Below are 72,089 nucleotides of genomic sequence, written 5' to 3' on the forward strand. Positions count from 1 at the left end.
AGGAAGACAGAACCAGAAAGGGCCAGAGTTGGAATCACCTTACAGTTTCTCTACACAAATCTGACCTCCCAAACGTGAAAACTGGGCTCAGGGAGGGGCAGTCACACAACATATCTATACAACAGAATAAATACTGTTGCAGCTATTACAGTAAGAGTGAAGACTGAGGCTCATCACAGAAAAAGGCATATGATATGGTAAATAAAAAGTAAAATACTAAATTTCGTTTATGCTTTAATTGTAAGTACATAAAGTTATGCTCATGGAGAAGATGCCTACTTGTTTGTTTTTTTTTTTATTTTCAAGCATTCTATTATGCAGGATTTAGAAAGCATTTTCTATAAAGGGCCAGATAATAATTTGTTTCAGCTTTGCAGGCCAAGAGGCCACATACTTACTCTGCCTTCACAGCATGAAAGTAGCCTAGACATTTTGTAGGTGCACGAGCATGAGTGTGTTCATGGCCTGTGCAGAATAAGGGATGGCCAGATTGGTTCTAATGGTCACAGTTTGACCACCCGTGCTTCACTCCTTTAACACATATCTATTTAGTAAACAAATATCATGTACCAGGCATTGTGTTAAATACTGAGACAAAAAGGAAAATAAAATCAGATCTTTATGTGCAAGTATGTCACAGCCCAAACTATAGTCATGGCCTTACTTTTAAATTAAAAAGTCATTCATGAATTATTTTTCTCTGTATCTTGTTGACATCTTTCTAGCTGATATATCCTGAAGGATAGGCTCCTTCTTCCAACATGCCTTTAAGAATCTAGGTATGGAAGAAGTGCAAGTGAGTAAAGTATGCCCTGAGCCTATAGGAATGATAATTCCCCACTGAATATCATTTACCTCATAATGTGGCGTTAATATTATCACTTAGTTCTGCAAAGAAAGAAGAGAACTCAGTGTTCATGTTGAAATTTGCCTTCAAAGACAATGGAGTCAGTGAATTACAGAATCCTTGCGATCCTTTATGGAATATTCATGCTTGGCAAATCCCACTCTGTGTACTATTATTGCTCAAAGAGAACTCAGGGGATATTGAGTAAATGCTGCTAGAGAGGAGATAAGACTTCAGAAAAGAAGCGTGCAAACAGAAGCTTGTATTTTTACAAAGAACTAAATTGTGTGAGTGCTAATGAGGATACAATCTAAGTTTAATCAGGAGTGCCTTGTAGAAGTGGGGTACGTACAAACCTAAAACATTCTGACGGATTTGAAAGAGAATGTTCTACCTGCTGGCACTTCAGCATAAATTCTTATCAAATAATGTTGTGAGTCTTAAAAGTATTCAATAAGTACATGCTGGTTATCTGTTGTGTCCTTAAGTCGGTGACTTCTTGAGGTTTGAGGGAGAGAAAAAAAATATTTTTTGCCCAAGAGATGATCCAATGGCAATTTAGCATCTAAATTAGAGAATGTCGGCCGCGAGCTTCTTTACTCCATGTAGAACTCTTGTTAGCTCGCTTCCAGTTCAGATGATTTCTGGTAACAGAGGAAAAACCACCTCAAAAAGCCCTTCCATCCCTCATGAGGTGGGAAAACAAGCAGTATATTAACCTGCATTCAGAGACATATATGCTCATCAAAAGGCAGGTATGTTTAAGGGTCCTTCGAAATGAGGAAGAGAGGGTTAAGCCTGCTGGTCCCATGATGTTTTATAGCTACGCATACTTTTCTCCTGCTTAATGATTTACATTGTGTTTGCCACTTGTATCGATTTAATAAAGATAAGTTTATCTTTGGCAAATGACCCTTCGGGAATAAAGGGGATAAAAGGACCCCCTATTATTCCCCATTCAGTGCTCACAGCTCACTTTGTCGTGTTGTTTCCAAGGAGCAATAGAGAGAATGTTCATCTGGGCTGCATCACAAGTTCCTGCTTTTGTGACCTTGGACTTGTTGCCACATCTCTCTATGCTTTGTTTTCTTTATTTCTAACAGGGATGAAAGGAGGACCTACTTTATGAGGTTGTGAGAGTAAAGGAAGGCAAGGCACTTGAAGTACCTGACAGATAGTATCTTCCACAAAAAATTAGGAACTAGGAACTATTAGTAGGAATACCAGTAAAAATGTATTTATGGGGTGCAGCTAAAGTTTAAGCAACAATTTTGTCCTTGTGTTTATTCTGAAACTAATTTACAACCTTTTCTTGAATTAGTGGCACGATAATAAGGCATTGGATATTATTAGCAATTCTGGAGCCCAAAACTTGGACATTTAAAAAAAATATTTCATCACTTAGCATACTCTGTCACTAATGATTTTTAGTTTAGATATAGAGTTCTTCACATAATATGTGTTCACATTATCAACAAAGTAGGGTCATTTGAAAAAATGAAAAGGATATTAAAATATTTAAATTAACTGACTTTTACAATACTTATTTATTGACCAATACATTAGATTATTTTTGCAGACCTGTATGATATTTATATTCAAAAACTATTTTCAGAAATAAGATTCTTTCTAAAAATAAAAAATAGCATATTCATTTTATTAAAGGAAAAAAATTACTTTATATTGATTATCTGGATAGTAAAAGCAAAGCATAAGGCGTTTAACTGTACTTGGTATACACTTTCATATTTTAATCAAATTTAAATCTGTACCAGTGTCATACCATATTGCCGGTATATTTCTGAAAAAATGTATATTCATTTGCAATATGGTCTTATCTTAAATTATTTTTCATAAAAATATGAAATCTTAAAAATATGTGATCTTCAAAGTTGCATTTTATGGTGAATAAATTTGAAATTATTGACACCTTCAATTGACTTTTCTGTAGACCATTATATATATATGTATAATTATATATATATATATATACAGTACATATATATATATATATATATATAATTTTTTTTATTGGGGAACAGTGTGTTTCTCCAGGGCCCATCAGCTCCAAGTCGTTGTCCTTCAATCTGGTTGTGGAGGGCACAGCTCAGCTTCAAGTCGAGTCACCATTTTCAATCTTAGTAGCAGGGGGCGCAACCCACCATCCCATGAGGGAATTGAACTGACACCTTGTTGTTAAGAGCTCGTGCTCTAACCAACTGATCCATCTGGCCACCCACCCACAGCTCAGCAGCATCTCAGCTCAAATTGTTGTATTCGATTTAGTTGCGAAAGGCACAGCTCACTGGCCCATGTGGGAATCGAACTGGCAACCCTGTTGTTAAGAGCTCACGCTCTAACCAACTGAGCCATCCAGCCGCCCAGACCATAATATTTTTAATTGAAAAAAATGTTGTTTTGACATTTGCTAAATCCCCTCCTAAGCTCAGAGAAAACTCTTTTAAATAGAAAACGTTCTCAATGCTAATTTTTCACATTAAAATATAAAAAAAAATTCAGCCCAATATTTTTCATTAGGTTTGGTTTTTGTTTTGCCTCTCTTCTAGCTTTTTTAACAAATATTATTATGACAAGATTTTTCTATTAATAATTATCCTTTTTCTAAATATTGATACTTCAAAGTCATTGGATTTCTCATCTTTTATTGCACTCTGTTATAGATCATAAATATAGCAATTTAAAAATAGATTCTCTCTACAAAAAAAGAGAGATTCACTCTATCAAAATATTCTTTGCACATTTCAAAGCACTATTGAAGAATTTTAAAATTAAATCTTCTATATTTTCTATGTTCTTTATGTTTTCTTTATGCAGTTCCTCCCTTGATTTTATAGGTGTAAATTTCAATATTTCCTGTTTTCAAACTTTGTTTTAAATAACAAATACATTAAAAGCATCAAAGGCTAAGTTTTTTGTTGTTGTTATTGAACGGTTTTATTCAACATCTCCAGCAATTCCAAAATACAGATGAAAAATTTTCCCCCAAATTAGAAATTGGTACTATCGTAGAACATTTAGGACAATTTAAACAATAGCTGTTCAAAGTGGCAAACATTTCTAAAATCTGATTGAATTTTAGAATCCAAGAAACAAGATGAAGTGCCTACTTCCAAGTTAAAGTAAATTTTGTGTTCAGATTCTTTATCATGAATTGTATAGTTGAGTTTCTAACAACCACGGCTTCCCCATTGCTTGGTAAAATATTGCATGTAGATTAAGCACAAATATGAATGATATATTTACCATGACCAATTACAAGTAATGTCTTGCTCCACAGAATTACTCACATAGTAAGAATATTATTTTTACCTCTAGCAAAGTTTGTATTTATATTATTATCTTCAATGGTCAATATTTTAATGGAAAATAATAACATTCATAAGAATATAAAATATTTTATTTTTGACATTGTGATGGTTAATTTTATGCATTAAATTGTCTGGGCCATGCTCTCCAAATATTTGATCAAACATTCCAAATATTTCTGTGAAAGTGTTTTTTGGATGAGATTAATTTTTAAACCAGGAGACTTTGAGTAAAACAGATTATCCTCCATAATGTGGGTGGGTCTCATCCACTCAGTTGAAAGCCTAAACAGAACAAAGTCTGGCTTTCTTCATGTAAGAAGGAATCTGACAACAGATCGCTTTTGTATTTGAACTTTAACTCTTCCGTTAGTCTCCAGCCTGCCAGCCTACCGTGCAGGTTTTGACTTACCAAACATCCACAATCAAGTAAGCTGATGTCTTGAAATAAATCTCTCTCTGTCTCTCTCTTTTGGCTCTGTTTCTTTGGAAAACCCTGACTAATGCAGATACAATAAGCTTTTTGAAGCTCTATATTGATTTCATGGATTGAAAGAAAAACTAAATGAAACTACATTTGGAATTAACTTGCTACGTAATGAGTCGAATGATACCAGTATAAAGGCAGTCTCATTTAACTGTTTGCAAAATTCTTCTGTTATTCAAGCCAATAAATTAACAGCTATCACTTTACATGTTGTCCTTGCACTTGAAAACTTGGAATCAAAAGTGAGCAAGATTAATTTAGGATAGTAATTTGATCTAAATTAAAAAGTCAACTTCTGTAGAATTTATATAAACACATCTATTGTTGCTGCATATCCTGGTCTTCGTGTATAGTCATGTTAAATTAACTATAATACTTGAAGCCCATGGAGGTGTTTTGTTAAGTAGACTTGTATTCTCCATTTTTAAGATGACTAGTGATATTGTTACAATTCCCAAGGTGGATGGGGAATAATGACATATATTTTGTGCGAGTTACACCACCAACTTTCTTGAGAAGCAGCAATCCAATTATTAATTTTTCATTCAACATGTACTTTCTTCATTATTTTTTCTGAAATGATTTATTGTAAAATAAAAATGAGTTATAATTTTACACCATAAAACAATAAATAACCATTGAAGCAACAGACATCAGACTATTCTATCACTTGCTAACTTGACTCTATTTTCCATTCAAATTTCACATAGGCCTTTCCAACATTTCCTACAGTTTCTGTCAGTCTTGCTGACTAAAATTTTGGTGGCTTAGGCTTCTCAAGACCATGGAATTGGCCATGGCCATGATGAAAGTGGAGGCTCCACCAAGTGGGTTGGCAGCAGGAGCAGCACCAATCCTTCTCCCACCTTCAAAATAGACATGAGGGGTTTCTGAATGTCCTTGATTTTATCAGCAAGAGCCCAGCATGCTCTATCTTAAAGAGTTATGTTAAAATTATGGTACATTTGAAAAGAGTTGGGGCAAAAGTATAATTTTAACCACCAGTTGAAGTGAGAATTCTATTCCCTGAACATATGTGTCACATACACTAAGAGAGATCACAATACAGACTCATAACAAGTTGTTTGATTGCAAGTATTAAAAATTAGCATTGTTAAAAAAATGAAATTTCTGGGACAAATGCCAAACCAGAAAGACATCAGGGCAACAGATGTAAATTGGGACTGTGCCTGGCACACTGGGACATATGGTTAGCCTATATATGAATCACCATGAGACCTTCTGAATTACTGCCACTCACAAATTATTTATCTGATCTATATGTAGCATACTTGTCACTTTCACCACTTTCAAATTTAGTTTTCTCAACTCTTATTTCCACAAAAATTATGCTCTTCATATATGTTCTTAAAATATCCTTACTGCTTGTGTAGTCGTTAGATATCATGAGAATAACAATATGATAAAATACTTCAAAATCAAGCTGAAACTCAGCAAACATGAAAAGTAGACTAAGCTAAAATCTGATTGTTGTTCATGATTCTTACCACCAACAGTTGATGTGGGCAGAACTAATGTATTTTGCTCTGGAATATAGCTTTACTCATATGTGTGCAAGTAAATAAGTTGACAGTTTTACTAGAAGGGAAAAATCTTGTTTTAATACTATTGAGAAGATTATACAAGAAATTCAAACCACATGAAGTTACATCTAAGGAGGATTGAAAGAATATGACCCATTGAAAATGTTCAATTACAGATCTCTCTGTAAACCAGAGCCTTTAATAGCAGGGAGAACCTTTGCTAACTTTTTCTTTCTCTGTCAAATGATCCTTGTGTACTTCTCTGATAGGATAAATCTTGGGTTTCAAGATTGAAAGTCATGAGTTTCTTTGTTATTTTTTTAATTAAAGTTTATTGGGGTGACAATTGTTAATCAAGTTACATAGATTTCAGGTGTACAATTCTGTAATACATCATCTAGATGTTACATTGTGTGTTCACCACCCAGAGTCAGTTCTCTTTCCACCATCATATAATGCCTTTCATTACCTATTCTCTCCCCCATGTTTTCATTATGCATCTTGTACATGTAACAAATCAGTCATCACATTCTCTCATAAATACTTGTTTATGTTTCTGTCTTCCATTAGACTCTCTCCATGGTAAGACCGTGTCTGAACATTCCTTGTATCTAAACAGGCATTTAGTCTTATTTGAAACATAGTAATTAGTTCAAGACATGTTTGTTGAAAAAGCATCACGTTTGCATCCACTTGCTGATCATAACTGTCCTACCAACTATCTTTAACGACAGCCGTTTTTCATGTATTGAGATGACCTTATAGTATAAAAAAATTGTGTAGACCCCAGGAAGTTGGACTCCTGGTAACCCTAACTTCAGGCAAAAACAGTATCAAAAGCTATTCTGATTACAGCAATACATTTAAGTAAAAGTATATGCAAACAGCATTTGTGTAATTTATCAAAACTAGTAATATACACATGTGTAAGACCAATTGTTCAGTGTATAGTAATTGATTTATATATAAGTTCTTAGAAAACTGATAATAAATATCTTGCTCCTAAAGTGGTCTTTGGTATCATTGGTGAGGAAGACAGTTCTACATCAAAATAAGGAGTTCCGTCTACCTGCAGAAACTTGGTCTCTTTCACATTACAGGTCATCAGACTCACAGTGTTGGGTTTATGATGCTCTACTAATAGCAATTTTCACACACACACCAATTTATAAAACACTTTCTTCTTTTCTACTTACCATCTACACAAGAGAATAATTCATTTCGTATTTAAAGTTATTTAGTAATTTGTCTTTACGGATGCCTTTAAACCATCAACATTTTGGGTAAGTGAAACTGGTTATCCCCCATAACAATGGTGCTTTTTTCTAAAAATGATAGAGCATTATGTGTTGCAGGGATAAAACACATCTTAGGCATCTTCTTTTGTCAACAACGTTAGGCTTTTCCTAATACAGAGCCCCCACTTAGTGTCTTCAACATTTGAAGAGTGTTTTTAAGTGTAAAACTACACCTGCCAACATATAGATAGAACAGGTTATGTTTCTATTTCAAGTGAAATTTGAGTTCACCCTATTATCTAGCATCATAATACCTGTCTGAGTTGTTGTAAGTCGTTCATCATCTTTAAGTAAATATTTTTCTTGATGTGTTGTAGGGAAATACATCAATACAGAGAAGGATGATGGCATGATTATAGTAATTATCAAATGTAACATGGATAGTTGTTACTGTTTAATTCTGTTCAAATTCATTATAGAGCTAGTAAAAGTCACATTAGGGAAAATATACAAGATGAACTAGCATTAAGGAATTTTTTGTTCACAGAAAATGAGAATAAAAGGCTTTAAAGTAGATGTGATTTACAATTTTTTTGGCTAACCTCTAGGGCAAATTATAGTTTTGAGAGAGATTAAAATAACCTTCAACTGGGAACAGTATTATAAATAGTCATGTATAAGATGAGAAAGTAAAGAAGATAACAGACTTTAAAAGTATCCAATTTTTCCAAAAGTTATGATAATTTATGTTCTAGCTTATCATTTTCCTTTACTAGACCACAGATTTTTCAAAGGCAGAAATCTCATTATTTCTTTTTTTTTTTCTCTAATGCCTAACAAAGTGCCTGGTATATGGAAAGTAATCTGAGGTGTGCTGGGTCTGATTCATGCTGATTTGTGAGAGCTGGTTTTTAGATTTTCATGTACTGTATAGGCTGTTTTTGTTAACTTGGTACAATAGTTTGAAATCAGGCACAGCGGGAGTATTTATACTGTAGAATTAAACTTTTCCCCCGCAGAGCAAGTTATTACACATTTGCTAGTGTGCCAACAGAAAGCATTCAATAAATGTGAATGAACAGGGAATAGGGAATGGTAAGAATGTGACATAGTGATGTTCTGCAATTAAAAAAAAAAAATCAAACCACATAAATTCATACATAAATGCCCAGCATTAAAGAAGATAAACTATTTGTAATTTGTTTATTACAAACAGCTTTCAGTTCTAAGTTGGGCTCTAGCTCTGACTAGTTGTTGTACCCTTTTGAAAAGTGTTTACATTCTTTGAGGTTTAAGCCCCTTCCACCATGTGAAGATACAAGAAATCTGCAACCTGGAAGAGAGCCCTGAAATGAGCATGCTGGCACCCGATCATGGACTTTCAGCCTTTAGAACTGTGTGCACTGAAGACCGACAAAGATCATCACTTTAAAGTAGAAAATGATGAACAGGAGCACGAGTTACCATTAAGAACAGTCACTTGGGGCTGGTGCAAAGGATGAATTGCACATAGTTAAGGAGAGACAATGAATGACGGAGGTAGTCCAATACAGATAACACTGGCAACTTTGAAAGCCAGTGGTTTCCCTTGGGGGCTTGAAATAACACCACCTGTGGCCTTAGAGTTAAGTGTGGTTCAGTGTGTGTGCATATCCGTGGAAAACACTTTGGCGCTGTGGAGGAAGCTGCAGTCAGAAGACAAGAGGATGAGGATGCGAAACTCCTAAGGGTATTTGGAAAGCGATTTGTTCCCAGAAGTCATAGCAAGGTTCTACAGAAAAAAAAAAAAAAAAGTAAAATTTTCTGAAGAAGATGATGATGATTTTGATGATCAGAAAGCCAAAGAAAAAGCTGCAGTAAAGAAATCTATATGCAGTACTCTAGCCAAAAATTTACAAAATCAAACCAGAATAAAAAAACCTCTAAATCATTCACACTAAGATCTATAGGTCAAGAAGCCTTCAAAAAAAAAAAAAAAAAAAGGAAAAATTCCTAAGACACTAATACACTGTGAAGATATAGTCCAATAGAAGACATTAAAGCAAAAATGCAAGCAATTATAGGGAAAGATAGCTCTCTTCCTAAAGAGAAGCCAAGTTTATCAATTATGTGAAGAATTACTCACGTGACTGACCAGGGGGCTATTCGAGATCTCTAGAAGTGGAAGAAGTCTCTTAAAGAAAATATTTTAGGGCGGCTGGTTGGCTCAGTGGGTTAGAGCGCAATGCTCATAACACCAACGTCACCAGTTCGATTCCTACATGGGCCAGTGAGCTGCGCCCTTCACAACTAGATGAAGACAATGACTTGACTTGGAGCTGATGGGTCCTGGAAAAACACACTGTTCCCCAATATTCCCCAATTAAAAAAATATTTTAAGTAGTTTGTTAAAATATTTTATCTTAGTTCATTTCTGTAACAGTTGCTAAATGGCTGTCCTTTTTATAATGCACAGTGAGAACTTTCCTACCGTGTTTGACAAATGTTGTCCAGGATCCACTGTCAAGAATACATTGTCCAAAATGCCTGTTTAGTTTTTAAAGAACTCCACCCTTTGCTTGGTTTTATGTATGTATGGCATGTTATAATAGTAGTGGTGTTCAGACAATGGAAATTGTGGGATCCAAAAATACACACATGAAATAAACTGTATTCTAATAAAGTCAAAAATAAATAAACTCTTCGAGGCTCAAGTAACTTGCTCAATGATGTGTGTGTGTGTGTGTGTGTGTGTGTGTGTGTGTGTAAATGGGAGTAACAATGCTCACCATATAAAAATATAGTGGAGATTAGATGTCATGATTGTCTAAAATATATAAGATCTAATCAGAGGAAATTTATATTTTTATAAATGAAAAACAAGTCTCAGTTATTTCACATGGCTCCACTTTTATAGTAGGCATGCAATAAAATATTTAAAGGGAGAAAGGAGGAAAGAAATAAGTTAGGAAGAAAGAAGAGAGAATAGAGAATGTTTTCAACATGTCCATGCACATCTTGCCCAGTCTTCCAGTTCACCACTACAGTTGCTGGCTTACAATAAAACTAATGTTCTTGTAATTTGATTTAAGGCATTGAAGCTCCTAGAGATGCCTTCTGAACTGTGCAACATACGTTTACTACATTGAAATGGATAATGTAATTAGTATATATAATACTTTGACAACGGTAGCTCATTTACCTATATTTTGGGGACCATGTTAAGAAACACATTTTTATCTCTTTATGTGGCCAGCTAATTAATTTTAAAAAGCAATACATGTCCTTCATAAAATAAATACCCTAACCACACTGAAGTTTAAAATATCTGTGTATCAAGGAGAACAGATGTAAATATTAATTGGAACATAAATCAGATCACACTGTGGATTCTGTTCTGCAGAATGAGTTTCAAACGAACAAAAGTGCCATGGACATGTTTCCATTAAATCCAGAGGTCTATTTTATCTCTTTTTTAAAATATAGTGTTCCATTGTATGGATGAGTTGAAGTAGACTAAATCTCTCGTATTTGACTTTCATGAAGAATGCAGCAATGAACATGTGTGTGTGTGTTTATAGATTATATTTATATTTTTACATTCATATATATATTAATACATTCAATTGCATATGCAGGCACACATATATTGTTTTTGTACATGGATAAGTATTTATACATGAATAAATCTTAGAGTTGGAAATGTTAGGCAAATGAGACTTTCCATTTCAAATTTGGCCAGGTATGACTAAATTATTCCTCAAAGAGGTTATGCTAATTTATAATTTCTCCAAAAGTGTGTCTTGTAACATTATATTAAAAAATACTTCATAAATCATCTCTGGAATATTTGCAAGTTTGATATATTGAAAATTTGCATTAATTGATTATTAATGAGTCTGATCACCTCCATATGTATTTATTATTTTTAATTTTTTCTCTATATTTCCTCTTCATATTTTTATTCATCTTTCTGTTGAGTTGAAGGAGGCTGTTATTTTTTAAATAAATTTTTCTGTCAATATGTTCCAAATAATGTTTACAATTTCTGTTTTTCCTTAATTTTCTCTGTAGTGCTTTTCACTATGCCAATATTGTAAAACTTTATGAAGTGAAATCTGTCAATATTTTTTTTATTTATGTAACACATATAAATTCTCCCATTTTCCAATATTATATATATATATATATATATATATATATATATATATATATATATATATATAAATCTTTGATCTATCTGGAATTTATTTTGGTGAAATGAGTGAGCACTACCTTGTTTATTACCTGATGACTGTAAGTTATGCCAACGACACTTACTGAATAATCCATCCTTCCCTTGTCCTTTCGAAATACTTGGTTTCTTATATTCCAATTGTCAATGTGTCTTGGGTATATTTAGACTTTGAAAAATTACTTTCCAGTGATTTATTCTAGTCCTGTACCTACATCATCATATTGTAATTTAGTTGTTTTATTATGTTCCAATGTTGTTTAGGACAAGTCCTCTTTCATTACTCTTTTTCGTGTGTGTGCAATTTACCTGGCTTTTCTTAAATTTTTCCTTTTTAGATAAATTTTAAAAGATTTTGACACATTCCAAACTTAACTCCGACAGAGAGAGAGAGAGAAGAGAGAAGAGACAAGAGAGAAGAGAGAAGAGAGAAGAGAGAAGAGAGAGAAAGACAGACCCACCCATGTACATACACACATGCTGGAATTTTCGTTGAGCACACACTAAATTTATTGATTGGTTTAGGGAGAACTGACACGACACGAAATTGAATCTCTGTCCAAGAACAATAGCTTTCCCCATTTATTTCAACCTTGTTCTTGCTTTGGCAGTTTTGTAACTTTATTCATATGAGTCTTACATATTTTTAGTAAAGTTATTTTCAAGACTTTTTTTTTTTGCTATTGCTTTTGTGTATGGAATATATTTTAAATTGTATTTTCTAAACTGTTATTTTTTTATGTAGTATACCGATAAGGTATGTTGTATATTTGTTTTTAACTTTGCCACTATTTTGAATTTCTTTAATATTTCTGATACCTTTTTTCACCAGTCTCTCCTGGGTTTTCCATTTTTGGTATTGTTTTCCACATATTATGTATTAAATACTTTCTGTCATTCTCTATGCTAAATGGCATTGGTAAGCAAATCCAGAATAATAGCAGGAAAAGCAGGAATCTGTATCTTAAACCTGTCTTTTGACTATAAGGCTTTTAGGATTTCACCAATAAACAGGATCTGTATGAACTAGGGGTTTAGGGGGAATATGTTATATATGCTTTCACAAGGTAAAAAATCCTAGTTTTTTACAGAATTTTAAAAATTTTATTAAGTATTTATTACAACTTTCCATACACCTTTTCCCTCACTATTTTTAGAGGGTGAGAATCACGTTTCTAATAAAATTTAGGATGTCTCCCTGTTGGTTACATTCCCCTATTCTTTTAATATGCTAATAAAATTGGTTTGTTAATATTTGGCTTAGAATTTTTGCATAGATATTCATAAGTGGGAAGTAGTTATAATGTTCTTCCTTGGTCATATCATCTATGTTTTCCTAATGGTACTATTATGATTTTGTAAGATAGAATTGGAAATATTTCTCTCTTACTTTTATCAGTTGTTCCCCACACTGACCACACATTAGAATTTTAAAAATCATGACTATTTGAAAATTACTAAGGGTTGGGCCTCACCCCAGATCATTTACATAATAGGGTTGTCGATGATATCAGCATAATATAGTCTCAGATTTCTTCTTTTTTTTTATCTTATGTTGACCATGCATGCCATCTTGACTCATTCTTTCTGGTTGAGAAGAGTAAGGGATGCATCATGGGTCAGCAGCCCAACCAGGCATCCTCTATCTTTCTCTGTAATAGAACTCGGAGGGTTTATTCCAGGCATTGGCCCTTTGGGACTTTAATATGGCATCTCTGACCCTTCTGTAATGGAATAGTTAATGACACTAAACTATTAGGACCTCGATGAGATAGCATGTTCTGCTATTTGAATATTTGATTCTGAACACTTTGTTTTCCCAGCCACTTCTTTGTCTGTAGAGCTAATTTTTTTCTACATTGCCTCACCAACTCTTTCCCTAGAATGAAATTGGTCTTTCATTCCCCCCTTAAACTACCCCTCTCTATAATAACAAATTTGCCATCCTCTCTTTATCACTGTCCTTATGTTCTATTTCCCTATTCATATTGCAAATGACTCTCCTCTCCTGGCTGTGACTGCCCTGTATTGTCCACTGTGCCTCAGAATTCATTCCTCCAGGGCAGTCTTCCCACCTAGTCACTACCCCTCTGCTTGTAGGTTAAGTTCCAGGCTCTCTATGGATGCCCAATTTTTTGATAGTTGCAGTAAAACCAAACTCTTGGATAACTTTCACACTTCTCTCATTCTTGCAAAAGCACTATCATCTCATTAAAAACTGACTTTAAATTCTCTTGGAAAAATCATAGCCAAATAAACTCACTATTCTTAACATTCCTGTTACCTTCAGTCACTTTGCAATATATAAATCTCTAAGGTCATCCATCCATTTGTGTGTTCACATTCCCACATTTTATAAAGTTCTCCACCAAACTCACATCCTGTTGTTTTTATTGTAAATTGTGTTACTGCTTGACATTGTGTATTGTGGCAAAAACACAAATAAATAGATTCAGTGTAAACAAATGTCATATTCTCAACCACTTCACTGACAATGTGATTTTCCCTCTGGCCTGACTCATTTTCTCTGTGCTTTCTCACACTAAGACTTTTCACTTCCCAACCCTACATACCTCTGTGTGAGAATTTAAATAAAACACATTACCCATTCCTATATACAATTCATCAAATATCTGACTTTATATAAAACGTTTTGCTCATCTGATGCTTTAATCATCTATCAACTATTCTCAACTCTTCTCTCTTCACTGTCACCTAACAACCTACCAGGCACCTCTTCTCCCAATTCTAGTATATTAGCTTTTTAAATAAAAACTAATATATTCATGTAATTTTTATTAATATATTTTATATATTAATATAATATATTAATATGTTTTTTAATAACTGTCAACCAATGGTTGTTGGCACTAATTCAATGCTAACAGGAATCTTCAATTTGGGGTATGAGGAAGAAGCAAACTTCAGTCAATGCAAACAGCTCAATTGTAATACAGTTGCGCTGTGAAAACAGCATGGCTGTGGAACAGCTCAGTTATGAAGCAGTAGGGATGTGAAACAGCATGGCTATGAGGTGGCTCAGGGGCGAGGCCCCTCTCTGGATAGACAGCTCTGCTCTGGTCCACTCTGCTCCTTTGAGATGCCTTTCATGTTTTATCTTCAGTATTTCAGCTCCAGCTGGGAAAAGTGTACCCCCTAGCCATAGGGGACCTGACTTATATAAACAGAAGTCCCCACCCCTGCTTTCTGATTGGTCCATCCTCGTGCAAATGAGGACTCCAAATCCTTGCAGTTTGATTGGTCAAAAAGCTGTCCTGATTGGTCAGAATGGTACCACTCTGATTGGTTGGTGAAGATGCTGATGTGGCTGTATGCTGCATAGATCTAGTTGGACAGGAAAGTCTCAGTCCTTTTGAAATACAATTCCAGGAATTCCTTTATCATCACTGGCTCAGATGGCAGGAAAACTGCAGGCAGGCAGTCAATTCAGTGCAGGAGGCAGCAGACCAGTGCAGGCTTCTCCCTGAGGCTTGCATGAGAAACCCCTGTATAGAAATAACTGCTAGCTCCGTTTATTTTTGTTGTTGTTGTTTGTCTTTTTTTTTTTTTTTTTTTTTTTTTTTTTTAATTTGAGCCCAGTTAACCACTAGGAGCCCTTCTTGGTCGGTATCTTCTTTCTCAGGGTCCACATACCTCATCACAGAACCCACCCATTCAATTTAACCTCTTAAACTTCAATGACCTTCATTTTCATTGCAGACCAATCATTCTTATCATTTTAAAACTTTTATTCTCATGTAGCAGATACATAATTCAAAATTTTACATTTAGACATTCTACTTAACTTCTTACCTTTCTACTTCTCTACTTAATTACATCTTTTTCTCAATTATTTTGCCTTCCTTCTTCACATCAGATGCAGAAGCAAGTCCCATTGACTCTGTTTCCAAAACTTATCCTGCATCCAATTGGTTCTCACCATTTTACCACTACTACAGTCATTCTGGCTACCATCATATCTCACCTGGACTATTGACATAGTCTCCTACTATTCTATCAGCTCTGCTTTTTCTGCCTGTTCTTCTTAGAGATTAAATCTAATTATATTACAACCTTCTTTAAACCCTCCTTTGGCTTCCTGTTGCAAATAGGATAATACCTAAACTTTTCAAAGTCCTGTGTAATCTGTTCCCTGCCCACCTCATAGATCCCATTTCCTATTACTCCTCCTTAATCACTACACTCCATTTACATGGATCTTCTTATCTTCTTTTGAAGATGCCAAACTTAGTTCAGCCTCAGGCTTTTGTGTATTTTTTAGCTTCTGTCTAAAACGCTTCCCTCAGATCTTTGTCTGACTGCCTCTTTTGTATTATTCAGATTTTAGCTCAAATGTCTTCTTCTCAGAGGGTTTTGTTAAAATATTAATCAACTACTCTCTTCCCAACAAGTATTCAAGTATTAAAATTTTCCTACATAGTTTTATTCCTATGAAAACTTAATCTACTATAGGTTTTTTTTTTCTTTGTGGTTACCATGTGGCTTACATAAAACATCTTATAGATATAAAGATTTATTTAAGCTTTTAACAACTTGCCTTCAATCACATAAAACAAACAAATAAACAAACAATAACAAAAAACTCTGCACTTATTTCTTCTCCTAGGTTTTTTTGCTATTAATGTCATACTTTACATCCTTTTGTATTGTGCATTCATTAACCAATTTTTGTAGCTATAGCTATTTAATTTTTTTTAAATTCATACTAGAGATAAAAGTCATTTACACACCATCATTACAATATTAAGGTATTCTAAAATTGACTGTATGTTTACCTCTACTGTTGAGTTTATACTTTTATATATTTTCATGTTGTTACTTAGTGTTCTTGCATTTCAACTGGAAGAACCCCTTTTATTATTTCTTATTAGGCAGGTCTAGTGATGATGAGCTCTCTTAGTTTTTGTTTGTCTTGGAAGGTCTCTATCTCACCTTCATTTCTGAAGGCCAGTTTTGCCAAGTATAATAGTATTAGTTGGCAGTTTTTTTCTTTTAGCACTTCGAATATATCATCCCATTCTCTTTTGGCCTATGACATTTCAGCAGAGGCATCTGCTACTAGCCTTATGGGGGTTCCCTTGAATGTGAGGAGTCATTTTTCTCTTGATGCTTTAAAAATTATCTCCTTGTGTTTGCCTTTTAGCATTTTGATTATAATGTGCCTTGGAGTAATCTTATTTGGGTTGACCTTTTCTGCACCTGGATGTACATCCCTCTCCTAAGAGTGAGATAGTATTCAGCTCTTATTTCCTTAAATATGCTTTCTGTCCCTTTTTTTTTCTATATTCTCCTTTTGGGACTCCCATGATGTGAATATTCATTTGTTTGATCTATCCCATAATTTACATAGGCATTTTAATTTTTTTTTTCTTTTTGTTCCTCTAACTGGTGAATTTCAAATGATCTGTCATCCAGTTCATTGTTTTTGTTGTTGTTGTTGTTGTTGTTGTTTTCCCTACATGATCAAATCTGTTATTGAAGCTCTCTATTGAATTTTTCAATTCTCTCATTCATAAGCTCCTAGATTTCTGTTTGGTTCTTTTTTCTGACTTCTTTCTTTATTTAAATTTAACTTGTTCATGCATTGTTTTCCTGATTTTGTTTAGTGGTCTATTTGTATTCTCTTGAATTTCACTGAATCTATTAAAGATGGTTATTTTGAATTCTTTGTCAGACATATTATAGATCTCCATTTACTTGGGATCAGTTACTGGAGCTTTATTAGTTTTCTGCCTGATTCCTTGTGATCCATGTAGCCTTGCATAGGTGTCTGCATTTGAATGAATAAACACTTCTCCTAGTCTTTACAGACTGGTGTTAGTGGGTAAAGGTCTTCTCCTATTGGTTCACTAGTCTGATGGGATTACCCTCAGAATTTTGGTCATCCTGGATTTGAACTGGTTTTGAGGCTGCTGCTGAGTCTACAATGGGGTCCACAGTTGGTTTACTTGTTACCAGGGACTCAGGTATGTGTGGATTCTATCTGGTCTCTGGGCCATTGGGACTGCCTCCAGTAGCTTGTTCAGTACAGTGGCACTGGGACAAGTATCCAAATAGTAGGCCTATTTACAGGTGTGTGGCTCCTGGTAGGTCCCTGGGATGTTTACTGCCCAGTCACTGGATGGACCCTGGGTGGGCAGGAATGGCCTTGGACCATGTGTGAAAGGGGCTGGGACAGAGACCAAGGGATATTTTAACGTCTACAGTTAAGAGTGAAGTCTGCAGACTTGGCTATGGAGGCACAAATTGATGTGTCACCCACCAGGTTTCTAGGTAGGCTAAACTGTTTCCTACCTAAAAGGTTGTAGCTGAATATAGGGCCCTGTCTGGATCTTGTGAACTGCAGACATGAGTGTCTCCACCTGGGTGCCTATGACAGCAGGACTGCTCACAAACTGGCTGGGAAGAGCTTAAACTGATTATTGGGCCCTTTAGGATCTTTGGGATTATAAATGGGATCGTCTCCTGCTTGTTCTCCAGGTTGGCAGATTTTGGCTGTGAGGGGACTATAGTTGAATATAGGGACTTTGGGGGGTTGCTAGAGTTGCAGGCAGGAGTGTCTTCTGCCAGGTCCCTGTGCAAAGAGGGCTGTTTATAGACTACAGCAAGGACAGTCTGGACCCATTACAAGACACTTTCAGAATCTTCAATCTGATTGAGTTTGATGGGCTTACCTGAACTGTGGTCAGTAGGGGCTGAAGCTGGTTTTTAGGCTACTTCAGGGTCTATAGCTCAGACAAGTTTTGGATGCCTATTACCCAACACACACATGAGTGGGCATGACTTCTCCCAGGTCCCTTGACATATGGTGCTGGTGACAGGATCAAGCCAACTGACTGTAAGTAAGTCCTCAGGGTTACAGAATTGTTCCCAGGTTTGTAGCTGGGACCATGATCAGCAAGTCAGTCACCTGGGTGCAAGCTTACCTTTTCAAAATGGCTCTCTTTGATTTTGAACTGCACTGGGGTTTCACAATCTTTTAGCTGGATTCCAAACCTCCCAGAAAGGTTCTTTTGTTTCTGGATGGGTGACAAATTATTGTTTTTCACTGAAATTACAAGAGGAGGACATCTTATTTGACCACCTTGCTAATGGCATGCTATTTTTATGTGTTTTGTGTGCGTGTGTGTGTGTGCATTTGTGTGTGTGGTAAATGAAAAGCGTTCAAGCTTATTTTTATTTTCTAAATAGATATCTTATTGTTTCAATATCATTTATAGAAAATTATATCCCCTATAAATTTTATGTTTATTGGGATTGTCGGTCACATTTAAATAAAACAGACTGCAAAAGCACTTGGTAGAAGAGCATAGATAATGGAAATGATATAATTATCATATTTTCTTTCTGCAATACAAATTTTCCACCTCTCTCTCTTTCTCTCTACTTTTCCCTCCTACTCTCCCTACAAAAAAAGTGTTTGATGGATAAATTAGGTAACTGTTCTTTGCATAAGTGAATTGTTTGCCTTGATACTCCGTGATTACATATTGATGTCAACACTTTCTGATTATGTTCCATTTGTAAAATTTGAAATCGCAAGCTCAATCCCAGCTCCAGGAGATAACAGATAAAATATGAGGCAAGGAAATGGGGAGGATGTCATGCTGATTGCTTTCTGGAAGACTCAATTTGTATGCTAGTGGGAACCTATATTTCTCCCAGTTGACCTGTATTGTTAAATTTTCTGTATTCTTCTTCTCCTAACACAGAAATTATCATAGGGATTTGTGGGAGATTGTTTGATTCTTGGAACTGCGTATGTTACTTTGTGGAATTTATAGTAGCTTTCCACAAATAATTTATTAGTGCTTATTGTTAAATGCCCTGTAAAATATCCACCAGTCCATACTCTCACAAAAATGTTGAGACCTTCCCTCCACATGCACATTTTTTCTTGATTGCTCTTAATACTGCTACTGGGATATTCCTTGCCTTGACAAGGAATATCAAGGATGTCAAGGGACATGGTATCAGCCATTTCCTGTGTTCTAGGGTCCTCCAAGCTCCAGTAACATCTTTTTGTTGTATTACCTGCTGTTCAGTGAATTATTAGCCATCTGCTATGGCTTAGTACTGTGATTTAAGTATTATATCAGGAGGGTATAAAAGATAAGAAGATAGATGTTAAACATTCTTTTTCTCACTGTGCCACTTAGTTTGCTTGACGTATTACACCTTATAAATTCTTATGTCTGTAAGCACACACTCTCTATCCCCACACTAATTTGCACTATAAGTCTATGGTATGTTGTTGCTTTAAAGTCTTACCCCTTCCGTAACTCTATACAGTGTCCAGGATGGGCAAAGAGTTTCTAATTCATACGTTGATTTGGATTAAAAGTTAATGGTAACTGACTTTGCTCGGAAAAACCTGAGGCCATGCATTTGCTGCTCAGCACTTGCGTCACAGACAAGATTTGGTGACTGGTGATTTGGTTTCTATTTTTATTATCTTCTTCTAGTGTCATACTAAAAACGTTTTTCATAAATATAAAATTCTCCTGTTCTATGAAATAAGTTCATTTGTATAACAAGTTTAGGTCATACTTTTAACATCCTCGTTAAAAGTAAGTCCGTTAGTGAATTTATTGCATATCAATACTGGAACCTATTCTTTCTTGAACCCGAATTTTTTGACTCCCAGTCATTTTCTACTGTAAAATTTCGAAAATAAGGGATTGCGAATCAAGTTAGACACTTGCAAGATTGAGAACAGAAGTTGTCTTGCTTTTAGTTTGAACTTAAACTTGAAAATCTTTTATTTTTCTAATAATTGAAGATTTCCATGGACTATATTCAAAAATTTGAAAAGTGTATAAAGAAATTTTAAGTGGAATAAAAATACCTTTTATGATCCTATCTTACTCACTATTAAGTTTTCTGCATATTTTGTTGCAATTTTTGTTATATATATTTTTATATAATTAAATTATAATGAATAAATAATATATATCTTGTTTACTTCACCTACATTACAACATAAGCATTCTCTGATGGTTGAATACTCTTCATAACTTGATTTTTTATGGATTCATAATTTCCCATTAACTGATTATGTTTACTTAAGAATTCCTAATATTGTGCCTTTTCATTGATTTCACATTTTTACTACAATTAACAATGTCTCAATGAATGAAGCAATATATTTTAGATTATTTTATTTTACCAGAATTTAAATTCTTGGAGCAAAGTAAAATATATTTTAAGATTATTACAAAAAATCTCTTTTGAATAACCAGTTAATGTTACCAAACACATCTGTGAGGTATAGCTTTTCAACTTCATTATTTTCCTAAATAAATGAGTCATGTGGGGTGATGGCAGTGGTGGTAACAGAGATCACAGCCTGACAGGTAATACATTTTTAAGCAGCATTGTACTCACAGTGATTCTGGACTAGATGTAGTTTTGAAATCACTTATTGTTACAGGAACTATGAAAGAGAAGAAAATATATAAAAACATTTTTATTGTTGGAAGATAGTTGATATAGTAAAATACAGCATCAAATTTCAGACTACATATTGAATAGTGTGCCTAAATTTCTTCTAGAAAAGATAGAGGTGAAAATTATGAAAATAATTCATTTATCTTTATATTCTATAAAGTTTAGGTTATAGTTGCAACTATTTATCATTACTAGAAACTGATAAAAATGCATTCCATTTTTCAGTGTATTTTTCTAAGTTCAAAATTAGTGTAACCCTTCACTCTGTGGATGAGTTTTGCATCATTTTCATAAAAAGAGTCGTTTTTATAGAAATGTTTCAGTATGTCAGCAGTTTTCCCAAGAGCCTCTCCTAATCTTTTGAAATACAAATTACTTTCTTTTGAACCATCTTTTTATGATCTCCCATCAGTTTCCCAAAATCCTGTTCTTGCTAACTGGTCTACCTCTGTCAGAAAGTCATTGGTCTATGGCTTTGGGTGTGATTCTTCAACATCACTTTCGTGAAATCCTTCATCATTTGCAGACATGTCAAGTTCCATAATTTGATCCCGTTCACTCATATTTTAAACACGTGTCATATATATATATATATATATATATATATGACAAAATGGAAGGAGATAGATGTCAGTGGTAAGAAGGAGAATTGTTTGAATAAGGATTGATTTGATAAATTATTAGCTAATTAGCAAATATTTTGTATTTTGAGTCCTAATCAATATCATAATTTTAGGATTGTGGCTAATGAATGTTTGGATATAAAGGATCACATGTGTGCTCTGGGCCTGATGCTCAACCAGACCTTCCATCTTGGTATCAAAGTTTACATTTCATAATCAGGAGTGGACAACTTGATGAAGATTTTTTCACACTAACCATGAATCTTAGCTCTATTGCAAATAATAGTTCTCAGCTTTCGCTTCACATTACCCAAGCTGCACTCAGATAAATTAAATTAGAATTTCTGAGTGTGGGACTCAGTTATCAGTATTTTTTTAGTGTCTTTTTAAAATAAAATAAAAATACAAGTATGTATTCCCCATCTTCTCTACCCGCAATCTCTAAAAATTCTGATTAATTGCATTTTTTAATTTGGTGCCTGAAAATCTACACTTACAATTTGTTCCTGTATGATTGTGATATTTATTGTGGAGAACATTTTGAGAAAATACTGATGTGCTCAGACAAGAAGTCTGTCTGAGAAGGGGCAGATTAATCTTATCCTGTGGAATGGCAATACTAAATTATTTCATTTCAATTTTTCTTATCATTTTCCAATTAATATTATCAAACACTTATTTTCAGATCTCGAAAAGACAGTCGTTACATCAGTAGATAACAGCTAAAACTACTTAACATACCAACTTTATCTGTTTTAGGGTGAGCATTGTTGTTTATAAAAGATTTCACTTCAACTAATCAAATACCGATGCATTGGTATACAATATTTTTTATATATGCACATATATATTTACAGACACTGTGTCACAGCCATAACTCATGGAACAATAACAATGAAAAGAGTTACTCCATCAGTGCTTCTACAACTTGGTTGTGCATCCAAGTCATTTGAGGGTCTTGGTAAAATTCCTGTTAAGATTTGTTTCCTATGATTGGAATGAGTCTAAGATTCAACATTCCCAAAAAGCGTACAGGATTTTCTAATGCTCCTAAACTTGGGACCAAAATTTGAGTAAAGAGGCTCTAGGCTTATCTGTCTGTCTGTCTGTCTATCACCGATATATTATCTCTCGTTGGACTAGATCCTATAGGATGGATCATTCTCTTGAATTAATCCTTGGTAATCTCCACATAATTAAATACAATTGAAAAATATATTTAGCTACTATTTATTAAGGACCTTCCATGGACAGAGCACATTGAATATCAAACATCAAACACATGACCTTGTATATTATACCCACTAAACTGAGGCTCAGAGAGAAAAAGTACTTTGCCCAAGGCCACACAGTTTGAATTGGCAAGACCAGAATTTGTACTCAGATCTGAGTCTATAATCTTTTCTACTGAACAATGTTATCTTGCTCTGGCTCATCTGTTTCCCATTACCTTCTTCAGCTTGACCTTTTAACTTTTTTTTTCTTTTTTTTTTTATTTTTTGGTAGTGATCAAAGATGAATGTTTAAACTTCATCACAGGTCACATTTTCTCGTTGAACATGGCTATCTAGTCAAGACTTAATTTTTAACATTATTGTGAAATACATAAAAAAGCAAAATATGCAGTTGTTATTGCACTTTTTGGTAACACCTCCCTCTTATACTCCAGTCCTTTTATATTTACTGGATTAGGACTTCTTATAGGAAAAATGACATCATACCCCATTTTTATTTTTTTTAATAAAAAATAAAGGAAATAGATGATCAGTTATTTGGGACTGAAATAGATCTGATAGCATCTCTTCTAATGGAAAAATAACATTTATTGATCTCGCATTTTGTGCTAGGTGTTATGATAGTTACTTCATGCATAGATTATTCCACTAAGTTCTCAGCATGCCACTAAATTATTATCTTCTACATTTATAGATGAAGAAATTGAAAATCAGGGGTTAAAATTTTTCCTGTGGTTAACAGCTGCTAAACGATGACAGCAATGTTTGTCTTCTTAGAAAATCAATATAGTTAAAGGAATATAGTGTTTGTTTCTATATCAACTGCAGATAACAAGTTAAGATGCATTTGTTGAATTTGTAATATATCATGCTAAAATAGATCTGTTTTTATTTTAGAACAATGGAAAGCATATTTAATATGATGATCACTGCAATTACTCTAGCCTGATTGGGATTCATAAGAGTGGTTATTTATATGAGGAAGATAAAGTAACATTTTGCAAAAGGCACACCCAACCACCAATATTTTTACACGTGATTTATAAAGTGAAAGCTTCCTAAAGTGAAAGATTTGGGGTATTTTAATATTTGTAATAAACCATAGCATGATAAATGAATCAGGTTATACTGATTAGGTTTTTGCTGCAGTCAGTTATCATCTTACTTTCTAAATGCTTATGCCTGAGAGTATTAAACAAATGACTTAATCACAATGATAGGAAATATCTTTGAATTCCAGCTAGTAGCCATGAAGATTTTTTTTGAAAAGCAGACACATACTTACCTGGCAGGGGAGATACCATGATCACGAAGGTGGTTTTCCCAGGGCGAGGCTTATCCATTGCACTCCATATGTGCTGACCCCTGCGATTTCCCCAAATGTGGGAAACTCGACTGCATAATTTGTGGTAGTGGGGGACTGCGTTCGCGCTCTCCCCTGAAAAAAATTAAAAAATGAAAAAAAATTTTTTAAAAATTAAAAAAAAAATAAAAAGCAGACATATTTCAGTGATGGCTAACTTCTAATTATGATAAAACTATGAATATATTTTAAGCCTGTTTGTCTTGCTACTTCTGGATTAGGTCAGTTTTCCATCTGAGCGGTTTTCTTTTTTGTTATTATTGTTGTTTAGTTTTCTCTGAAAATTGCTTTCACTCTAACCCTAGATTCCCACAGGAGTTATATGTTTCAACTATGGAGTAGTTTGCAACTTTACTAATCCTGGCTTCCCTTACTTCACCAGCTGAAAAATGTATTAGTTGACCAAGGTCTGCTTGCAGCACGTGTGCTGGTGAATTGTCCGTTCTCTTCTCTTCTCCTTCACCTTTATTTCATTTCTGCTCCTATATTGTAATTATTTTTTTTTACAAAAGTTCTCTCCTACATTTAAGCCCTTGGGGGAAGCATATTTTTCTTTTTAATATTGGAAATTTCAGGCATAATCCAATGACGGACATGTAATAAGCTCAGTAAATACTAGTGGAATTAATAACTATTAAATGCCCAGGCAGACAAGCGATTGGATATTATTAACAAAATTTCTCTAATTTGGGCTAGACAATAGTAAAATGGTAATTCCCATTACTCTTCTACTCTTGCTCTCAAATTTATCATGATGATGATATGATTTCTAGGGAAATTAACTCTATAAGATCAAAGTTGTCATTTTAAGAGCAATTCCTTACAGTTTTATTTGAAAAAGAAACATGGATAAATCTCTTTAAAAGAAGTCTATTCTCAGCAGGTTGCTTCTTTGTAGGAATCCATTTTGTGTCTTCAAATAATTTGAGACCTTCATTTTGCTTTAGAGGGCAGGTTTTCTGAGGCACGCTGACCATAGTAATATTGTACACAGAGCTGGAACATGATTTTCAAACAAGGTCTGATTACACCCCAGTGGTTCATGAAACTCTAATGCAGGGCAGTAGTTTCAAGCATTTTATTTGTGAACACCTCAAATGAGATTTCTAAATTTTATTTGCTTGGAGCAGGGATTGAAATACAAAGAGGCGGAGCTGAGGTCTGTTGTAATGCGAAAAAGCATCTTGGCTCCCAATGCAGAGAGCTTTTCCAGGGAGAACCATAAATGGTCTGCGGCATTATTCCTTTTCCATCTAGTATGATAGTAAAATAATTGTGTTCTAAAAGGCCCTGCTGTTATGGTAATGGCAGTAACTGGTATGCTTTAGGCCCCTCTTGTTTATATGACAGTATTTATTTAGGACTAAATATTAGAGGGCTCTTGAGCTAGAAAGGTAATCCAGGATGTGAGGTGCCTGCACGTTTTGTTCAGTTAGCTTCCTAGAGAGCTAAAAATTTAAAATTTTAAAAACGTCTTTATTCTGTACTAGAAAGAATCTGGATTTTGAAGAAAAAAAAAAAATCTGGGATCAAATCACCACCCCATACTAGTTACATGTTGTTAGGTGATTTTTATAAAACTTTTGAGCTTCTGTTTACTTATCTGTCAATTGTAGATAGTAGTTTACTAAGAGTTGGTGAAGATTGAAAAATATGTGCATATATCCAAAAGAGCCTACCTATACTTGGCATATTGAAATATTAATAAATATGATTTACTCTTCTATGGCCAAATACTGTATGCCATTGGATATTTAAGGGATATTTACTGCAACTTATTGCCAAAATTAGATTAAAATAACTGTAAGTGTTCCTACTACCTAAATCTTTTTACATCATTTTGGTTAAGAAACATTCACTTTTGACAGTTATAAGTGATCAGGAATTCCTGATGCGTTATACTACTTAGACTATAGGTCTGGGATCAGCGTACTTTATCTATAAAGAACCAGATAGCAAATATTTTAGACTTTGTGAGTCATGTGGTCTTGGCCACAAGTACTACTCAATTCTGCCATTGTACATAATAGCATGAAAGCAGACATAGGTGATATGTAAACACACTAACATAAGCTTACTCCAGTAAAACTTTATTTTTTAAATGATTTTTTTGCTTTTTAAAAATTATTATTTTTTTTTATTAGTTTCACGTGTACAAAACAATATAATAGTTAGGCGTTTAAATCCTCACAAAGTGATAACCCTCCTCCCCCAATCTACTACCCCTCTGACATCTTACATACCTATTACAATAACATTGACTATCTTCCTTATGCTATGCTCCACCTCCAGTGAATGAATATATGTATTATATATATGATATATGTATATTTGTATATTTACTTATAGTTGACATACCAAACAAGTGGTTGGCCACATTTGGCAAATGACCCCTATAATATTATATAGATAGTGTAGCTAGTGATTATAGATTACTAGATAGTATTGCAGTAGTGTAAGAACTATCAATAGTTGCTGCTGGGTTGATGAAGGGAGGTTTGTGAGCGTGTGTGCGCACGCGCGCACGCACGCACGTGATTTATTTCTGAGTGTATGGGAGTAAAACAGAGTAAGCAGTTAGTCCTCCTTCCAGTGATGATGAGGACAACGGGAAGAATTTAGATAATGCATCATAAACTATTTCTTGGAGATAGGTCTGCTGGAATACATTTTTAAGAAGGATTATGAAATCTTAACTTCGGGCTCTCTAGCTGATTACAGTAATGCTTCAAACTCTAATACGGTGCAATCCTAAATTTTTTAAGAATTGAGAAGGCCGACCTTTTTCTATTGTAGTGTCTCTCATGGAGCAAGGGCTGGGGCCTCAGTGTAAATAAAACCTAACCAAAGAAGCTCAACCTACTGAAATGTGTTGACAAAGTGCAAGATATAGGAAATGGCTCTGCAGTTCATGACAGGATTCTCCACAGTTATTTTTGAAAAAAACACCAACTCTTCTAGGATATTTAAGGTAGAATGTGACTGATGGAAATCAATTTGCAGTCTTATCTAGAACATATCTGTTTGAACCTGTATGGGTATACTATATGTTTTCATGGAATTGCCTCTTGAAGTTTATATAGTTGAGGGTATCTTCTAAATAGTGCTATATCAGTGTCCAGGCAAAATATATTATGAATAGCATCTAAATTTAAAATGAGGGAGAGTGCTAACATGCAGGTTTTAATGAAGAAAACCAGCAAACAAACAAACAAACAAAAACCCAAACTTCTGATATTTCTGCTTTGACTTCCCTTCTGGGAAACTCACACAACATAATTCTATGATTTTTCTAATTTTGTGATAACTCTAACCTGCAGTGTTGTTTTTCTGGTCCCCCGCCCCTAATTTTCTTTATCTTCTATGTGTTTACTTTCAAAACCACCTTATCCGGTTTTATAAACCTGGGTCTTATATTGTAAGAGCTTCAAGAGAAAATTTCAATAATGTGTTCTCTCATCACTCTGGTTCCACATTGTCCATTTCGTCTCAGAAGTGTAATTTTATTCTGGAAAACTTACTTTTAAAGAAGTCAGAATTTTGCCTTTCTTCTTCAGGAGTTAATCGTATATCTCTTTAGTCTTTACAATAAATGGACAATTAAAACAAAAATGTGTGTTAAAAGGTTAATGCTGTTTTGTAGGAGTTATATGAATGCAGTGAAATAATTCTCTGTAAGTATAAAGTACCAATGAATATAGTTATTAAAAAAAAGCAAATTGATATTTTTAAATTTGTTAAGTCCATCCTTTCCAAGGTCGTCTATTCAAATATAGATTTGAGGGCCATTTAGTCAACTACATTTTCGTTAAACTAAGATTATGAATCAGGTACTGTGCTAGGTCCTTGAAAAGCAGATATAACTAACATGGGTCCGGCTCCAAAGGAACTTAGAGAGAAGATGAATTTTAACTACTACATCATAGCATGCCCTCATGTATGGAGAAATCATGTGTGGAGAAATCATTCTATGTTTTCTGATTCTAGGACTCAATCTCTTTCCATATTGTCCATATCGTAAAGTATATTCCATGTTGTTTGACACTTAGATCATACTAGTTTTGAATAAAGCTGTTTCTTTCCGCAAACTAGCATCCCAATCACACCCAAATTATTCCAATCCCTACCCATTTTGCAAGTTCAGTTTAAATTCTACTTTTTCTCAGAAGTATTTTCCCAATGTTCAATTATATCAGCCAACCATGTTGCTTTTTTTTTAATTACTCTAATACCATATTTTGGAAAACTTCATCAGACTACCTCATAGTGCAAAGTCCATTACACTCTAATGTATGAATAAGTCCTGCCTCACCAGTGGTTCTCATTCATTGTGATTCTTCCACACCAAGAGTCTCACATGTCCTAGGAACTCTGTTACTTTATAATCACTTTCAGCTTCCATTTGCTTTCTCATATGGATATGATAAAGTCTTCTTCTCCTCTGATTCTTGATACTTTCTACTCTTAAAATAGCATTTGTAATCTATTTCATGGAGGCCAGTTAGAGTCATAAGTTTATATGAAGAACAAAACAACCGTTACTTTTCATTAGATTCCCCCAGTAAGATCAAGTTCAGAGGTGCTTATTGCTATAACTATTCCTGATTTCTGAAGGCTTTTAAAAAAATTGCCTCCAGTGATAAATAGAGGCTCTGTGTGGGCTGACTCTGTTATTCAACAGCAGGGAATATCTCTTTATTAACAACAACAACAATAACAACAACAAAATGCTTTGAAATAATACATTTTATGAAGCCTATAGTGATCAGAGTACACTGAGCATGACTCAATGTTAGAATTTTAAAATTGCTTTGGGGAGAGGACAGACGGCCTGTTTTTATTTCTTTGTCATCCAACATTGTTATCATGAGAAACAATTAATTTGCTGTATTTTTTGTTCCTGTTATAAACTATGTTGTAAGAGAGAGCTGTGGAATTTTGTTGTAATGATAAGAAGAGATAAATAGCACTACAGTGCTTCAGAAAGATTACATTATCTCCAAATATGGACAGCCTAGGAAATTTAGCAAGTGCCTGATCTGGTTTTTGGACAGTGGCAAAGTTAGAAGAGATGACTTAAAGCATTATCAATTGTCCAGTCCCATTTCTTCAGTGGAAATGCTGAAAACTAAGGGTCACGTCCTGGATCCTATTATACTCATTTCCCAGATGGCGTAATTAACAACATTTCCTGGAACAGTCCTCAAGACTTTTAGGTTGGCTCTCTCTGTCTGTTTATCTCTCTGTCTCTCTCTCCCTCTCTGAAGAGTAAGAGCCTTTCAGAACTGTTCTTCCAGCAACCCAAATCCAAACCATTCTTCAAGACTTCAGACTGGCATACATCTTCCCAGGATTCACGTGCCAGCTGGAGTTTGGAGGCATGATTTGAAAGACTCATTCAACCCTGAGATTCTGTGGTTTTATGATATTCTAGTTAACCTTGATCTTTCCTTTCTTTCTTTTTTTTTTAATCTAGTACTTCTGGTGTGCAGCAGTCACTGTCAGCTTTTTAATGGTAAAATATTATTTTCTTGTATTTTGCATAAGGCCACAGTTCCAGATGTTTACCCAGGAATCAATTCTAAATTGCAGTTATCAAGTTATGATGATGATGATGATGAGACTTTCAAATACTCCATTAAATCTAGGTATCATTTTTTCCCCATTTTTTAAAGTAAAAGTCTACATAGATATTTAAATTGGATCATTTTAGCCTTCTTTATGATACCATCTTTCCAGAGGATGGAGATGTGTGTATATATATGTATATGTATATGTAGATATATATGTATATGTATGTATACACACACACACATACAGACACACACATACATACATACACACACATATATGCATATATATGCATATGTATTCATAAGGTGCAAAGTACATGCAGAAACTGTGCTATACCTCTGTTCAACCTTGTAGTGAGACCATTTTCACTCTCCAGATTATGTACGACTAATGTCTCAGTACTTTAATCAAATTTTCCATTTTGTAAGCTAAAGAACCCTGTATTTGTAAAGCTTTGTTAATCACTGCAATACCTAACATTTATTGAGTACGTTTTATGGACTAAACATGCTGATAAGCAAAATTACATATATTCTTTCTCCTTGAATCCTCTCAGACACCCTTCACTGATTTGCATTATTTTCCCCATTTTGTATATGAGGAAACTGAGATTTTGAGATGTAAAGCAACTGATAAATACATTTTTCCTATCTTATTTTCTCCTTCGTATTTCTTTTCTTTCATTTATTTAACAAATATGTATTTATTTTCTGTATGTACTAGGTATTGTGCTGAATACTAAGAGCATAGGGGCGGGCAAAAACATAAGTGATCCCCTTTGTGGAACTATTTAACAAGTGAGTGATAGAGCTAGAATCCTCATCCTGGTCCACTGTGCTCCAGAGATGAACTACCCAATGTGTCCCTTTAAAAAATCATTTTTGTTCTTCCTGCATCACAAGTAAGAATGTAATAGGTCCAGTGAGTATGAGAGAAGCTCTAACTTAATCTCTGCTTGACTGACTCCCTTCTGCTTCTTGATGACATTGCAGCTCTTCTCCTATCTTAGACCCCCTGTGCCTGCTACCCCAGCCCACAGAAAACCCAGAACGTGGATCCATTCTAGTGGTGACATCCCATCTTTCAGTATCTACCCTCCTGGATCTCACAGATATTCTCACTTTCCAGAGTCCTGTCTTAATATGTTCAAACTCACTGCCTAGGTGAGACATGACCATGCTACTGTTTCTACATGATGACACAAATACAAGTGCTCGTATTTGTATAATACCATGGACTAAAGAGCCAAAGCCACTCATGGCCTGTGATAATCGTTTTAAACTTTCCAGCTGCCCCAGACAATTTCTGGCCTCCCAGGGCAGGAAGAATCCTTGTCTGCACAAGATGTAAGTCTGGCTGGATGCATAGCATTCCAGCCAGGTAGGGAAGATTTTACTAGGCTCTTTCCAGCTTAAGTTGGCTTTAAAGGGTTTCATTTTTCAGGTAACCTAGAGTCAGGCCCCGTGGGAATTGGAAGCCAAGTGGGCCTGTCTGACAATTACATAGAGAGAGAGCTCTGAGGAATCTCTCTTTCCTCTTCTGACCACTTTATAAGAAATGGAAGTTAAAAGGGTTGATTTTACTCTACCTCTACTTTACTATAGCTCTCAATGTGGCATGTTCATATGGTGTTCAAAGGTTACAAAGAAGTGGATCCTGTAGTACAGAGAGAAATAAAAAAGGCAGAGGCAAAGGCACAACAAAGGGAGGAAACAGGATGAGATTCACACAGGAAAGTGTTGTCTTTCTCTCTCTGTGGGCCGGTTCACAATGCTGACACACTAGGGCGGCTGCCTTCTGCTTTGCTAAAGGTTTCCGATTGGATAAGAAACTTGACTCTACTAGTGGATATCAAACATCCAGCAAGCCTTTGGTCTTGCCCAGATGCCAACAGCTGGGCCCTGTGCTTTTCTGTTCTCTTGTTCACCACATTTTATGAGAGAAGTCAGTTTGCTTCAGACACTCGGTTACCTATTCCACAAAGGAAAGAGGTCGGTGGATGGAAACAATCATTATTTCTACTAAGTGAATGCAAAAAAGACCTACCCTCTCTTCTGTTGTGAGATACCTGTGTTGGCATATTTGACTCCTGGGTGTGTTGCAGTCACAGGCCTGTGTGTTTGGCACATCAAGTGTTTAATATCCAGTAGATCAGAGTTTGGAATAAGGAAAGGTATTTATTGAAATGGTGCTGTATGAGAAGATGGGACATTTCTAGTTTTCTCAAATTCATCTTAAGAGTGCCCCAAGTTCCAGCACCCTATATATCAAGGGAAGGGAGAAGGCGTGGGATATAAGGAGGAGCAGGGAAATCTCGAACTCTCTGTTCCCAGTGAGTAACACTAGAAGTTACGCAGGTTTCAGGCCAAATGCCTCCGGTCAATTAGTGTCTATTGAAACGCAGGCGGGAACCAATGTAGTCAGGGAGAGAAGCAGAAGCATTCCACCCTATTATATGCATAGTATATTTTTACTAATTTCTGCTATGTTTTCAGGATACTTAATGTTGTGTCTGTAAAAGTGAGCAGACTCTATCTAAAGAAGGCCATGGAAACACATGAAGTGGCCATGGCTGATTGTGACTGAATTCTTAACAATTTAGTGGATATCTTCTCACCAAGTGTTAATATTTCTCTACTAAAGTTAATAACCTTTTCTCACTGACAGAATCAAAAGGATATATTTTATTTTTGTTCTTACATGAGTCTGACAGTGTCTGACACAGATCATTATTCCCACTTTTCAGATACTCTAGTTTTCTTCTAAATCTCTGGTTGCCATTTCTTATACTTTTTCTTGGATCCCTTATCCTCTGTTTAGTTCTGAAATATTATTATTTATGAGGTCCTTCGCTCTTCTTACCTCCTCACTCTGCCTACTTCCCTGTTGGTTTCCCTCCTCCTATAACTCATAAGGTAAAACCAAAATCGGGGTGTTACACCATTCCCCGGTCTGGGACAGCTTTACTTATTTGACTGCTCACTCAAGAATCAACACCTGGACTCTGCTACCCTAGACTCCTACTGTCCTGTTTTGCCAATGATTAAATAACTTTTGGCTATAGGAAAGCATAGACCTAAGGCCTACTTTTGACCCAAAAGGGACTTCTCTTTCCAGCTATAACTAATGGTTCCCATTTCTCTGTCTTGACCATGAGACACTTGACCTGAACTCTAGACTAGGTTTCTGCTTGCTAGGTTTTCTCATTTGATATTCTATAATCAAATGTTCAAAATTAAACTGTCCTTTCTTCACTCAACCCTAGCCATTATTCCTACACTCCCATGTTCAGTGAATGTTACCATTATCTATACACTTGATGAAAGAAATATAAGGAAGTCTTTTCTGACTTGTTCCTTCTTATACTTCTTATACCAAGTGATTCTGACTGACTAGTTTACTGACTATGGCTCTTTCCTCTCCATCAGTCTCCACCTTAGCTTAGACTCCATCATCCTTTGTCCACATGACCGTAGACGCCTCCTATCAGGTCTGTTTGCATGTACTGCTGCCTTCTTCCAATGCATTATCTCCAATGCTGCCAAAATTGTTTTTCTAAAGAATAAATGTAGCCTAATTCTCTGGTGCTTGTGTTCTTTAATATTGTCCCCACCATTGACTCTTGCAGCCACCCTTACCACAGCACTCTGCCTTCTTCCTTAAGTGCTATTTACAGTTCCTAGAATAGGACCATGAACGTGTTTCGCTTCAAAACAAATATACCCTGCCTTCTTTCTCTACCTCATCCCCTCTTAGTCATCTTCAGAAGACAAGGAAGTGACAAGAAAAGACATGCACTCTGTGCACAGTCTCAGACTTTACTTCTCATCTCAGTTCTAAAACTTCTGAGCCACGTGACTTTGGAAGATTTCCTAACTTTGCTGAGTATCAATTTCCTTACCTGTTTTACAGATAAAAATATTAGTAGCAACTTTAAAAGGTGGTGAGGACTGAGATGCATTTTGTAAAATTCTCTATTGTTTCGACTTCTTTAAGCAGCAACAGCTAAACTCTAACAGACTGAAATGAGAAAGAGTAATTTATTAGTGAAACTCTATGGTACCTCCCAAAATTAAAGAAAAGAATGCTAAAACAAGAATAGATCCATAGATATTAAGAAGTGAAAATGAGGACATCATATAACCCTAGGCTTTACCGTTCCTCTCTCTTTAGTTTTTATCTCTGTTTCTCTCTAAATTGCTTTCAATTATTAGTCTCTATAACTCCAAGAGATAGCATTTACTCTGTGAGCCCCATCAGAAAAAAACTAGGATGATATCTCTGATTGGCCCATGTTTTGTCACATGTATAACGTTACACTCATCCCTGTTGTTGATATTACAAGGCACTTCATTTAGCTCATCTTGAATCGCATGCCCACACATGTGGTAGATGACACAAGCAGGGGAAAAATGGAGTTACTGCAGTCAAGTATTTGTTTGCCCAATGTATAATATGCCCACCCCCCAAAAAAAATTCCAAGAGTTCCTGTCTAATGTAATTCAAGTATCACTCATGCACTCACTCTTTTCCAAGTAATAGACACTCAATGTCATGTTCAACCAATGCGACCAGTCCTAAGTTTAGGGTCACTCTGTGATGTGCATTCTTTTAATAATATATGGATTTGACACTCATTATCTTACAATATATGAACAAAATCTATATATTTACTGTTCAGACACCTATTTCACAATCATGGTGAGAAAACAGAAAAATATCTATTGAAATTCCCATGCGTGGAAGTGGAACAGGGGAATCTCCACACGTCTGTCTCTGGTTGAAGAAAACATTGTATCCCAGGGGACGAGGACAGTAAGGAGTAGCCATTGGCCATCTTATGTGCTTGCATTGCATGACATCCTGGTCATTCTTTCAGGCTTCCCCATATGTCCTTTATCATAGTTCTCCTGAACATCATTCTTTTTGGCCCCACCTGAGGGAAACTTCAGGAAGGGCTACCTGGGAGCCATACTTCTTTAGTGTGGTCACAGGGACTAGACATCGTCTTAGAAGTTAAATATTAACAGGTATATCTTTGAAATATGTTGGATTTCTTTGGTGATTCAATTACTTAAAAACCACATTGGCTACTTGATTTGGGTATATCTTCTTTATTTAAAAACCAAAGGCAGAATTCTTCAGTCATAATTGTTAAATCTGAAACTTGGATTTGAAAATTCTATCCTTCAGAATTGTCTGAAGGTTTTACCCATTTCTCCAAGACTCATTTTACAAAATTCAACCCAGCCCCTGCCTCAGAATCTTAGGTTGGTACTAAGGTAGAATTAACCAATCAGGAGCCAATCAGGAGCCAATCAGAATTAACCAATCAGGAGCCAATCAGGATCCAACCATTCCTGAGCCAATCAGGAATTCCTGAGAACTTGGCATTTCAGTTGAAGGAAATATAATCTCTGTCAGATAAGGCATATACCAGAAAGTGATAATGAGAGATCAGGCCTCTCCATTTCTCTGGCTGTTGCCATTTGCCAAATTTCTGCCATTTCCTTTGTATGGCCTCTGTAGCATACATACTAAGCCATTCCTACAACCACTGTTGGAAATATGCAGTCTCCCATCTTTACAGCATGTCCTTTCTTCTCTTGTCTATTTATTCCATTGTGTCACAACTTCATACAGCGGGTGCCAAAAAATAATGTATACACAATTTAAGAAAGGAAAAAAAAAACTGTGTTAAAATTGTAATACTCAATACATACCAATACTAAAAGATGAATACAAGTCATGTGCATACATTTTTCTGGCACTCCAGTATTTCAGTTAAAACATTTTTTTTCTATAATGAAACATTTTCATATAATTCTGCCTAAAATGCAATTTTTTCTCCACTTGAACACCCCCAAATTATAAATTTATCATTTTATCATACAATACCTTATGATGCTCTCTGTTCCTATATGTGACTCATATCACCTCAAAGAAATTCAAAGGGAGGAACATATTATGCAATTCTATTTTATTTTCTACAGCACCCAGTTCAAGGCTGAATATTAATTCACTCACTTTGTTATTCATCTGTCAGAAATTGCTTATTGTATACAATTTTATGCCTGTTACTATGATAGGGCTTTGTAATAGAGATATTGAAAACACTGTCCTTTAACTCAAGGCACTTATAATTCAGTGGGTGGGAAAAAGAATGGATTGGACAAATATAGTAAACATAGATAATGTCTGGCGGTGATGGCTATACACATGGGGCACTAGAATAATCCTAACAAGTCTATATACATAAACAAAAGAAGATCTCAGAAGTCTTCATGGAAGACATTATATTTGATCTAGAATGTGAAGGGCAAATAGGAATTTGTCAAGTGGGGAAAAGGGTGGAGCCCCACATGTAGAAAGTCACAGAGGCACATGCATTTAAAGACCTAACTGTAATTTTGTAGAATCAGAACAATTATTTTCATTTATTTTTCTTACCTAGATGCACCTGAGGATTTGAACGTATTCCATTTTGCTGCCCTGTGCAATGGCTCAAGCAGCACCATCCAAGAGAGATGGAGAAGGCCTTATGCTCTTGTAGGAAATACAACAAAAACACCAAGCCTATGCTTGGTTGGAAAAACCTCCCAGGGGATTCTGATGCTTGGTTCTGGGAAACAGTGCTTTCCCTTCTACTTCAGAATCACAGGCTAAATGACTAGATTAGTGTGGAAACTGGGGGAAAAGTTAGACCTATGAGGAGCTGCTCTTGTATTCTGAGCACACAGAAGTAAACAGGATCTAGTTTCTGCATGTGAGGAATTTGTAGTCTAGGTGAGCTGAAAAGTGCATACAGAAAGACAAGCCTCCTGATAAAGATGGGCGGCACGAGCAATGGGTCAGAGAAGAAGAATTAGGTAAGACTTCTTAGAGGTCATGTTTTGCTGAGTTTAATAAAGGACTTTGTATTAATAGTTCCCATTATCAATAATCGTAAAGAAATGGAATTATAGTGGAACACATATTCTTATGTATTCTAAGTTACATCAGAAACCTGGATGGTGATACTGGATTATCAAGAACATATTCTGGTAAATTAAACTTGGAGAACATTTGCTGAAAGATACGAAGCTATCAACTCAACTGTTGTCCTATCCTGGTTTGTTTGCTATGAGTGTATATGAGTGTATAATGAGATCGTTTTGAAAAAGTTCTAGGGAGACTAAGGAAGCTACTAGATACCTAATGGGAAGAGAAAAAAAGATCTGCTGACCAGGAATAAAGTGTTATGTCTAGGACTTTGGAAGTTTCTAAGGTGAAGTTTTTCTTCCTCGTAATTTTGACCTGGGCCAGTTTTATCCTTGGTTAAAATAAAAACAGTAACTGAAAGGAATATTTCATTAAAATATTGTCTCCCTATGTTTGATTGGATTATCTAATTATCTCTTGCAAATCAGTACTGTGAGAGAATGGACTCTGAATGAATCAGTTATGTGGTGGTGATAGATAGACAGCAGGCTTTGGGGGAGGATGAGGGAAGAGGTTTAGCACAGTTACACTGAGCCTCTGGGAAATATGATAAAAGAGAAGTGAATTTTACCTTCATCTACTTTAGTTTTCTGCAGAATCGACATTAAGATATGGATTACTGTAATTGGATGTGGAAAATGAGTGTGTTTACAGAGGAATGGAACATAGTGAGCAATTGCGAAGGATACAAATTATTCAGATATGTTTTGTTTTAATGCTAGAGGTTCTAGATCATATTGGAATCTCTTCATAACAAGCAGGAAGTGTTAAGCTAGTTTCAAAATTCATGGTATTGATTTCAGTGTTTTATTGGTTTAGTTCTCTTGCAGCGTGTTAAAATTTAGAACTTATTTTGCATTATTTATACTTTAGTCTTTGGGTAGGGCTTATTGTCTATTGGCATCTTAAAATGTAAAATATTTATATAACGTATTTGTAATGGGATGACATTTATGTGGGCAACATCTGCCTTCCCTTCTTCACTGAAGTTAACGTGCCTCTGCCCAAAATGTCACTAACATTCTTGGGTAATATTCATTCCTCAGTTCAGCTCTGTTTTTCTTCAATCCCTTAGGTGTCTCAATCCTTTTTCAGGAGGTATTTTATAATTTACATGCAAAACTAATTTTAATGCTTAATAGATGACATTTCAAGAAAGTTATCTACCACATCCTTTAGAAATTCTGAGTGTGTTTGTGTTTCTATGTGGGTGTGTATCTATGTATGATGAAGTCAAGGAAAGTATATTGTAAAAAGAGGGTTAGTAATATTATTTTCTTTGGTTTTCCTCTCAGGGCTTTGCCCAAATAAAGAAATATCAGGAACATTTCAGACAGTCAGACATGCACTTTGGAGTAAGACAGAGACTGAAATCTTAGCATTGCCACTTACAATCTATGTAACGTTGGGAAAATTACCTAACTTTCTTTGAACTCATTAATTTTTAAACTGAGAATACTAAAAGTCCCTTTCTCATAGGACTATTGTGAGGATTAAGAGAATTATTAATATAAACCACAGCACAGGGCCAAGCACTAAAAACCTCAATGAATTAAATGTCATTGATTATAAGACACAGGTCCCCCCTCTGCCATTTTAATATCTCTATAGAGGAGATATGTCTCACTATTTATGGTGTCTTATAGTTAATGTTGTAGTTGACAAAGCATAGTATTGTTATTTAAATACATAATTAATCATTGAAATATAACAGTTTAAAATGCTAGAAGTCAACACTATAGAACCAGATACCAACTATCCCATTGGGTATAGTTTGCAGTGAAGGATAAACACATGATAAATTTGTAAATTAGGATGGAATTAATATACTTGTATTCTCCCTCCATTTTGAGTTTATTCATTTATTTATTCCACAAACATTTCTTTGTTGAATCAAAAACCATGTGCCAGGTTCTGTGTAGGTCAAAGATCAAAAGGATAAGTAGAACATGATCTTTGTCTTCAAAGATTTAATAGATGTTTCATGGAAGATAGCAGAAACATATAAATACCATATCAGACAAAAGCACCGAAGCTAAGAGTTTACATCGAAAAGGAATGTAATCCATAGGAGAGGAGAAGATAAGGAAAGGCATAATGGAAGGTGTGATTACTGAATGATGTCTCAACAGACTAGTAAAGTAGGTCAAACAAATGGTGAGGAAAAGTGTGTTCTAGGAAGAGGAAACATATAAAAAAGGACTTGGGGAGAGAGAGAGAGAGAATGGTCTTTCTGGCAATGTTTAATTTGGATGTAGTATTTGGGGAAGGAGGAAAAAACTTCAAAGCTAGAAGGTAAGAAGAATAAGCTTTTCTTCTAAGGAGGACACTGCAGAATCATTTTTATAGGCTTGGACTTCATCATGAGATAAATATAAATACTCTGAAGTAGATTAAAGTGCAGAGGTGGTGTAATCACCATTTCGTTTCCAAAATATTGCTCAAAATACATAAAAGGAGACAAAGGAATTTACCCTGATAATTCTTAACAGTGGTACTGCAAGGTAGTAGAATGGGAAGATTTGAAAGATAATGAAGGAGGTAAAATCTGTGGGACTTGGTGTTTAATTGGATATGAAATAGAAGTCAAGATTGAATAAACACGTCTCAGTTCTTTGGATTAGTTTGTATACTCATGGTGCTTAAACACTTATACGTTGGCTGATCATCCATTCCTCTGAAATTCTATGTATAGTTCATAGAGAGATGACTGTAATAAATTAATATGTAGTTATCAAGAAAAAATATCACTGAGTTAATATTTTAGAAATATTCCATTATCTAGAGTGGATTTTTTCACTGTCCTTTTCCATAACAACATGGTGACTTGGAATATAACATGACACCAAGAAATAGCAAAATAAAAAGGAACTTCAAAGCAATTGCTTTTTATCTTACCTTATTCTTAATAGTGTTTCTCTGGTCTAAGTCTTTTATGGTTCTGGGGAGAATTACATTTCAAATTCCATAATTGCACAAGAGAATTGGAGTCTTGTAAAAATTTAGAGTACTCTGTTCAAAGGCAATTTTTATTATCAACTGAACCTATTGCTGTAATGTAGCCAAAGACATTGTTTAGAGCATCATTAAAAAAAAAAAAACAAAAAACAAAAAACCCCCCAAAAACCTTTAATATGACCACTTTGTCTTGAAAAAATGTAGCGCACTTCTATTTAATATTACTATATTACCATCTACTATATATTTGTTGAAAGTCTTATAGTATGGTATTTAGGGTATTGAACCAGCACAAAATATACATGAACTTTATCAGTTTTCATTTTCTCTTTACAGACCAAGAACAATATCAAATGACATTTTATGACATTTGATGGGTATTTAAAATTTGTTATTGTGGGTGTTCAGTGAACCATAAAATACAAGTGTAACAGGATGGCTGTGCTTCCATTATGAGAAATGCAAGCTAGAATCACTGAAATCAACATCCGACAATACTTGTATGTGCTCATTTTCCATCAATGTCTTGCCAAGTTCATTATCTCCTTTGTGTTAAATTTTGTCCATATAAAAAATTAGGAGAAAACAAAGAATAAATTAACACTTGCCTCCAAAATGATCTGAAATCTAAGTATGGAAAACCTAACACAAGTTTAAAAGACTGGTTTATTAACTGCTGCCTTTATTTGTTTGAACATACTACAATGTTCTGTAGGAAAGTAGCTGAGAGACTAATGTAATAGTCCTTTTCACACCTTCTATCCATAAAGACAGTTCTTTATTTGCAGCTGATGCTATTATATCCAGAGCCTATGGCTGTTTGGTGCTTTTAACGATGGAAATTTTAAAAGAGAAACAGCGAGTAAAATGTGAAAATGTCCTTTGGGACATTATTTTATTACTACATGTCCCTTACCATTTAGCAAAGTAGATGCAATGTGAAAAAATTTAGTCAAACAGTTTGTTTGTGTGGTTGGCAAAGAATCAAACAAAAAGTAATGAAAAAAATAATGCTTAGCTAACCTAAGTTTTGTGTGTGTGTGTGTGTGTGTGTGTGTGTGTGTGTGCGCGCGCGCGCACACCATAACCCCAGTTGGAGAGATGAATTAAAAAAGTTATCAGAGGAGAGGCAAAAGACATTTGGCTTGAAAGAATTATGGAGGAAGAATGGACATTGGAGGCTGGCAAGCTTGAGTATGGCATTTTTAGTATATTACCGGTATTTGCTTATGAACATTAATTTCTTCAATTAAAGAAATACGTGATCATACTAATAGCTCATAGAATTTTAAGAATCAAGTGAGACCATGAAAGTCAAGCACAGATGAAAATATCTGCCACATTGTTGGTACTCAAAATACTGCATTCACTCTCTTTAATTATGAAAGCTGTTGACAAAGCAAACTGTACCTAGTATACCTAGTGTACCTAGTATAGCACTTTGAACATAGCTTGCGCATCCTCCCCAACCACCTTTTGAGATAATGGTCCTTGGTTGATGTCTCTTCAAGGTGAATATGTTTGGGCTGCCTTAGGGTGGATAGAACTTCTGGTTATAATTGATGTATAAGAAAGCCACCAGAGATAGCCTTCCCAACCCTCCTTAGAGGGCCTATCAGAAAAGGAATCTAATGTATCAGAAAAGGAAGATATCAAGGTTAGTTAGTAGAAATAAATCGACGTAAGTTTATGGTAAGTCATATAGGTAAACGAGATCATATTACAAATAATTAGCTAAACAGGGAGGAGACTACAAAGAGACAAGCAGAAGTGAATCTGCATTGCAGTAAATTCGACCTACACATAATTCTTTGCTCTCTATTAACTGGAAGTCACATTCTGGCCCTTGTAGCAGAAGGAGTGGTAGGCCCTCCGAAATACACTTCTTATACTTTTAGGTTTGGTTTCTGTGTTACCAACATTATATAAATATTTATAATTTCACTGTGACTTGTTTTACTATTTCTGTGGTTAATTTCATGTATTGTATATTTTATAATCTGTCATATTTCAAATACTTATAAAATTAAATGTGCTCTTATGGAAGGTCATATCATAGGCGGAGATATCTGGATTTCAAATTGGAATTAAAAGAGGGGCATGTTTTAACATGAAGATAGGTGTAATACACTTCTAAATTACCCAGTCATTGCCCTGCAGAGTGAGTCAAAGCTTTGTGATTCAATATAAGCCTAATGATCTGACATAAAACACTCATAGTTACCATTCAGCTTCAGCAGTTATGATGGCACCTAGGAACCCACCAAACATTTCTCTAACAAGGCTATGATGATTATTATTGTTATTGTTATTACTATTATTATTATTGAGAAATGGAAGTAATCAATTGGACAATAGTAGACCTTTATCAAAGGTAGACTTTACTTTGTGCAGAGTTCTGAATATTGTAGGTCCTAATCTCAATCTAATCTCTCACCGTGGTCTGAATATGGCCCTCAGTCTATACTTAAGTCTTGTTTCTTTTCCTTGAGGATCGAATCATTCATGATGCCTTTTGGGTTTGGTCTAATATGGTTATTTTAGCTATCAGATCAAGGCTTCATTAATGGTTTCACAAAGCCTCAGTCTGCTTGAGTATCTAGCTTAGAAGATGTCAAACTGCCACCTCTCTCTTAATGCACAGTTTTGAGGTTCTTCTATATTCTTTTCCTCCTGCAGATAGCTGATTAGTTTTTAAAATATTAGTTTCTCATCTTCTAGTTTTAAGCTTTTGTTATACTTTTTAAAGATATTTAACTCATTGATCCTTTCCCATATATTTTATAGTCAAGAATTATGAATACTAGCAGCTTTTCTTACAAGATAGCCGTAATGATAGTATATTTATAGTTCAAACAAAGCCTATTAACCACTTATTTTTTTATTTATTTATATTTACTTCATTTTATTACAAAAATGTATTAAAGTTGGAAAATACCAAAATAGGCAAAGAAGAAAATTAGTCATTCTTTATTTCAGAATTTAAGAACAGATCATTTTGCAGATCATTTTAAAAGCATTTATATTCTAATTTAAATAACTTCATAATAATAAGTCTGCTTTAACCCACCACTATAATACAATTGAAAGTTTAACATGTTGCCTCTTATGAAGACAGGAATTCTTTACCCAAGTCCACCGTGATGTTTATAAAACATGGACACATTTTTCACGTATATTTTGAAATTATTGCAGGAAAAACACCTTTCATAGATTTCCATTTCCCCTCCCATCACAAGGTAATGGGAGTTGGGTAAGGGATGGTCAGACTGTGTGGTCAGAGCTCTGAACTCACTGAGGGTGTGTGGTGGCCAAACTCCCAGAAGGCCCTTAATGATGGCCATCTCCTTGTGAACACATCCCCATGTGTTCCCCTTCCACACTGTACTAAAGTTGGTCTATGGGGCCAAAAGAATATGACAGCAGTGATGGCATGCTATTTCCAAGATTAGGTTTAAGAGAGGCTATAGCTTTCATATTTCTGGATTTCATATTTCTGGATTACTCTCTCAGAGGGAAGCAGACTACCATGTCATAAAAAAGATGTCCATATGTAAAGGAACTGAGACCTTGTGCCAAGAGCTGTGTGGGTGACCATCTTGGACGTGAATCCTTCAGTCCCAGTCAGTCTTCATATGACTGTAGCCCTACCCAACACCTTGGCTGCAACTTTGTAAGAGACCTCAACTCATAACAAACCAGCTAATACTCTTCTGGACACCTGACCTCAAATATTGTGTGAGATAAACGTTTGTTATTTTCAGATGCTAACTTTTGAAGAAGTTTATTATGCAGCAATAAATAATTAATATAGAGGAATCAAGGGGTCAGCTGCTTCTTGCTATACTCACAGCACATAAAGTGAGAAAATGAAAAAAAGAGCTTCCCTAGAAGGATTAACTAAATCAAAGTCAGGAGAACAAGACTTAATCAGCCAAGGGATTTAGGAAAGGGAGTGAAATTTTGTAGAGTTGAGAATGAGGACATTAAAAGTGACCTATGCTTCTGATTACCTGAAGCTGAAGCTGAACAATAATGAATGTCAACTACAATTAGATAGATAGATAGATAGATAGATAGATAGATAGATAGATAGATAGATAGATAGATAGATATGAGAAGTGGAGTACAGCAGTAGGAATAGAGACAGTGGAAATGTAACGGCTGCTTGCGATGTCAGAGGGATAGTAGATGGGGTGGGGGGTTATCACTGTGTGAGGGATATAAATGATAAATGTCTATTACATTGTTTTGTACACCTGAAACTAATAAAAAAAAAAAGAAAGAAAAAATAAGCCAAAGCAAAAAAAAAAAAAAAAATCTTCAATGAACCTACTTAACATTAAAATGTTCTAATGGTTAAAGATTAAATATTATTAGCACTGCAAAAAAAAAAAAGTGACCTATGATCTGAATGATTTCTGGGGTCAAGTGTAACTGCTTACCTAGCTGTTTGCATGTTCCCAGCATGCATTTGGAAATAGCAGCTTAATGAATTCAAATGAATAAAGGCAAAAGGGTCATATAATATTCCAAATACTGTTTGCATAAGGTAGGGATTGCTTCCAGAGGTAATTGTCCCTCTCATGCTAAACTGCCTGATTACTATCTTATCATGTTTATGATGTAAATGTCCTACTACCTTGAAACATAAGTTCCATTGGTAAGGAATAGTCAGTTCCCATCTTTAAGTGTTCTCATTATGTGCTCAATAATCCTAGGTCTTACTTGCCAGACATTGTGTTTCATTGTAGACAAATAGCTTTTTTATTTTTTTTTTCTTAATGACTGGATAAGTGAGACAATATCATCCACTTTAAACTCCATTAATTATATGAGTATATAGGTTGATTTAAGTAGAAGGACATAAAATTACAAATCATTGAAGGGTGATAAATCTAAAACATCTTATGAGATATAATATAATATAATATAATATAATATAATATAATATAAAATATAATATAATACAACATAACATATGTATATTATATATAACCTATATATACAAAAGAGGAAGAAAGAGTAGAGAGAGAGAAAGAGAGAAAACAAATTATGATAAATTAACTCCCAGGCATAAAAATAAAATGCAGACGTAGGAGATTTCCACTTGACCATATAGTAACAACATTGCTCCATAGTGATCTTTGAAATACACAAATATGATTATGTTATATCTCTCCGTCAATAGCTCCCTAACACATAAAGTAAGTAATCCTAGCTTGTACTTATGGAGCCTTATAAGTTCAATGACCTTTTGGAGAATCTCTGCAAACACCTTTAGAGAACGAAGATTTTTTCCTCCTTATCTCCCTATCCCTATTAGGAATTTGCCACCTTTCTCTGAAGCTCTTGACTTATATCTAAATATGAAAAAGGAAACCTTAGCAGTCTTTAATAGGCAGATCAAAGAAGCAGAGGTTGTTAATATTGTAAACCATAGAATTGGGTTTTAAGAGAAAGTTAGTATTAGGGAGAGGAAGGTTTGTTTATTAAGGAAAATGAATGAAACAACCGAGTAAATGCAGGACCTGAAGGCCTCCTATTACTCTCCCAAGTTTATCAAGGTGAGTTCAATTAAGCACCTGGGAGCTGAGACTATGCAATGTGGGAAGAGGTACCAGGAGGGAGACGGATCAAGGCGAGAGTACAGAGGAAGCACTGGACTCTGCATGGACAAACAGGAGTGTTTACATGTATTTTTTGCAATGTATTGTTTAAAATATTGTTGGATAAAACCTATCAAAACCTACAGGATAATTTGGTAATGTAGATTTGTTTAACCACGTAAGGGACTCAGTGTTTACCATAGGAAGACCCAGTAGTAGGTGGGCTTATTGATTCTGTGGTTCTAAAGTATCAGCAAGAGCCAAGTTCCTTTTCATCTTTTTCTTCTGCCTCCCATGGTACCAACTTCATTCCAAAGCCTGGCTCCCCATCATGATCGCAGAGTATGGCTGGCAATAATCCCTGGGGCTACTATGCCCTTAACCATATAAATGCAAAGAAAAATTATGCAATTTGCTTCTGGAAGCCCTCCCAGAAAAGCAAGAATGCTTATTTCCCAGCAGCCTTCAGCAAATCTTTTCAGTAAATCACTTGGTCGAATAAGTGTCTCCTGTTCTCTGAATTTATAACTGTCTAAAGTGTGGGATTTTGATGATTATCTTAAACTGGAACCAGATGTCTTATCTGCAGATTGAATCAGGTTCTCTCAAAACATTTTATGTTATATGGAGGAGGTGTAGCTGTTTAAGTGAAAACCGGGCAAGTCTTTAAGAAAATAGAAGCAAACCCCAAAAAGGTGTTGATATTGGAGAATCAGTTACCACGCCCATTACTGTTTCATTCCGTAGAAACTCCATGTGCCTGTCTGATGGAGCAAGAGTACATTTTTTTTTCCTGTCCATAGACTGTACTTCTCACCTTTCCCAGCATTAAGGATGTTTAAAAAATATATCTATACATGTGTGCATTTATCTTTTCCTGAAGAGAGTACATAACATTCACTGGAAATTGAGAGAAATCTATGATCTCAAAAGGTCAAGAATCAAAGTTTAGGTAAAGTTCTAGACAAACTGGTTCTTGTTTCTGTTCTAGTGTTTCCCCAACTTATATCCACATCACCAACACGAAAACTACTCCAACCTTTCCCTTTTGTCATCCAGGCATTTCATGCCTCAGGTCCTTTGACTGTCATTTCCTCTTCTGCCTCTTCTGCCTGGCAAACCCTAACTCTGCCTCCAAGACTGACTTCAAGTCACTGTCTCCAGTGGAGCTTTTCTTTATTGCTCTTTTTGGGAACAGAGTTGATCCATCTCTTCTGTACCCAGTGTCTCGTAACAATAAATACATTCCCCACTGCTTTGGCATGTTTTGTTTATATGTCCCACTCCCTAATAGGACCATGAGCAACTTAAGCACAGGATGTATCTTTACTCTTCATCTTTAGATTAACTGCTCTGGCTTGTTAAACCCCTGTTCAGTAAGCACACAGCCATTGGTAGGCTTGGTTTATAGCGAAGTGGCAATAGAGAATGTATAGGAGATTTGTCAGGGTGTATTATTATTATTATTTATTTACTGTTTTTATTATTATTCACTTCATAGAGTCTTTCCTCATTACTCAGGACGTAGGTACCTACAGGATAATTTGGTAAAGATAGGTCTTTACCAAATAGATCTTTGGATACATTACGTGATTCCATTTAAGGTCTTGGGAAGTCACACATTATGCCCCTAAATCTAGATAATGAATGTACATCTTAAAAGTCGACATTAATTGAGTGCTTTCTATATACCAGACACTGGGCTAAGCATTCTACAAGCATTATTTCATTTGACTTTTACAAAAATCTCAGGAGGTAGGTTCTATTATTATTATTATTCTCATTTTACCGGTGGGAATGTTTAGGTTTACAGAGACTATATAATTCACCCACTGTTACACTATCTGTAAGCAGAGGAGAAAGGATTTGAATTCAAGTCTCTAGCTATAATTAAGCACTTGAAGATCAGGTGAAGATCATGCTTTAAGGTTCTCTGTGTGTTAGATGTTTTATTATGAACTATTGTTTAGCTCGTAACAATCCTGCAGTGTAGGAAACATGAAATTCATTTTAAATGTGGGGAAATTCAGATTTAAAAAAGATAACTAAATTTTCCAAAATAGCCTAATCTAGAATTGCTAGAGCTACCCTGGTACAGTGGTATGCTCGACTCCTGAGTGCATGCAGTCACTTTGCCATCAAAACCGAGGAAAATAGTGCCAGCTAGATCTAAGCAATGGTTGTTGTGTGTGTCTCTGGAAAGCTGAGGCTGTTATGAAAAGAAGTGCCTTGCAAGGATTTATAGCACTGCCAAGATGGTAAAATATAGTAGTGTAAAATCTCAGAGTTAGAATGGTTATTTGAGGTCATCTAAGAAAATAATGTTAAAAGTTAAACAGCAATTCAGTACAAGCCTAGAAATATATCTCTGGATAGGAGGTGATCAGTTTTCTATTAGATGAATAATTATAAGTATAGGCACTTGGGGAAGGGGGATTTGAGCTCAAACTTTACTTTCTTTGAGGAAGCTCCTCTTCTGAAATTCTACAAGTGACCTTACTGTGATGTAATGTGACTGTCAGTTTCTTTGGGAATCAACCCCACTAGACTATAAGTTACTTGAGGGAAGTTAAGAACCACGTGTTGTTGTAATTTTCTTCTCAGAACTTGACCCAATTTGTGGTACATACTTGGTAAGCATTCAGTAAAAATGTATTCAGTAAAAATGAGTCCACCATCATTCCAACTATGGGAGCCATGGTCTGGCAAACCATCACAGAAGAAGCACGTTTTGAAGTGATGAAAGGTTTTCGGTAGATTAAGATGAAGTGGAAAGGTGTCCCAGGAGAGGGAAATGATGTGAGCCACTTTATGGTGACAGGAGAGAATCCCAGTGGATGCTCTCTGCTCCCAGCATCATTTCAGTCCACTGGTAGTGGACTGGTAGTGGGCCATCACTCTCTGGGAGTGGGTTTACAAAGAGGCCACAAATACCAGAGGATGTCACAGGTGAAAGGGAGAACCTTCATTTCTAGCGGGTCCTATCACAGCTCCAGGATTGCTATGAGGCACTTAAAAATACCCTACAGAAATAATCAAGACTTGTGCTCTTGTCTGAGCTGATAATTAGCCTCTTATGTTATACTGGACAAGCCATTTAACTTTTCTGAGCTTCAACTTAGTAATAAAATAAGCATTACTGTGTTTCCCCGCAAATAAGACCTAGCCGGACCATCAGTTCTAATGAGTCTTTTGGAGCAAATATTAACATAAGACCCGGTATTACATTATATTATATTATATTATATTATATTATATTATATTATATTATATTATATTATATTATATTATATTATATTACCTGGTCTTATTTTACTATAACATGTAATATGATATAATATAATATAATACCGGGTCTTATATTAATATTTGCTCCAAAAGACTCATTAGAGCTGATGGTCCGGCTAGGTCTTATTTGCGGGGAAACACGGTATTACGGAGTTTAAGATACTGGTCTTAATCTTGAATCCTACTCTGTTTCCTCATATGCTTGGTTCCCGATCCCTGGTGCATAAGGCCACTTCAAGACAAATGCCCATTTCCTTAGTAGCTGGAACTGTGGCCTTATATCCCCCTGTCATGTTCAACCCCAATGATGTGGCCTGCTCACAGGTGAGCCACAGGGCCCCTTCCAGCATTTAGCCGGCCTACGCAGCGTAATCCATCCCTTATTTCCTTGCACCCATCTGATTCTTCTTCATTCCTGTGAGCACAATATAGCTCTAAATGCATGGCAGCCCACCATCAGCCAGCCACATGGATGAAAAGAAAAGAAGTAAGTCCAAAGGAACCCCCTGAAAGACACTTTACAACCAAGATGGAGTCTCTCATATCTACGGTCTTCTCACCACAATCCACACTTTCTTTGTACCTTGAACAATTTGGAGCCCATTTATGTTTGACTATATCTAAGTCCCTGTGTTTTGGGGTGAATGGGATGGGAAACGGGGTGAGAATGTGCACTGGCAGAGAAACGAGCTTCCTCTGGAGGTTGCAGTGTGTCACCAAAAATGCCATTGCGTTGCTGGTGAGGTAAAATCATTAAAATATATGTAAAATCAATTTGAAAAATACTATACAGAAAGCTAAGTGTCAGAACTAGGTGGTTTTATTGATGTAGGTGGTTTATATTAAATAATTATTTTTAAATAACACACAAAACATATCTAAATGTCTTTCCCCTTCAGAGCTATGCTACTCATTCTGGGAAAAGCAAATAAAATCATCACAAAAAGAAAGAAAGAAAACAAACAAACCCAGAAAATTGTAAACAGGTACACAACTACTAAATACCCATTAGATCACAACTGTGATTTTACAATACATCTTAATAAAAACAGAGTAAATTACTTTTCATTTTCACAGACAGAAGTTTGCGTCTGGGCTTGCCCAAGTGGATTGATGTACCTGTTTGAATGTGATTTACATTTACCTTTATATTAAAATTAAAGGAAGTGAAAAGGTCAAGTTTGTTCAGAAAATTGTTAGCATCCTTGGGAAAAACATAATTCAACGTGTGTGATTTTAATCAATTTTGCTTCATTGTTAAAGTTCACACAAAGTTTAGCTTGATGTCTATGGGAGATGGAAATGGTGATTGGTTTTATAGGCACAATAAATATGCCTGAATCTAAAGTCCTCTAGACAATATTGTTTAATAAAGCATATTTGCCTGGTTCCATAAAATAGAAATGTTTAAATTAGAAGAGCTTCTTGCTTATATGGCAGGTTAATAGGAGCATTTTCAATTCACAATCTTCATTATCTATAACACCAAGAGGGAAAACTGACTTGAATATACTGTCTGGGATGCAAATCAGGGTAGTTACATAATGTCTGGGGAATATCCATAAAGGGAAGAACCTTGAAGTGGGAGATCCCAACGAAGAGACTTGGGCCTTTTCCTTGCCGCTGTCTCAGAATAGGGCTACACCACAAGCTTTTCCAAGTTGTTAGTCAGATCCCCGCTTAGTGCTGGAGGCCATGAGGGCACCAGGACAAGTCCTGGCCCTTTTCCTCCGGGACGAGGATTAGGAATAGGGTGATGCTCAGAATTACTGGTATGTATTTGAGTGAGTAATTCATATCCATTAGTACAAAACAGATAAACATGGGATTAGGCAGTGAAGCTGTAATAATGATGCTGATAGAAGCAGTGCTGGTCGTAGAGGGTTAAAGCTGGACAGATGAGTGTGGCCTGGAACAGTGTCAGGAGGATGAAGGGAGGAAGTAGGTCTTGGCATGAGTTGTAGTGTAAGGGGAGGATTTGAACAGGCTGGTAGAGATGGAATGATCATTCCAGGCTTTGGGAAGCAAGGCCTTACGTCGAGATGCAGGGCTAAGGATGCTGAGTGAGAGAGTTGTGTAGCTACTAGGCTAATCTGCTATGGGCAGGGTATGTATGTGCTGGGAAGTTTGATTGACTAAAGCAAGTTGGACCTGAATATACTTGTATGACCCAAACAAATAATAGCTATCTCAAAATAAGAAGTTGACTGATTTTAACTATTCGTAGGGTTATTATAACTAAACCTTTCAAATATTACTATCGGTGTCCTTTAGTAAGTGGTAATATTCTTTTGCAAATTGGTTTTAGAATCTCTCCTTTCCCACGTAGGTAAGTGTGTGGAGCTGCATGCGGTGAATTTCAATCATATAATGTGCCTGAAAGATGAAGAGATATAGTTGACAAAAAAGAAGGGGGCTGTTACGTACTGAATTGTGCCCCCGTTCCTCATCAATACATTGAAGTCCTAACACACAATTGTGACTATATTTGGAGACAGGGCCTTTAAGGAAGTAATTAGGGTTGGGTGAGGTTACAAGGATGGAGCCCTAATAAAATAGAACCAGTATCCTAATAAGAAGAACAGACACCAGGAGTGTGTACACAAAGAGAAAAGGCCATGTAAAGATAGAGGGAGGGGGATCATCTGTAAGCCAAAGAGAGAGGTTTTGTCAGAAACCAGCCCTGTCAGCAACTTGGTCTTGGACTTCCAGCCTCCAGAACTGTTAGAAAATAAATTTCTGTCATTTGACCAACCTAGTCTGTGGTATTTAGTTATGGCAACCAGAGCCACACAAACACAAGAGCTGTGGTCAAATAGAAATTAAACAATGACAGACCATCAAAAGGCAAGTTCAGCTAGATCCCCTCATGGACCCAGATGGAGGTCTGTGACTTTGTCAGCAAAATGGAAAAATTTTAATCCTGACCTGACATAATTTTTCCTCCCAGTACTTTTTAATTGCCTTGTTATACTGGCTGTGCTATAAATATATGTTAAATTTGTTTTAGTGGCTGGTTATTCTAAAACCCATTTTCTCATAACTTGTTGAGGAAAAGTTTTAGAATATATACATAAGAACTTTGTTCTGTCTTAACTTTTCTATAAACAATTTATAACTCACATCTGTGTTCTTGTTTTACTTTTCTTCCTCATCCTGAAGTCTATCATTTGGCAAAAGGAAAGGGAAAACAAAAACATCTTGTGTTTATACTAAAAAAAATTCTGGCAAACTTGTTGGAAATAGTATACTTTAAAAAAAGCAGGGAGTATAAAGTCCTACAATTCAACAATGACTTAATAACTGTTGAATTTATAAGTAAAAAAGAAAGAAAGAAAACAAACAAACAAACAAACGAACCAAACAAACAAAAACAGAGAGGACACGAGAATGCGCCAGCTAGGATACTTTCAGTGGCAAGTGATAATATATCGATATAAGCTGACTTAAATGATAAAAATTCTTATGCTCTAGTTATTGGGAAGATTGAAAGTTGCATAGTTCAGGTGTGGTTTGATCAGGGTGCCAGCTCTAATTCTATGTTGTTCTCTTAGGTTCGTGTGTCAGCTTCATCCTTAGCCTGGCTTCCCTCATGGTAACAAAATGCCTATATCAATTTGAAGACTTCACATGAATATTGTATGCAGAGAGGAAGGAGAGAACATCTCTGATAAGTGGATTTATGGAGTTGTCCACATTGGCGCAACAGATCATAATTTAAACTGTGCGCAGACTAGCTTCCTAAAGACCCTAACATTTTAACTGTCGGTGAAATTTCTAGGTCACTGAAGGAGATGCCTGGCCATATCCTTTGATCTTAGGGTTGTGTAACAAAGAATCTGGACACAGTTCCCAATTGAATTAGAGATAGACACGCCTGTTTGCTGGATGGATCGTGTGTTGGAGGGTGTCCTTGAAGCAGCTAAACTGTGAAGAGAGACAATAGGGCCTTGTATTAGTTCCTAAGGCTGCAGTAACTAATTACTACAAACTTGATGGCTTAAAATAACAGAAATTTATTCTCTCGCGGTTCCAAAGGCCAGAATTTCAAAATCAAGGTGAGGGTTGTTTCCTTCTGGAGATTCTGAGGGGAAATGCATTCCGTGCCTCTCTTATACCTTCTGGTCACTGTTGGCAACCCTTAGCATTCTTTGGCTTGTAGACACATCATCCTATTTCTGTTTCCATCTTCACATGGCCTTCCTCTCTTCACATGGTCTCTGAATCGTCTCCTTTCTGTCTCTTATTCAGATGCTTATCATTGGATTTAGGCCCCATCTCAGTCCAGCATGATACCATCCTGAGGTCTCTAACCTAATTATATCTGCGAATACCCTATTTTCCAATCCGGTCAAATTCACAGATGTGATGAGGATTTGGACTATATCTTTTTGGGTCTACTTTTCAACCCACTGCCAACTTCTTGGAGAAATTCACCATGAGGAAAACTCCAGGTGGTAGACGAACAGAGTTTCTGGGTACATGTTAAGTCTATGTCTGATATTCTGCAAGTGGAGGATTTATGGTTTAAAGCAGTGGTCTCCCAAGTGGGAAGAGGCGAGACTACCCTGTAACTTTTCTTTGGGCTCTTATCAGCCCAAAGATAATCATGGCAATCTAATCAAATCTGAAAGGCAATCAGCTATCAAATTCTAAGTTAGTAGACAGGAACTATTTGTGTCATGTATTTATATCCACTGTTGTTAGGTGCGATCCTCATCTTAGGCCTATAATGTGTCTTGAGACAATAGTTATTTGAATGTACATACATTGGGAATGTGAGCTCAAACATGTTTTATTGTTAAGAGAACACAATTTATAAAATTTGGGGGCTACTGGTTTCATAGGAATAAGTGCACTGTGTGGGATCCAATCGCTCTGCTTGAGAAACCAACCCGATGGGGGAAATATGTGTCATGAGAGCATAAGTGGACCTTTGGGTAGCTGGAAAAGAGAACCATAGGTTCAGCCCAGGATAGGTTCAGAAATTAAGTGTCCAGTTTGATGTGCTGTTCTGTTGCCCAATGTCAATCAAGCAGAGCAAAGGCGAGACAGAATAGTGGACCCACAGACTCTATACTCCTGTGACAATTCACTATCTCCACCCCCAAGTCCCACTCCCTTCCCTACCACAGTGGCACTTATTAGAGAACACTATGGAGACAGAAAACTGAGCACCCTGCTTTTCATGGAAGCAAATGTCCCAGAGAACCAATGTCTATAGTATGATTGCAATTATGGCTCAGCAGTACATCATTTCAACGAAAGAAGGGAGAAAGGAAGGCAAGGCAAAAAAATGGGAAGTGGAGAATTTGCAGCTAATGCTGTGTGGTAGGAGAATCCCTAGCAGCATTTCTCTTTACGTCATTTACTCCATGCTCCCCATGTGCAGGTCCAGGGAAAATGCATCTAAATAATACACGTGCGGTTTCCCAAGCCTTATGGAGTTCACAATCAATGTCAATGTATTTCATTCCATCCTTGCACCTTTTCCTTTTGTACTGGTCCGGGCATTTTGCCCTTAGATTCATTTTTCCCTCTTTGTTCTGCCCCTTATCACAAAAAGATGACTCTTCAGGCTGTTTCTCAGACTCCTTTGTCAGCTGCTTTACAACTGTGTTCAACCCAGAGAAGGCATTGTCTGGAGGTTGGAGGCCCAAGGAAGGGAGAAACCAGGGCATCTTAACAATGTTCTGCCTTGAATTTCCTCTATTTAAATACAAGTACTAGCTTCTATTTCCCTGGTTGGACATTAATCCACATTTTAATTAGAAGTAAATAGGTGATCAGTTTTGAAATATTATACTTTACCACCTAGTTGCATGGTGTCTTGCATCTGCCTATGATTTTATTTTCAGCCAAGATATTTTCTATACACTTTCCCCTTTGCCTTAGGAAATTGCCAAGAACTAGTTTCATTTTTGATATCTAAAGACATATTATAAGAAAATAAATGGAGTTGGTTGATAAAGCAAAATCCATTTATAATTAGTGAATTGCAGATCAATCTATATGATGGATACAAGTCCTAATAAGATTTTTTCCCCCTCATTTCCTCTTTGCAGAGAGATCCCTGAAAGCCCATTATCTTTAATAGAAAATTTTTATTTATTATCTTTTAAAGGTTTGGGAGGATGAGAGCTTTAAGGGGAAATAGAGAGGAAGATAAGATTAGGAAAGGTTTTCAAACAAGGAAAGAAAGATATGTAAAATAAACCACAATGTGGTCTTTGCATATGCAAAGGAAGCATCTGACCTATTTTCAGGAGGCCACATTCTCTTGAGCTTTTCCAGTAATGGGGAAGGTTTTATTGATACATTCATTCTCTTTCCCTGCCAAACCTACCCTTTACTTTTCAGTAAGAATGCAAAGAAAGCTACAGTATGGGGGGTGGTAAAGGCACGAGTTGGCAGACTACTATGGCTTGTGCTCCAAACCTAGCCCTCAGCCTCTTTTTGTAAATAAAGTTTTTTTTTTTTTTTTAGCACAGAGCCACATCATTCATTTGCTTTTTGTCTATTAGTTGCTTTCAAAAGGCAGAGTTAAGTAGTTACAACAGAGACTGTGTGGCACGTAAAGCCAAAATGCTTACTATCTGTCCCTTTATGAAAAAAACTTGCTAACCTCTGCTATAGAGTAAGTTGCTTGCTTTTATGAAAGTCAAGTGGCTCTCTTTCTTTTCATATAATACGTTTCTGGACCACCTACTATGTACCAGGTACATAGCTAGATGCTATGCAGAATAAAAGCACAGAATGTAGTCCATGTAGTTTAGGAATTCATCAGGTAGTTGCAGAAAGATGACACCTGCACATGTAGGTCATACAAGGGAGTAAAATGGCTGCTAGCAGAGCTGCAGACAAGAACTATTCTAGAAGTGAAAGAAATTATTTCCAATGAAGGGATAAGGACTTTACTTTCTTTTCAAACCAGGAAGACACGAGGCCTCTTGGGCATGTAGAGAAAACAAAGGACTGGACATTGTTATTTGTGCTTTAAGTTCAGCTTGTTGAATATCACCTACTTGCAAAGAAAGCAGGATAAAAGAAAGATTAAAATCAGGAAAAAACAATTTTGGATTATCATTGATTCATTCATCCCTTTACTCATTAATATTTGAGTGCCCTCTCTTCCAGGCACTGTACTATGTGTTTAAAATAGACCATAAACATGGCAGAAAAGCCTCCTCCACTCAAGGAGTTCATATTTTATTGGGTAAGTATTATATACACCCCAGCTCAGCAAACTGGCAAGGATTTCCAGACGAATCCAGTGTAAGCTTTAGGTGGATCTTCAAATTAAGACACAAGGAGAATGCATAATAGTGATTATATCATTCTATGCATAATGATTCAGGAGCGCTTAAAGTTGGGGAACATGGGTTCAAGATTCAAACGTGCCTATGCTTGCCTTAGGTTGCCCTTTTTCAGCTGTACAAGTTTAAAAAATTACTGAATACCTCTGTTTCTTCGATTCCTCATCTTAAAGTGGGGATGATAATAAAATCTATTGTAAGATTGTTGTAAGGGTTAAATGAAGGCATGTTTGCAAACTGCTTAGAATGGTAGGTGCTGGCACATAATAAGTGCTCTGTTGTGTTTATTACTATAAGAATCAACCTGACCCTTTGCTTTTACTCTGAAACTGTCAACATTTTTGTTTTGTTTCAAAGCATCATTTGGGATATCTGTGATGGGATGAGTGAACGAGTTTGAGAGAAATGTTTTGTCCTTTATTTATATTTTAAAATAAAGTACTTGAGGGTTAGAAAATTGAGCTAGCATACAGTTATAATTTAATTAGCGTGCTATGTTTTCTCTACTTTATTTGGAATAATTCACACCATATTTGCAGGACTGCTGTTCTCAAAGTCCCAAACTGTTTTCTTTGAAAATATGAAATTTTCCATGAAAACATGAAGAATAACAAAACCAAATTATAATCATCATCTAACATTTACCTAATGTCTACAATATACCAATCATCATGTTCTGGATACTAGGACCGGAAAGAACCCAAGCGGCACTCAGAGAGTCAGGAAGGTGAGCTTTATTACGCCGGCAGGCTCAGCGGGATCCTTCCCAAAAGACTGCGCCCCTAGCAAGGTTTTGAGCAGGTTTTTTTGGGTTGGGGACTTGCTTGAGTCTGGGAAGGGGTAGGTGTCGTCTGGTGATTGGCTCGGGGTGTGGCTTGGAGGGGGTTATGCAGAAGTGGGCTGGGGCTTAGGCTGGGGACTTCTCTCTTTGCTTGAGCCACCATTTTAGGTCAGTTCCCCCATCAATCAAAGTTGGTCTAATATACTGAACTCTTTTTATTACTCATAGAAATTGCATAAAGTTAATGTTTGTATCCCCATTTTTCAAGTGAAAGAGCTCAGGTTGGCAGATCATGCCCTAAGGTAATATTTCCAAGTCACATGTGAAGCATGAGACAGAGTGAGGACGACTCCTTAGGAAAACTTGACTCCAAAACACGGGGTCTTTCATCTCTGTTTTGTAGTGGGGTATTAAGGACACATGAACTCAAAAGTTAACACCTAGAACACTTAACATATCTTATTTTAATAACAGGGTGTTGGTAAGCAAAATTATATTTTTTCTATCACATATCTGGCATAAAAACATTACATATTTGCTATAGTAATTCTGACAAAGTTAGAACACTATGAAGAAGATATACATCAACTATAATCCCCCCTACCAGTAATATACATTATTAATATGTTTTTATATATTCTATTAAACTTCTCTCTTTCTTTTTATACACACGCATATGCACGCTTCTAAATGGTTTCTTACTATATTGTATCTTAATTCATATTTTTTATGGAACATGTCATTAAGAGTTTCATTTTTGTTTTCTTTTAAAATTTCAGTATGTGCACAGTATATTTGTATGTCTATGACCCAATAACATTTAATCAGATACTTTAAATGCTCTTAATTTTTTACAGTTATAAATAATTTTGTAATGAAATTTTGATAGTCTTTGACCCTCTGATTATTTCCTTACTATAAATTCTTATAACTAAAGTATCTGGGTTAAAGGGTAAAATTATTTTAAGACTACTGATACGTATACACAAATTGCCTTTCAGAAACCACAATTAAGTCAATGCTAATTCATCTAATGCCCTATTTGAACACAGACATATATATGCAGAGGGTGCCAAAAATATGTATATACATTTTAAAAAAGGAAAAAAACTGTGTTAAAATCGAAATACTCAACATATACTAATAACAAAAGATGAATACAAGTCATGCTTGACTTCTGCAATTACAAGAGGTGCTCAAAGTGGTTACCATCAGTGTAATTTTAATATAGTTTTGCCCTTTCTTAAAATGTGTATACATTTTTTTGGCACCCTCTGTATATACTTTTTCCACCTTAATCATCAGAAACTTTACTAATTCTCAGGTTATACCTGGCACAGTACTGAACGATACAAAAATACCTAAGACAGCATGCTACGACCTTCCAAAGATGTATAACCCAAGAGAGAATCATTCAAACTATTATCCTTTCACTCCATAAATATTTGTTGAGTGCCCGCTGTTTTCCAAAAGAAAACGGTAATGCTAGGTGTTAAAGGTAAAGATTATAGGTTTTGTGTGTGTTTCTGAATGTGTGTATATGTGTGTGTGTGTGTGTGTGTGTGTGTGTGTGTGTGTGTGTGTATGTATTGGGGGGAGGTGGTAATATGGAGCATTCCCGAGATTTTTTGAAAATTTTATAAATTTATGGATATGAAGAGCTTCCGAGTGTAACCTTATCCTCAGCAGCATAGCAGTTGTCAAAGTTTTTGTGGGAAAAATAATCTATTTCCTAAAATACAGACATTAATTTCAAAGCAACATTTCTTAATTCTATACTTGATTAAATTAATAACCTGTGTTCAGGAAATAGATAATCAAATTCTGGATCTTGTAGCCCTAATATCCTGGCTAGAGAAAATTGTATCAGAGATGGGCCCTTGACTTCATGATCCCCAGAGCAGTCAGGAAGAGAAGTATCATAGAAAAGAGCAGAAAGTTAATTGCACAGTTTTGTTGATGGTTGAACACCAGAGAAAAGCCAAAAGAATGCTGGTAAGAAGAATGTGATGAGACTTCTTCACCCAGAGGCCTGCTTGGCTCCTCGAAAATTCTTGAATTGTGTTCTAATTTCTGTAAAGCCTATTTGGTGGTCTGACTTGGGTTTTTTTTGTTTGTTTGTTTATTTGTTTTTGTTTGTTTTTTTTTAGATATTTTTAAGGTTTTCTCTGAGTTTCTCTGAAACCTAGGTTATAATAAATCTTCACTATTTGGAGATGGTAGTGTCTCCATTATTTGGTGTATTCTGAGTAAGCCTCTATTTCTTGTTATAACAATAAACTAATGCAGCAAAATGAAATTCGAATGGTTTCTGAAATATCAAGCTTTTCTACACTCTATGTGCCATCATTAAGGAAGACAGAGCAAAGAGACAAAAATACAGCAACTGTAATGAAGAAGAGGAAAATATTGATCTCATTCCATAATGGTAGCTGTCTCCCTAGAAAAAGTCATTTGTAAAAGTCATTTGTAAAAGTCCCTTTCAATTTAAAAATTATGAGCATATTAGTATTGTAGCACATCTTCTAGCCTCTATCAAGCTTCTGAGAACCATGTAGTTGATATCAGGGACAAAAAAAGAAAGAAAGAAAGAAATATGGCACTATAAATCTTTCTGTTATCTGTGAGTAGAAAATGGGCTCTGTCAATGGGATTGCAAGAGACACTGATCCCACTTGAAATTAATACAGTAATTAAGCACCAAAATAACAGTACCAATTGAGAAGAAAATGTCCTCTCATGGAAAATTCTCACTATTTCAATTTGTATTGATATAAATAATCTTCTCCAACTTCCTTTTGAATGATGTATAATCTCTTAATGGCCAAGTTGTCAGTGAGAGGAAAATTAATGTGTTAGTCATTGAAAAAGGTCAAATAAAAAAGAATCAGTCTCCTTGGTTGAAAGTGTAAAAAAATTCAATATTGATATGTTTAAGACACTTTTTTCCATATTTCTTTGAAATAACTTTGAATGTCTCATGAAAGACAAATATTTTATTCTGCCAGCAAAAATTCTTGAGACTGCTAACTATTAATAATCTGAAAAATGTTGGAACCTAGGTATCACTGCTTTATATTGAGCCTTCTAGTATGAAAAATGCAAGTTGAAAATTAAAATGAAAGCTGATTATTAGAGCAAAGTTATTTATAACAAAGCAACTAATCAGAATTTTTAGTTAATTTAGTAAGTTACTTTATTCTGGTACAAAACAGCAGAACACATAACTCAGAGACACACACACACAAATATGGCTAATATATTAATTGATGGATGACTATTAACATATCACTACCTATCCATATATATCACTAAATACTCAATACACACAATGAATTTAACAGAATATCTTATAGTATGATCATGGAGGTGATAAATATGAATGATAAAATTAGAAATAACTCAAGATGCTACTGGATTACAAAATAAGTGGCGTAGATGTCTAGTTTTCATACTGGATTAGAGATAAATAAAAAACAGAATAGTAAAAACAACAAAATTATTAATGAAAATGATTGCCTTTAAAAAAAATCAAAGTACTTAAGCCTCTAATTAAAATTATACTCTTATTATTCAGTGGATCTCCAAAATGTTTTAGAAAAGAAGTTCGAGTTGCACCTAGCTTGTTTAGAATTATAAACCAAAGTGTGTGTGACATAAGAATCAATGCTTTAGTTATGTGTCACTTTGTGAAAGAAGTTTGTTGCTCTTTGGTATAAACAGTAAATATAGCCAGAGTGAAGATATGGAACTAGAATGTGTCCTGGTGACTCACTGGATCATCTCCTCCTTAATTTTCCATGTCTAAACCCCAAAACAATAATTGTGAGATCTTAGGTTGTCTTCCCTCATCTAACTGAGTTTTATCCCTACATCAAGCTATACATAGGAAACAGGACTTAGTGAAATACATAATATAGTACAAGGGGGAATATGGAGCCCACCTCAGTTATATAGCAACTTCCGGTGACTTGGAAATCCCCCTTCCTGAGTGTTCTGATTAAACAATGTTTTACTGTATAAAAATACAATTATAATCTCAATGATGTCCCAAGCTGGTTTATCTTCCTTATTCAAAAACAATGTGCTAAAGTTGATAATTTATAAGGTCTGTAAAAATGAGAATATTTTAGAAGTGTAAGCTAGCGTCCACTATTTAGGGGAGGGTGATAATTAACAGCATTAATTCCATTTCACAGGTGACCCAATATGTTGAAGAGATTTGCCTAAATTAACATATTTATTTAATGTAATTATTCAAATATAAGAGATACACACATTTAAAACCAGAACAACTACACCCTGCCAGTTGAGAAGCAGAGATGAGAGTTAGGACAGAGCTATTACTGCCTAGGCTCATGTGAATAAGCCATGTATGGAGAGCTCATTCAGTCATCAAGACATTAATTTTTCCTGGTAGCACCACAAACAATTATATCTTAACTTATTTTTATATTCTTAACGTTCCATTAAGATTTCTTTTAAAATTTTCATCAAGAGACCATTTTGCAATAAAACGTTACCGCATTTAAGGTAGATGGCCTGCCACATGCTGGGCAAAGCAATTAAAGGCAGTTGAAAGTTTCTTGATCCTGCAGAGTAAGTCTGAGAATTTTCAAAGATCATTTTGTGATTGATCCATGTAGCATAAAAGACTATTACTTAGTCATAGATTGTCATCTGTCAAAAGCATCTTGCTGGTATTTTAGAAAAGCTATTTAACTTAATTTTTGAAATACATAATTCAATTAAAGACAAGTAAATGATAAAATATGTGTTTAAGCAAATGGGAAGTAAAGATGAAACCCTGTTATTGTTCAGTTATACCATCATTTCTAAAGAGGATGAAGGAGTTAAGATCCTGCATTTGGAGAATAAAAAGTAGCATCCCTCTATGAAGCTTTACAAACCCACGAATGACCAAATCATTTATGAGACTTGTTAGATTGTACATGTGGAGAAGTTTTAGAAACTTAAACGTTGCTACTGAAAATAAAAGTGTAGTGAATTCTAACAGCATTTAACTAAAAAAAAAAAAAAAAAAAAAAATTGTCCTTCCCCCATCTCTACCTTCCCTCTCCCAAAGCTGTTATTAAAATGATGGTGAAAATTACATTATATGGTAATTCGGAATTAATAGTAATTGATGCTAAAGATAGAACTAAAAGTTCAGGACTCCAAATTTCAAATCTAGTAAACTACTGAAGACTCCTATCTATTCATTTGTCTTGCTGCTATCTTTGCAAAGAACCTTAAGGAATTATCTTAAATCTCTGATGAGACATATTTTAAGAGACAATTGCAATTTTTTTCAAAAACTTTTGATATTTGTTTAACCGAATAGTTACTATTTTGACACATAGAGCTAGAGCTTAAGAAATTATCACTCTTTTCCTGCTTGTGAAAAGGCCTACATCATCCCAGAATAGATCGTTACCTAAAATCTAAAAAGAGGAGTCCACAGTTCCACATGAAAATTAAAGCCGGTGGTTTTTAAATATTGATTCACGCATTAAAATAGTATCATTACTTCTTGATTTCCCTTTTGCCATTCACATTATGTACATCTCCATTCCTACACAGTTCAATATGGTAGCTATTTACATTTAAATTTAACTAAAGTAAACATTCAGTTCCTCTGTGGTACCACCTGCATTTTAAGTCCTCAGTGGTCGGCTTGAGGCCGCTGTGCTGTATTACACAGATGTAGGCTGTTTCCATCATCACAGAAAGTTCTACTGGACAGTGGTGCAGTTTCGTTTCAAAGATAATCTATTCAAGTATTCTTGGATGCTATTTTTTTTTTTAATTTTTATTTGGTCAGAGTGTGTTTTTTCCAGGACCCATCATCTCCAAGTCAAGTGATTGTCCTTCAGTCTAGTTGTGGAGGGTACAGCTCAGCTCCAAGTCTAGTCTCCATTTTCAATCTATGTGGGGGGGCAGCAGCCCAGCATCCCATGCAGGAATTGAACTGGCAACCTTGTTGTTAAGAGCTCACGCACTAACCAACTGAGCCATCTGGCTGTGCCTCTGACAGCTCAGCAGTAGCTCAGCTCAATTTGTTGTCTTCAGCCCAGTTGTGGAGGGTGCAGCTTCACTGGCCCATGTGGGAATCGAACCAGGAACCTTGTTACTAACAGCATGCATTCTAACTAACTGAACCAACTGCCTGCCCTTTGGATGCTATTTAAAATGAACATCAAGGAACATCATCTTGCCTGAGGTTATAATCAGTAGATGTAAACATTTGCATGTTAAATTTGGAAGGTGAGCTAGTTATAGAATTTTATAGCTGTAAGGACCCTAGGAGGTAATTTCATATAACTTCTCTTACATTACTATTGTGGAAACTGAGGTGCAGAGTGATTAAGTGTTTTGTGTACTGTCGCCTAGGATTTTGTGACAGAGTTTAATCATCAGTATTGGTAGTGACACACATTCCCACATTTTGAAATGAGGATATAAAATTAATTCTTCCACTGAAACCTGGTGGTAGAGTTCCCACTGGAGCAGATCCAACCTGACTACTGTACCTCAAGAAACCAAATTCAGAGTTCCAGGTTAAGAACTATTGATTTATTATTTTCATCCAGTTTTTCTAACTATTCCAGTGTTTGATTGATTCAATCAGGAATATCTTCTAAATGTGCCTTAAAATGCCTTTTTTTCAGCTTTAGCAAAGCAGTTTACTTTGATGAGGTGTCTATTTAACTTGGGATTGGTTGAAGGCCAAGGATCTACAGAATAAAAGGTACTGAGGGGGAGGATACTTAGTTTCAGCCTAGGTATTGCTCATATTCCTCATTCAGCTGGATACTGAAGTGTCAGGCAATTTTGCATTTCCATCTTACATTGACATTTGCTAGCACTGTGGCTCAGTCCATTCTGGCTGCTATCACAAAATACCACAGACTGGCTGGATGGCTTCTAAACAACAGAATTGTACTGCTTACGGTTCTGGAGGCTGGAAGGCCAAGATCAGGGCGGCTGCATGGTTGCCTGAGAGCTCTCTTTTCTATCACAGATTTCTTGTTGTATCCTTACAAGGTAGGAGGGCCTAGAGAGCTCTGTGAGGTTTCTTCTAAGAACACTAACCAGTTCACGAGGGCTCCATGCTCATGACCTAATCATCTCCCAAAGGCCCTAACTACTTATATTATTACCTTTGGGGGTTAGGATTTCAACATATGAATTGGAGCAGGGGAGGTGGGGCACAAATATTCAGACCATAGCAGTGAGCTTGCACACGATTGGTCATATCCATTACTACCTGCCCTCCCACCCCTCTTTCTGCAGGAAGCTACCTTGCTCTTGCTGAATCGGAGTGTCCACGTGCACAAGTGGACAAGGGCACAAGTGCATTCGTTTGTGCATAGGTGGCTGCCTAATCCAAGGGCAGCTGATCCAGTGACAGGATTTACATGGCCTGGTTCTCAAGAATGCACCAGATATACAGTATTTTGAAATTTTCCAGTAGGATGTTAAAAGACAAGGTCAGTTCGTAGTGAGGGGAGTGGCCATAATTGAGGGTTACTGAGATGCAGAGAGGACTCGTGAATGATTTTGAGCTATTTACAAGCAGAAATGATTAAGGGTTCAGAAACTGAAAGCAGAGAAGATCGGGCAGTGGCAGGGGATGGAGGAGAGGCATGTGAAGAGAGAGACTGAAAACGGAACAGACTGCTTCAGAGAAGCTGAAAATTACTCACAGGAGACAAGGCAGCCCTTGACCGAGCAGCTGCAAATTCTGAATGAGGCCCAATTCCAGTTAGCAGTTTGGTTTCCTGGTGACTTTTCCTATTTGAGTTTCCATGAGCTTCTGAGTTTCTTTGATATAATTTCTCTGTTTTAGTTGTTGTACTTTTTTCTAACTTGAAGTACTTTATTAATTTTCTACAATTTTTAACCAAAAGGCTCCTATTGAAACCAGGGCAAATACTACCAATCTCAGTGCCTTGTTGCAAGAATTAAAAGGGAAAATGACAATGGCGTCATCTAGAAACTCTTTAAGGTAGTCGATTATATTTGGAAGGCACACAATCCAATAAACAAGTTATTTTCCTAACATTAATGACAAAAAATGAGATAACATTAGTTTTCTGAAATTTCCAGAATCCATTACAAATAGTGCACGGAGGCCATTAGGAAACCTCGTTTTGGACCACTTCTGTGGTAGAGATTACTGATGCCCACACACATCTGATTCTTCTCTACTTTCTGGACACAGGAAATACTGCAGTATCCAGACCCTTGGTCAAGACCATATTACTAGTTCTGGCCAACAGACTGAACAGAATTTGCGTATGTCATTTCTGAGCAGGGGCCATGACTAGCCTTGACAACCCAACAGCTGTCTTCTTCTATCACATTGATTTTAAAAGGCAATGATGAGATGATGAAGCCACAAGATGGACACTGCAAAGGTCTACAAAATCAAGTCTTAGAAAAACATCATCTTTTAGAAAAGAACTGCCCTGGTGAGCTGCCAAAATTGCTGCAGAGTTTATATAAGCAAGAAATACTTTGTAAGTCACTGTAATGTTGCGGTTTATATGTTACACAGCATGGCCTATTCTGTCCTGACTATGCTAATTCTCAGTGTCTTGGTGAAGAAGTCATGGCTTTTCCTATGCTCTGTCTTATACACATAATAGAATAAGGTAGACCAGATTGCCTCCAATGACTGTTTTAGGGTGTGCATTATTTCTATAATTCTTCTCTAATGCCTGCCATACTTATCTTGCAGATTTACTGAGAAGATGCTTTGAAAAGTAACAAAAGCCTTACCAATACATTCTTATAAACAAAAGATGTTGCTTGTCAAAGCCGACAGCTTCCAAAAGACATCTTGCTATTTCTGAATTAAGCATTTGGAATGATGTAAACTTTAATTTATAAATTGCCTATGTGCACATTTTTTTTTTCCTTTTTGGTAGAAAGATTTGAATAAACTTTCCCCTACTTTTTGCCAATATTTGAAAGCACAGTTTTGAGAGTGCAGAGAACCATAACTGACTGAGCAAGTCTCTTAGCTCTGATATGGCTCTTCCTTCCTTGTTTTTCTCTATCACCCAATTGTGAATCTTACTTCTGGTGTCCTTGGCTAGTACTCTGATTCTACAGGTCAACCCTGCCCAAAGGTGCCTAAGAGAGTCATTGTCTTGACTTACAGAACTATGTTTATATTATAATGCACACGGATAATCATGATAGGGAAAGATCTTTTAACTCCTTCACAATCAGTAGCATGGGTCAAGCCCGGAGACAAACTAAAGATCAAAATAACACCTTGGAAATCCAGTAATTCCCAGCTTCACACAAACTGGTGGGATGGTGAGAATATCCAATGATTTGCATCCAGAACCACTGAAGGCTTCAGTTCTGAATCTGCCACTTCCTATCTGGGTGACTTTTGATAAATCACTTAACTCCTCTAAACCTCAGCTCTCTGCTTTGTAAAATGGATTACTAACAACTACTTACTGTATAGTTCAGAAAGTAAAATAAGATAGATTATGTAAAGTACCCAGAATAATGTCTGACTACATGAGTAGCTACAAATGCCAGCTGTCTCACTTCTTTGACATGGGAGAATTAAGGAGAGACCATAGAGGGTGCTGCTCAAAGAAAAAGGCTGAGATAGAGTCATAGAAGTGAGGATGTCATAAAGAGCCTGAACATGGAGAGGAGAAGCCAACAAGAATACTCATAATGCTGCCCTGGACTGGCATTACACTGTTTTTTATCAAGCATGATAATGAAACATCTTTACATTGGCGCAATGCCTTTTACAGATTTTTCACAACTGAGTTTTAAGAAGAGGAGATCTAAGAATCAGAGGTATGGAAAGAATATCACCCCATTTTAAGGATAAGCCCTGAAGAGTCTGAAAAATTTTACTCATTCAACTAGTTAGTCTCCAAACCAATAGGAAAATTCAGGTCTTAAAACAACCAAGGTAATAGACTATTCCTACCTGTAAAGCCTTCTCTTCACTAGATACCATGTAGTGTTAACAAGAAGGTACACAGATTATAACAAGATATTTCCTGCCCTCAAGGAGATGAAAATCTGATGAGGAAGAAAGTAAAATAAACAACCAAATTCAGTCTAACATGATAAGTACAGTAGAAATCAGCAAATGTTGTTAGTGAAACTCAGTGGGCACCTAAACTAATACGGAAGTGTTTGTATAATTTGTGGGGTGAGGGTGGGGAGTCAGCAAGTCTTCCCGGTGGACAAGTTCCTTAGCTTTTTCAGGCTAGTTGTAATGTTAGACACCTTCCAATAAGACTTGGGCAGGATTTCTGACCATCAAACCTCTTAACCGCCATCATGAAAGATATGAAATGTTGGGCAAGACGTTTAAGGCAAACATTTGGTGCTTCTAAGCCTAGAATTCCTTTGAATCTTAAAAGTTGTCATTTAGAGCTTTGTTTAAATGGGAATTCCTGCAAATGTTTAACCTTATCAGCAGTATCTCGTTGAGAAATAGTAAGACTTGCTAGAGTCTGGAGGTAGGGAATTAAGAAAAAGGTGCAAGGAATTGAATGGTGGTAGTTGGAGAAATGCAAAGCACCATAGAAAAACTGCATTTATTTCTCTTTTTGAACCAAGGCTTGCAGGGCAGTGATTGGGTCCTTATTGATCCCAATTGAGAAGTGGGACCAAGTCTTCCTACTTTTCACTCTTTGATATGTGCTGTCTGTCTTTTCTTTGACAGCCTTTTCATTTGTTTAGTTTTCCATCCTCTTCCACAATGAATTTTCAAAGCCTCAGTAAGAGAACTACAAACTCACAATGAGCCTCAGTTGTTGACTTACTATGTCATATCCAAATAAAGAAATTGTTAATGACTAAACTCACAAAAATGATAGTATTTGAATACTAGAAGCAACAAACTTTAGCCCATTGACAAATCCTCTGCACATTCATATAGAAGTATAGACTCAACAAAAGCGAAGAATCTGGATATTATAAGGGGAGCAAGGCCATGGGAAATGAGGGAGACAAGATGTACTATCTTTGCGGATTGATGGATGGTTCTATTGTCTACCAAGTCATCTAAGCTGGAAAGCCAAGCTATCTCTAATTCCCCTTCACCTCATTGTCCACATCCAGACTCATACCAAGTTCTTCCAATTTTGATTCTTTCAATACATCTTGAATCCATTTCCCACCCATTTCCATCCCCACAGCTCTTGCACTACATCAAGCTCTCTCCTGCTTTTATTAGTAGAACAGTCCCTAATGTGATTTTCCTGCCTCCAGTCTTGCCCCCCTTAGATCCATCTTCCACACAGTTTCCAGGATTCAATGTCCACATCAAATGCTGCATCTGCTCCTTCAATAGCTCCACATCTCTTATACGAGAAAGTCTGAGCTCTTCTCCACAACATCTAAAGCCTTTGATGACGAAGATGAGAAAGATAACTAACATTTATTGAGCATTACTATGTACCAGATACACTGCACCGTATGCTTTTATGTATATTATACAACTTAACCCCTTAGAATCATCTTCTGGAATACATATTGTTATCCCTCTTTAGAGAAGAAGAAACTACCTTCAGCGTTTGTTTGCCTGGCCAGTAAGTGTTGGAGAAGAGATTGGATCCAAGGTCAGCTATTCCCCAGAATATGTGCTCATAGCTACCGTATTACATTCCCTTGCCTCTCCTAAACCAAATTGACAAACAAGAAGAAAGGCTCCTTTTAATCTTTTAAGAGATCCACTGTGTAATTGAACCAAAGTGATTTCAGCAAAAGTCCTACAATTGATTTAGAAAATGCTAAGCTGGCCAGCCGTGTGTCTCTGATGAGCCAGGGATTCCTGAAATACATATCAAGGCCCCCATGACAAACAGAAATGGGGAGTAGTGTGTGCTTTTAGATAGACTTCCTCAACTTTTTATACAATTCACACTTTTATTTGTTATACGATGATACTTTTAATCCCTCGTTTGTAGACCAAATGCAGGTTTCCCAAAGCTACTGATGAATAAACATGTTGAGTTTGATCTGGTGACACTGCCTTTCAATCAGGAATTCTATTTTATCATTATCTCCATTTTTGTCTGTACTAAAATATTCATTTCTGTAACTATTGGAAAGTTGGACTTCACATTATTTCTTGCTCTGAAAATTATTTTTAAATCCAGTTATAGAAAAATGGAAATAACTGTTCTGACACATATTTATGTCAAAAACAATAATGGAAATCATTGGGCTTCCGGATAGCAATGCTTTAGCCTCAGCTGGACATCCTTTAGATTTATACAGGTCACCTGCAATTTGAACCATGAAGGAAAAAGACAAATTTAAGAGTATGCTCATATTCCTGGAACTATTTCATGGAAAGATGTGCTCAAAGATCAAAGTATGATTAGGTTTCTCTAAGAGTGTAAGCTCTGAAAACGGAAAGTCTCCTTTTAACGAATACAAATATGGTTTGAATAATGTATAGTCAATCTTTATGCATGTTTTCAGAGACATTATTTCTTATTGCAGAGGACGTAGGATTTCTAAGTTTTCTGTGTGGAAGAGGAAGGGATTCAAATGTTAGAATCCCCATTTTCCCAGCATCATCCTTTTCATTTACTTAAAATTTCAGTCAGAGAACTGTTTGTTTTTCATTCCTAATAGCAATAGTACACTGTCATCCTGGGGCTTGATTTTCTGTGGAGCCAGTAGGCAGGTCCCTCTCGGGGGGAAACTGATTAAGCAGGAATTAAGGGAACAGGTGGATGGCTGGGAGAGCTGGGAGAGGATGGCGGGGAGAGCTGCCTTCCTCCTGAGAGGAAGGCAGTAGCAGCAAATGGAAGCTTAGCCTGCCTCTGGTGACCAGGTCTTCAGAGACTCTTCTTCCAGGCCTGGTTTATGGCTGGGAACATCAATCTCTCTCCCGACCATGGGCTTATTAACATTCTGAGAATCACTTTCAATTAAATTTCTCGAATGCTCATTTAGTTTCTAGTTAATAAGGTAGGATTGGATGTCATGTGTGATCCAGCAGGTTGTTTTTAAAGGATAAAATAGAAAAGAAGCCCTGGCATGAATTAAATGGCAGGCAGGCTCTGTTGGCTGTGCCGGCATGGTGCCCAAACTGCTGGCCACTGTCGGCTTTGCAAATGGACGTAGGACAAGCTTTTCCTAATGGATGGGTTCAATCAACTATTCATTCTTAGGAAAACCAGCATATTGTTCCTTGATTACTGCAAAAATTCAATCAGCTTTTTTTTTTCAAGTCCAGATTATTCAGGGTTTGTGTAGTAAAGTACTCCTGCAAATAGGGAACAGAAGTAGTTCTAAGGTAGTACTGCGGATAGGATCGGTCAGGTTCTGGACACCTTTTCTGAGGTGATACTGCTAATAAAAATAATTGCAGTGAGAGTCACTATTTATTGTCTATTACCTGTTTGTCACTGTACTCACCACTTCACTTATAAACTCTCATTTAATTAGCACACCAACCCTGTGAGGAAGGACTAATATTTAATTTTCTTTTACTTTCTTTCTTCTTTTCTTTCTTTCTTTCTTTCTTTCTTTCTTTCTTTCTTTCTTTCTTTCTTTCTTTCTTTCTTTCTTTCTTTCTTTCTTTCTTTCTTCCTATCTTTCTTTTAATATTTAATTTTAGATGCTGAAAGTGAGACACAGAGCTTAATTTGTCCATGATCGTAGAGCTAGTTTGTGCTACTAGAAAAATGGCAATTGTATACATAGGAGTCAGTCTTTCATCTTCAGTCTCCTCCTTCCACTCTTCTCCATCTTCTTGCAAATCTTAGACCGCAGCGTGGAACAACCTTAGTGTTGAATAGACTCAATAGATTTACTGGCTGACAGTCTACTGACAGGGAAGCCTGATGAGGCAGAAGGCCGGCGGGGAGAAGGATCATGGCCCCCATACCACACTGGAAGAGTCATGAGGTGAAGATGCAAACATGATCACTCATGTCATGTCATGCCATGTCATGATCATGTCATGTTATGATCATTCATGTCGTGAAGATGCAGAACGTGGTCCCCTCAAGACCATGCCCTACCTATACTTCTAACCCAGGGCAGTGGAGGATTGTTGAAAGCTCCAAGCCTTGGCAGTCAAAACCTAGTCTGAGCCCCAACCATGCCTTTTTCTCAAATGTGAACCCAGGAGAGCTACTTTTTCTTAAGCCGCAGTTGTTTATACAGGCATGACTTTCCCCCACCTGGTTAGACACACGGATCCTTGGGTACAGGTGTGGGTACATGAACCAGGCTTGGTCAGTCATAGAGTCCCATTCCCTTGGACATAAAAAGGATCCAGACATAGTCTTTGGACTCCTAGTCCAAACATGTCCAGAGAAGTGGACTGTGATTGAAAAGAGTCCCAGCTTTGTTACTGAATATGCATGGCCTTTTGCCAGCATTTGACCTTTTGCTGTGAAGTAAAATTATGGGATCAGATTAGGTTAGGTTCTTTCTACTTCAACAAGCTCCAATAGACTGTTATTCTATCTAAAGGAAAATATACTCCCATCTTTTCATTTAATATAGTTGGGTTCTATAAAATATTAGTTATGGGAGAGAGTTGTTCTGAGGCAAAACTCTGTTAGGTGGCTATAGATAGATAAAACGAGATTTTTTAAATGAGTTTTGTCAAAAAGACTTTGTGCACTGGGGGTTGGAAGTCTCTTGAAATAGCTTTTGGAAAGTAACCCACTCACAAGAAACTTTGTAATCTTTGGGTTTTTCTTTGGCACATGATACCAGCCCCATAAAGGGAAGGAGGTTTCGTGGGGACAGAGTTTTTAAAATGCGGAGGGGCTGTGATTACAGAATAAAAGGGCTTTGTATAGAAATGTGCTAACAGGAAACAATAAGTGGTATTTGAAATAAGAGGCGCAAGGGAGGAAAAGATTTCATGAAGAAAAGAACGTTAAAATAAATACTTGCTGAGTATATAATATAGTCAACAAAGAGCAACAGTTTTTAATATACATTTTCTATTGAAAATCAGAAGGTGGCAGCACTGCTTACTGAATAGACTCGGATGACAGCTCTAAGGAGGAAACCCGCAGAGAGAATAAGCCATTTTGTAAGTTATAAGCAGCAGCTTGAAGTCTGTTGTTAAAAATGAAATGATTATTGGTAAAATGCAGCGCTGAAGCCAGCAAACATCTTTGGGGGTTTGGCATGCTGACCCAGTTATAGAAAGCTTTTACCTCCACGGATACGATGAAGTTACCAGTATTAAGAG

At 36.0% G+C, this 72,089-nt stretch overlaps 1 non-coding gene and 1 pseudogene across 1 annotated transcript; both read left to right on the forward strand.

The window, feature by feature from the left end:
* The first annotated feature begins 8,815 nt into the window (after window positions 1-8,815).
* On the forward strand, window positions 8,816-32,507 carry LOC117025588 (nucleophosmin-like; annotated as a pseudogene).
* LOC117026399 (U1 spliceosomal RNA) lies at window positions 24,262-24,425 on the forward strand. Its single transcript, XR_004423752.1, has one exon. It is a non-coding gene; the product is annotated as a U1 spliceosomal RNA (small nuclear RNA).
* Window positions 32,508-72,089: the final 39,582 nt, after the last annotated feature.

Source organism: Rhinolophus ferrumequinum, chromosome 8 (assembly GCF_004115265.2).
Source record: "Rhinolophus ferrumequinum isolate MPI-CBG mRhiFer1 chromosome 8, mRhiFer1_v1.p, whole genome shotgun sequence".
NCBI lineage: Eukaryota > Metazoa > Chordata > Mammalia > Chiroptera > Rhinolophidae > Rhinolophus > Rhinolophus ferrumequinum.